The sequence below is a fragment of the Dermacentor albipictus genome, chromosome 6 (genome assembly GCF_038994185.2).
Source record: "Dermacentor albipictus isolate Rhodes 1998 colony chromosome 6, USDA_Dalb.pri_finalv2, whole genome shotgun sequence".
Taxonomy (NCBI): Eukaryota; Metazoa; Arthropoda; class Arachnida; order Ixodida; family Ixodidae; genus Dermacentor; species Dermacentor albipictus.
Window position 1 is genome coordinate 66,444,538 of NC_091826.1, and position 60,948 is coordinate 66,505,485.

At 46.4% G+C, this 60,948-nt stretch overlaps 1 protein-coding gene across 1 annotated transcript; it reads left to right on the forward strand.

The window, feature by feature from the left end:
* Positions 1-30,937: 30,937 nt before the first annotated feature.
* On the forward strand, positions 30,938-55,560 carry LOC135916962 (endothelin-converting enzyme 2-like). Its single transcript, XM_070540748.1, has 7 exons — positions 30,938-32,079; positions 36,431-36,741; positions 40,289-40,643; positions 44,197-44,358; positions 45,274-45,501; positions 47,651-48,001; positions 53,219-55,560. Exons 1-7 carry the CDS (start codon positions 31,174-31,176, stop codon positions 54,737-54,739), a joined length of 3,834 nt encoding a protein of 1,277 aa, XP_070396849.1. The 5' UTR covers positions 30,938-31,173; the 3' UTR covers positions 54,740-55,560.
* Positions 55,561-60,948: the final 5,388 nt, after the last annotated feature.

Sequence of the window (60,948 nt, forward strand, 5' to 3'; positions counted from 1 at the left end):
CGAGCTTACTCAAGATTATTCGTGATGTGCATGTTAAGAAAGTTTTTGGTTTACCCTTATTGCTACATTTGTGCTTTTAATGCACAACGCATCATAACTTGCGATTTATTGGCAGAAACTTCCTGAATATAAAACACACGGCTGTGAAACTCATTTTATATTAACTCTGGTAACTGCTCTTGATTTTCCGGAAATAATCCAATATTGTATTTGATTCGCAACTGCCATTATTCGATTTGTATTCGATTTGGACGGAAGAGTAACTATTAACATCCCCCTACTGCAGTTCGTAGGTTCAATCATCAAAGCTTTGAAGCCTTAGACAATAAACTGTTTTTATGACCATATATTTGCAGAACGAGGCTTCGCGCACTTGCCGAACTTTGAAAACACGTTGCGTCTCCAGGTTATATTTTTTGGCAAAGGCACCTTGGACATCACGCCTAGATATTAAGAGCAAGGAAAGGCATATCCGTAAGTTTTAAAGAACAATTTGAGACGACACCTTACACTCGGCGTGGGATGACTCTGAAGTGTGTGGTTGAAATGAAAGCAAAACGAAGAAAGAAATTAGCTATGTGCAATAAATTTTATAGCAAATGTGTGCCCCAACAGCTTTTCTTACCTTATAACGTCAGGTTCGTGCGGGACAATTCCGCCTGTTTTTGTGTGGAAGCAATGGCTCGGGCTCAATTGTGCCGCCTTTTCATACACTGTTAACACCTGCGCCGAAATGTGTTTCTGTGATAACCGAAGGGCGGGTAATATTGCATAGTGCGGCATTTAAGAGAGATAGTTATATTCGAGTGTTTCCTTAAAGGAAATGTTTTTTGCTTATAATAAAAAATGCCTTTGTTCTCTGATCAAAATTTAGCGTGAGTTCCAACAAATTAGAAACGCGAAGTTTGCAAATTCATATTCATCATCATCAGCCTGGTCACGCCCACTGCAGGGTAAAGGCCTCTCCCATATTTCTCCAACAACCCCGGTCATGTACTAATTGTGGCCATGCCGTCCCTGCAAACTTCTTAATCTCATCCGCCCACCTAACTTTCTGCCACCCCCTGCTGCGCTTCCCTTCCCTTGGAATCCAGTCCGTAACACTTAATGACCATCGGTTATCTTCCCTCCTCATTACATGTCCTGCCCATGCCCATTTCTTCTTCTTGATTTCAACTAAGATGTCATTACCTCGCGTTTGTTCCCTCACCCAATCTGCTCTTTTCTTATCCCTTAACGTTACACCTATCATTCTTCTTTCCATAGCTCGTTGCGTCGTCCTCAATTTGAGTAGAACCCTTTTCGTAAGCCTCCAGGTTTCTGTCCCGTAGGTGAGCACTGCTAGGACACAGCTATTATACACTTTTCTCTTGAGGGATAATGGCAACCTGCTGTTCATGATCTGACAATGCCTGCCAAACGCACCCCAGCCCATTCTTATTCTTCTGATTATTTCCGTCTCATGATCCGGATCCGCAGTCACTTCCTGCCCTAAGTAGATGCATTCCCTTACGATTTCCAGTGCCTCGCTGCCTATTGTAAATTGCTGTTCTCTTCCGAGACTGTTAAGCATTACTTTAGTTTTCTGCAGATAAATTTTTTAGACCCACTCTTCTGCTTTGCTTTTCCAGGTCAGTGAGCATGCATTGCAGTTGGTCCCCTGAGTTACTAAGCAAGGCATTATCATCAGCGAATCTCAAGTTACTAAGGTATTCTCCATTAACTTTTATCCCCAATTCTTCCCAATCCAGGTCTCTGAATACCTCCTGTAAACACGCTGTCAATGGCATTGGAGATATCGTATCTCCCTGCCCGACGCCTTTCTTTATTGGGATTTTGTTGTTTGCTTTATGGAGGACTACGGTGGCTGTGGATCCGCTATACATATCTTTCAGTATTTTTACATACGGCTCGTCTACACCCTGATTCCGCAATGCCTCCATGACTGCTGAGGTTTCGACAGAATCAAGCGCTTTCTCGTAATCAATGAAAGCTATATATAAGGGTTGGTTATATTCCGCACATTTCTCTATCACCTGATTGATAGTGTGAATATGGTCTATGGTTGAGTAGCCTTTACGGAATCCTGCCTGGTCCTTTGCTTGACAGAAGTCTAAGGTGTTCCTGATTCTATTTGCGATTACCTTAGTAAATAGTTTGTAGGCAACTGACAGTAAGCTGATCGGTCTATAATTTTTCAAGTCTTTGGCATCCCCTTTCTTGTGGATCAGGATTATGTTAGCGTTCTTCCAAGATTCCGATACGCTCGAGGTCATGAGGCATTGCGTATACAAGGTGGCCAGTTTCTCTAGAACAATCTGCCCACCATCCTTCAACAAATCTGCTGTTACCTGATCCTCCCCAGCTGCCTTCCCCCTTTGCATATCTCCCAAGGCTTTCTTACTTCTTCCGGCGTTACCTGCGGGATTTCGAATTCCTTTAGACCATTTACTCCTCCATTATCGTCGTGGGTGCCACTGGTACTGTATAAATCTCTATAGAACTCCTCAGCCACTTGAACTATTTCATCCATATTAGTAATGATATTGCCGGCTTTGTCTCTTAACGCATACATCTGATTCTTGCCGATTCCTAGTTTCTTCTTCACTGTTTTTAGGCTTCCTCCGTTCCTGAGGGCATGTTCAATTCTATCCATATTATACTTCCTTATGTCAGCTGTCTTACGCTTGTTGATTAACTTCGAAAGTTCTGCCAGTTCTATTCTAGCTGTAGCGTTAGAGGCTTTCATACTTGCCTACTTGCACACATAACCTGCCTTCCGGTGCAGCGGTGTCGTAGAGGTAGAACAACCGCCGCGCGTGCAAGAAATCCGTGGTTCGAATCCCGCTGCCGGCAATTTTCCACCGGATTAAGAAAACAAAAAAAAGATCCGCGTGTTGATAAAATTGCATAAAACAGGCCTGGAGTGTGGCCTGATCCCGGTGACCAGAACCGGTAACGCACTCCCTCACCAGAGCAATTTTGGCCACCCTGGTGCAGTACTTGGCCAAAACCTCCTCTATGAACAACACAATCGAAATTCATATTACTGCACCAATAAAGTCGCCAGGATTTGCCTAATTGCGTCCGGTAAAACATACAAGGCAGAGAAGCCTGGTACATTATTTAAATATTACGTGAATCTTTTACATGTTTACAAGGTTGTAGCGAAAATCGTGCTGACAAATTATTCTTGTGCTTAAAGACCATGTATATTATATCAATTTTATCGCTTTAGACGTACTATTGTATTGAATTTACAGAATTGTGTCTCCATTTTTCATTGAATACTTAAAGAGTAGCAAATCTAAAACCTTCATATTCTGAAAAGATGTGATTTTGAGTCATTTCTATGCAAACATCGGCATCATCATTCACAAATTGCCTTCAACATTCACGAAATCTTCATTGTTTTCATTCGTATACCAGAAACCCGACCAAAGTTGGTGCAATGGTCGCAGAGAAAATATGCGCCGACGATTACGATTGTGCGCAATGCGAAATGTGAGCACAGCTCTTTAGGCGTTTTCAATTGGCGAAAGATCGATGCAACAATTTCAGAGCTATGTACGCATGTACTATTGCAGGCCACACTTTATTTTATACACAGTTTTTCCTTAAACCACTCTCCCATTGCAGTCCTTTAAGGTCGTGATGGAACGCTTGCGTTCAGAAAAATGGACGAATGCAGGTTCGGCTTCGACGCTTAGCTTCTGCATCGACGTCGGTCACCTCTGAATTCTGGCATCGGAGGCCCTGTGGCTTTGGTCGGGCAGGCGGTTCAGCAGCAGCGGCAGAGAAAGCATTTCCAATGGTTGTGTCGCTCATTCTTCAAAAACAAAGCGTAAACATGGGAACGCGTGGCTCGCGCGGAGTGGATTCTCTAGCGACGGCCGCACAGTTGAAGTAGCGCATGCGCAGTGGGATCAAAGCCGGAACCAGGGCTTTGTTTCCATATATGTTGCACTTTTAGAAAAATTTGCACCCTTTGAAGCTTATTTTGTCCCACAACGATAATCGTCATCAGTCTTGCCCGCGTTTCCTTTCTTTAACGCTGCGAGCCCAGTACTTCCCAGTCACGAACGGCATGCGCGTTATCAGTGTGACGCAGTATTCTCGACAGGAAAGTAGCGAACGCCTAGTTTTCAAGAAAGGAAACGCAAGCAAGGCAGATGATGATTATTGTTGTGGGACAAATATACACCCAAAAGGGTGCAACCGTTTTAAGCGTCTATCGGTCGACGCGCTCGCCGCATGCCTTAGTAATGTCGTCATCGGCGACCGGATGATGGCGCACGGTAAAGTCGCGCCATCTCGTTGCGGGTCGCCTGAGTGGAGCAGGTCCTGCTAGGTCGATCCAGATAGGTCGCGAAGCTTCGGGCGAAAAGCGGTTCAGTACAGATTGTCACCGACATCAGCATGGGGGGTTATGGGAGCAGCGATTGAAGCGCGACTATGTTTGGAGGGAACAAACATTCGGAAAGAAAAACGCGTTTTTTTAATTCAAACGAGACACGGTTAGATTCATTCAACGAAAATCAAATTCCTAGTCAATTTTATATATTCGTGATGAGTTAAGAAAATACGTTTAATTTTATTATTAATAATAAATGCCTTTCTTTTCAGCGCCCATCGCTACAGGGGGCGTTGACGCCACTATCACTCGCAGTGCAATGCACGTCTTGGAATGGGCAGAGAGGCGCACTCGTATCACCTGTTGAAGTACGCCCCCTTCACAATTTGTGCTTTCTTGCTTGTCGAAGTTTGTCTGAATTTGGTGACGCGGGTAGCTTCAGTGCTTCTAAATCTGTTCAGTCAAAAGTAGTGAGTTACGACCGCCAGATAATTATGTAGTTGTTTTCGTGCGACTGCGCTGGCCGACGGGCTTGGCATCCGACAATAGGATCAGCACTCTACACCTAACGCTTTGGTTGGCCTCCAAAGAAAGTATGTTCTGTGCAGTGATGCGATTTCGACAACCATATGGCTGGCCTTTTCCTGCATCGCTTTCCACGCTGAAAGCTTGAAACGCCCATGAAGTCGAATGGTCGGGCATTTGAAATATAGCTCCAAAGGAAGAACAAATAAACAAATTTTGCGCCTTCGAAAACAAAATGACGTCACTTCCGCTTTTAGCGGACATGGCGTCACGTTATTTTTTCTTCCGCCGGAAGTGTTCCCACCACATACAGATGGCGCTAAGCCCCATGAACCGGCGATGGACCACCATGTTTTGAACGTATGGGCTCCTATGGAAGCTTCGCTACCAGGTATATTTACCTTAGGTCCTATGCGTCACTCCCCTCTTTTCCTCACCATTTTGCCATCCTTTGCTCCTCCACTTTACTCGTGCTTCCGCTGTACCCTCTTCCTACGTTTACTCCTCCCGCCCTCTTCGCTATCGCCGTAATTCTTACTCCGCTGCGATCGCAATCGTCGGTGAATTCTTTTGAAGAGTAGCTCTTACGCACACGTTCCTGCGGGGAGTGGCGGCATCGGTGTCGTCGTCGGCGTAACGGGAATGAAGAGCACAGAGAAAGATGAAAGCGAACTTGGAGCGGAAGATGACAGACGCGATCGGTGAACGGCGGAGACCAACTAGAGCAGTCCTTTCATTAATGTGCGCATGGGTAACAAGTGTCATGCGGACTTGCCCGACTGCTCGACGCGTAGTCGTATCTGGTCTCAGGCGAACCGTTCATTTCAAACTATCTTCTCCTAGCGTCACCTCTTGGTCATGCTTCTTTTGTTTGCTTGGCATGGTTTCGTTCGCGCTTGTTTCGATTCTGACTGTTTGCAAATGCGTGCACGACGCGGATTGTGTAGTACTCTTTAGAAGGCACGTGGCACCAGTGATTACACTGAAAGCATCGACGAGTCATGTTAAAAGCCGACGCGCTTGGCCGTCAGATCAGATTTCCGGCGGATGCAGACTTTGCTATAAGTCTGTATCAAGTTGTTTGCCTCAAGATATCGTGAAATCAAAACACGTAAAAGGCTGTGCTCGAATTTCGCATTAGGGTGTGTCGTAATCGTCGGCGAATAATTATTAACCGCACACGGCCATTGTCGCAGGTACCGCGCATGCGACAGCCATGTGGTGGTGCCGCCAGGAGCACGGCCAAACGCGTCCTTCGCTGTGATTGGCTGCGTGGGGTCGTTCGTTCTGCCTTATTTTTTAATCCGCGATTGTTCACTTACGCCGCTGCCAAGGTCGACGCTCAACGCAGGAACGGGCGCGTGAAGAGAGGCCCTCTAAACCAAGTTCTAATTTACAATATATTTACATAGGGTCTCCCGATACAAAGCTTTCTCAAATCTACGCACGTTTTCAACGTGAGGACTCTGGGCTTCTTCCTAATGCTCTCAGGACTGTGCTAATTGCGCTGAACCCTCCACGCAAAAGCATTAAAGACGTTGCTTCGCGTGCCATCGTAGTTCCGCGAAACTTTCAAGCGAGGATGTTCTGTTAATAGCGCTAACTACGCCAAGTCTCTGTAGTACTATTCGGATGCATAAAAAGGAAGATGGATGTAGAAACATTTAATAGGAGGGGGGGGGGGAGGTGAGGTGAGAAAAAGGACGCGTCAGCAGTGGCGAGAACGTTGTAAATGGAGTGAAGTGAATTGAGAAAATTGGAAGCACAAACACAATTATCGCTGATGCTCGAGACAGGCCTTTAAACTTCTATTCTAAGGACGAGATCAGCATCACACACAGTCTCGTCTGAAGTTACGTTCATTTATTCGATCGGTGGTGTACAGTATGGACAACATAATTCTACCTGTACACAGACCTACGGAAGGAAAAAGGCGATTTCAATGACATCTCGTATGATCACAACCACAGATAGGCACGCATTATGTAGAGTCGTAGAAGCTTGAGCAAATTCCCTGGAACTTCGCGCGGGAGCACAGGCACTGCCAATGGAGCCATTTTACGTTGGAGCTGGTAACACGCAATCTCGAAAAGCCTCCGTGCGTGCTCTGGGTAAGCTAAATTTGTCGCCGGCATATCTAATTAGCATTTTTGGTAACCGTTAAATTGAAATGGGAAATTTTTATAATAATTAGCGTTCTTTACATCCTTTAACGGAAGCTCGCAAGATAAGGTGAAACAAATTCTAGCCTAAAACATCAAAACGGTGAATAATAAACAGAAAGGCTTCCGCTTGCGCTAGTTGGTGTTTGCTTGACGACATATTTCAATGGCGAGGCCTAATTAGAAAGGCGGCACACACACACACACGTCACAGGCGCCATCGATGACCTATAACGATAAATAACGATGAATATTCACTTTAAGGGCGATGAGGCTTGCAGTAATGTTGCAACCCAACGTATTGCCACTACCTGAACACCATACCCGCCAAGCCACCGCTGTAAGTGAATTGCGTGTGCAGTGTCGGATAATGGTAAATCCTATGATATAGTGCTGCACGTGCAAATCTACGTCGAACAGACGACAAAGGAAGAATAATATTATGTTTATTGGAAGAAATGATCGCAGTTCTATTCAAATTAGAATAGATAAATAGGACTGAGTTATCTTGGACAAGTTCTAAAGCCGGTATCAGGTTATGTTGGCCAGGATCCCATGCTGAAGTAGCCTATTCTAATTTAGGGCGTATTAGAGTTTTATCGAGTAGGTGCTTTAGGTGGGAAGGTGAGCCGGTGAAGTTACGGCGCTAGGAGCCTAACATACGGTTAGCGTTGTCAATAACGTATTCGGTGTGAATTGACCATGACAGGTTTGTATATGGACACATAAGTACTTGTAAGAGTTAACTGTTTTTAAAGAAACGCTGTATAAGTGTTAAGTGGCATGTTGGCGAAAAACAAGATACACATGTTGTACTTTACACTTGTTAATATTTAGTTCTATTAACCATGACTTACACCAGTTAGATATTGCGTCAAAGCCGATTTGCAACCTGTTAACGTCGGTTTTATTGGTTATTTGGCGAAAAATTACACAGTCATCATTAAAGAAGTGTATGTTGGAAGACAGTGTAGCAGGAAAATCATTAAGATAGGTGAGGGAAAGGAGATGGCCCAGGACTGAACCTTGGAGCACCGCAGAATGTACATCATTGAAAGAAGAATTAAAACCGTTAACAGTATCAAACTGAGTGCGGTTTGTTAGGAAGAGGTTAATCCACGTGAGAAAGTTAGGATGTAGATTCAGTTTACTGTCACGAACATTGTCAAACGATTTCGATAAATCTAGGAAAATATGGTTGGCGAAAGAAGAACGATCCAAAATTTGATGCAGCTCATGAATTAATGAAGCCAGTTTTGTTCACATTAGAAAGTTTTCTAAAGCCTGAGCTGTGGGGAAAAATTCATTATACTCGAGGTACTTACAAAGGTTAGAAGAAGTTAATGTTGAATTAGTTTGCAAGGCGCACTAGTCAATGAAATGGGTCGGAAATAATTTGCTGAATTTTGGTTGCCTGACTTATGTAGGGGAATCACCTTCCCGATTGTCTATTCTTTAGGCAGTGTGGATGTACTTAAGGATATACTTAAGCCTATCCTGTGTGGCCGCCACCACAAGCGCTACTGTTTCAAGTGTATAGAGGTCTTGGCACCCCGAATTTTCATTCTACCAGTAGTCACGTATATCCGAATCAATGGTTATTCTAGGCCACTTCTCGAAGGTATAGAGTAGGCTGTGTACTCCTTCAACCTTCAATGAAATGTCGCTAGGTGGTCGAAGGCTATCTTCTTTTTTCATGAGGTAGGCCTCAAATTCATCCTCAACTCGTAAGTTCCTACAGGGAGATTCTCCTGCCGCTATTAATAGTACTTCATCGCCTCCAACGATCCCCTGAGGCCGCTTCCATGTGGCCACCAGATGCTGTTTTGCTCGGCACATTTCCTCATTAGTCAACGTTACGTGGAAGCGAGGATCTAGATATATAGCTGCATACAAAAGGTGGCAGCCCAGCAACACTGCAGCTGCTTGCACCTTTCCGTGGCAATCGCCATGCTGCTTGCTATCGATGTGTCCATATTGAAAACCTTTGGGCGATATTTAGGCCAAGTGCCGTACAAGTTACATCGTTAATTGCTCCATGTGCAGCTCAACAGTTCCTTCCTCAGTGGAAGCCAGTGCAACATTCGCATTTTCGATGCCTTGCCAGTCTCCTTGTGCAAAAAAAAGCTCACCTTAATGGCGAAAAAAGTCGTCGCAGAATTCTCGGCGTTCCAGCAGCTGTTTAAGCATGGTGCTTCTCAACATCCGCCGTGTCGGACAATTGAAAATTCGTTTCTTCAATTTTAGCATTCCAAGGAGTGACATCACGGCTGGTGCCCGAATTATTGCACGATGATGCGTGCTTTGATAACAAGATCCTTCGCTGCTGAATGTTTCAGCGCATCGTGCATTGCAAGTTGCAGTGTTCGAGCGGCGCACTTTATTCCTTGAAGAAGTGAATCATCATCCGGAAACGTGAAGTCCACTTCCAACTCGTTTAGGAAAGGTCAATTGCCTAAATTATCATCTGATGTTTCGCACTATTTTTCCTCGGACTGTGGCATGTGTCGGATGTCTTCGTCTTCAGAAGCTGGCTCAACTAGGCGAGCAACCGCTCCAACCGTAGTCGCTACATTTTCCGCCATCGCACTGTAGACTTCGTCCAGAGCTGCTACGTATTCAGAGACCACACCAAGAATTTCACGCTTTCATATTTTCGCATTGTGCCGCTCAAGCTATTCTTTCATAGCCAGTGTCTGTAGGTAGATCCTGCCATATTCAATAAATTGTACATTGATGCCAAAGATTGCGCGATCGAACCGTGTAGTACTGTCCAATTGTAGCGAAGCAAAATGATTTTGATGTGATTGTGAAACCAGTTTCCTTGTTTTTTTTTTGTTCTTGAGCCACTCGAAATCGAACACTCTCGGCGCTCCCAGTCATCCTCTTCTGAAGTCTCTGCGTTATAGGGTCCATAATTTTTTGAAACCCGGCGTCATCAATCATGCGAAATGGTCGACCGTTCCAACAGACCAATTCGACGGAAGCATTCATCACGGCTTCTCGGGTAATGTTTACGCTCACACCCACGCTCAACTGCAATGCGTGCGGAAGATGTCTCTGCTTCATTTCCTTGCCCATCCGTAATCGTAGAACTTCCTTACGGACAGATTCTTTCGAGGATTTGTTACACGAAGGCTTCTCTAGGAGTAGTTCTCTTTGTATTCTGCGCTGTGATGCCGCTTTCTCGATATCAAACTGGAAATGCTTGTGGACTGGATGACGAATAAAGCGACCCACATTCGGAAACAGCAGCTCCGGCTGCACGCAAGAATAAAATACAGGAATAGTTATTCACTATAGGAGTACATTTGTGGAAACACTTGCGCTGATTCTGCGAAAAAATATTTTGCAGAGTGTAAAATAGGTGTGAGGCATGAGCAAAGGGTTCCAATTCTGGGGTCTCACGGGCATTGTTGAAACGATGTGTTCTGGCGGCCATTTCTTTGCTTCATCAAAACAAGGATATTCGAGCGGGTGCTTTCGTAACATCTGTAGCGTTATTACTTTTTTTTTGTCGTGATAGTTAAATTCTGGGCTGCAACAAGGACTGCCAGCTGACTGAAAAATTGTGAAATAGCGCAATAGTGTACCGTATAAACTCTAGTGTTAGCCACACATATTCATCAAATTTTCTTAGGTGCAGGTTATGCACTAATCAGGCCTAAAGCTACACAATAACCCACTGTAGTGCCACTGTGAAACCATATCAGACAATAAAAAAAGAATTCAGTGCCCTTTCGCTTTGTGAAGAAGGATGACCAGAGAAGCTGTGTAAGTGGGCACCTTAATGGCGAACTGCACGTCCACCGCAGGTCGGCCAGGCATTGCACTATCTTCGGTGTCGGCTCACGTATGGGGATTGCTTAAGGCCTGCTTCGCCTCCACCGTGGGTGGGTCGGTATTGCACTATTTTCGGGTCGGCCGACGTATGGCGATGACGATGATGAAAACTTTATTTCTCCCTCATTAAACGGAAGGGGGCAACGGAATAGAGGGTGGGGCGAGGAACTACTTGGAGTAGGCCTCCTCTATCCTCTCAGCCCACTCCATAATGGCCTCCTGAAGGTTGGGCCATGAGCTGCGCAAGGCAGCCTCCCACTGCACCTCACTAGATATTAATTGTTTGAGGAAAGGGGGCAGCGGCACCCCCACATGATGCAGCGGCACCCCCACAAGGGGGCAACCCCACATGATGTGGTTTAAGTCTGCTTTGGGAGAGACGCAGAATTTACAAGAGGGAGAAAGGAACATGGAGGGATGATTGCGGTGGTGGAGGTAAGGGGAGGGAAAGGTGTGAGTCCGCAGCTATTGCCACAGAACTTTACACCTGCACGGGGATTTGCCCATGAGTGGCGGAAAGGTTAAATGGTCTAATCGGTAGTGTGTGCAGATGTCGTAGTAGGTAACACACCAATCCCGCGCTGTAAACGGCGCCTCCTCCGTGGCGAGGTCCAACACGTGTGATGCATGAGCCCGGACTGTGAATACTCGGACACTGGCATGAGCCGCATCGTTTCCGGCAAGGCCCGCATGCGCGCGAGTCCCGATTAATGCCACAGTTTGATGGAAAGGATGGGCCAAGAGGAGGGAGAGGGTTGGTTTAGAGACCCTGCCCGCCTCCTAGTTATGTATGGCTGCTTTGGAGCCGCTAAAATAACTGATGAATTGGGGATTGTGAGGGCCAGGGCTATGGCTGCCTCCTCGGAGGAAGAGCCAAGAATGGAGGCAGCCGCAGCGACCTGGCCGTGAGAGATATTGACTGATATTGCATAATGATTTCTGTTCCCATATTCTGCGGCATCAACATGGAGCACGTCTTTTGAGGTGTATAATTGTTTTAGAGGGCCTTTGCTGGCTGCCACCTGCGCTGTCTGTGAGGCACAGGGTGCATATATTGGGGAAGTGGTGCGATGCAGAGGTTCTCGCGTATGTGATGTAGAAGGGTGTATTTATACTTGATGATGGGTTCTGGAGTGATAGAAACAGCTTGTAGAATGTGTCGACGTGTTGAGGTATTCGAAAGTCGGCTACATTTGGATGTGAAGTGGGCTTGTGTGAGTTTAGGGCAAGTCCTACATAAAGAAAGGAACAAAATCCCAATAAAGAAATGCGTCAGGCAGGAAGATACGATCCCTCCAATGCTATTCACAGCATGTTTACAGGAGTTATTCAGAGACCTGGATTTTGAAAAATTGGGGAGAAGAGTTAATGGAGAATACCTTGGTGATTTGCGATTCGCAGATGATACTGCCTTGCTTAGTAACTCAGCGGACCAACTGCAATGCAGGCTTACTGATCTGGAGAGGCAAAGCAGAAAGGTGGGTCTAAAGGTTAATCTTCTGAAAACTAAAGTAATGTATAAAAGTCTCGGAAGAGAGCAGCAGCTTACCATAGGTAGCAGGCACTGGAAGTTGTAAGGGAATACATCTACTTAGGACAGGGAGTGACCGCGAATCCAGATCATGAGACTGAAATAATCAGAAGAATAAGAATGGGCTGGGGTGCGTTTGGCAGGCATTCTCAGATCATGAACAGCAGGTTGCCGTTATCCCTCAAAAGAAAAGTGCATAACAGCTGTGTCTTACCAGTATTCACGTGCGGCGCAGAAAGCTGGAGGCTTACGAAAAGGGTTCTACTTAAATTGAGGAGAACGCAAGGAGCTATGGAACGAAGAATGATACTTGTAACGTTAAGGGATAAGAAAAGAGCAGAATGGATGAGGGAACAAACGCGAGTTAATGAAATCTTAGTGTAAATAAAAAAAAATGGGCATGGGCAGGACATGGAATGAGGAGGGAAGATAACCGTTGGTCATTAAGGGTTATGAACTGGATTCCTAGGGAAGGGGAGCGTAGCAGGGGACGGCAGAAAGTTAGGTGGCCAGATGAGATTAAGAAGTTCGCAGGGAAAACGTGGCCACGATTAGTACATGACCGAGGGAGTTGGAGAAGTATGGGAGAGGTCTTTGCTCTGCAGTGCACGTAACCAGGCTGATGATGACGATGATGGTAAAGATGATGATGATATTTCAATTTCATCGCTTTAGGTGTACTAATGCACTCAATTTACAAAATTGTGTCAACATTCTTCATTGCTCATTTAGAGAGTGGTAAACTTAAAAGTTTCATTTCCTGCAAAGATTTGATTTTGCGCATTTTCTATATAAATGTCTACGCGATAGTTCACAGATCGCCTTCAACATTCACGAGATTATAATTAATTTCTTTCGCGTACAAGAAACCTGACCAAAGTTGTTGCAGTGGTTGTGGAGAAAATATTCACCGATGATTACGATTCTCACCAATGCGAAATGTGAGCACAGCTCTTAAGGTGTTTTCAGTTGGCGAAAGATCGAGACAAAACTTTGAGTGGCATGTACGCATGTGGTATTACAGGCGACACTCCATTTTGCGCACATAGTTTTTCTTAAAAACGCACTCCCAAGGGCAGTCTTTCATGGTCGTGACGGTAGCCTTGTCTGTCGGAGAAATAGATGGATATATGTCCTGCCTCGAGGGTGCGAACCTCTGAATTCTGACGTCGGCAGCGCTGAACCTTTGGTCTCGCAGTTCGTCAAGCAGCAGCGGCAGTGAAAGCACTTCCAACGGTTGCTTCGCTCATTGATCAGAAAGAAAGCGTAAACACGGGAATGCGTGGCTCGCGCGGAGTGGATTCTCTAGCGACGGCGGCACTGACGAAGTAGCGCATGCGCATTCTTTTGGAGCACAGCTTTGTGCGCCTTGGTCCTGGCTAACTGGAAGAACGAGCACGGAGAAAGATGAAAGAGCGGACTCGGAGCGGAAGATGATAGAGGTGAGCCGTGAATGGCAGAGACAAATTAGAGCGGTCCTTTCACTAATGTGCGCGGGGTAACAAGTGTCATGCGGACCCGTCCGACGGCTCGATGCGTAGTCGCATCTGGCCTCAGGAGAACCGTTCGTTTCGAACTATCGTCTTCTGGAGTCAGCTCTCGCTTGTTTGGTTTGCTTGGCATGGTTTCCTTCGCGCTTTTTTCGATTATGATAGTATGCGATTGTGTCCGCGACGCGGATTTTGTAGTTGTCTTTGGAAGGCACGCGGCACCAGCGATGACACTGAAAACATTAACGAGTCACGTATAAACGCCGATGCCCTTGACCGTCAGATAAAATTTTGGGTGATTGCAGGCATTGCTATATGCCCGCAACAAATTGTTTTCCTGAAGATATCGCGAAATAAAAACACGTAAATAGCTGCGCTCAAATTTCGCGCTAGGGAGTAGCGTAATCGTCGGCACATTATTCGTAACCGCACACGGCCAGCGCCGCAGGTACCGCGAATGCACGCACGCGAGAGCCATCTGGTGGTGCCGCTAGGAACACGGCCAAACACATCCTTCGCTGCGAATGGCTGCGTGGGCTCGTTCGTTCTGCCATCTTTTATAGTCCGCGATTGTTCAGTTACGACGCTGCCGAGGCCGACGCTCAACGAAGGAATGAGCGCCAAAGAGCCATCCCTCTCCATGCGCTCTAAGACAAGTTCTACTTTACAATATATCTAGATAAGATCTCCCGATATAAAGCTTTCTGAAGTCCACGCACTTTTCCAGCGTGAGCACTGAGTTTCGTCATAACGATCTCAGCACTGTCCTAATTGCGCATGAACCATCGCGCCAGAGCATTAAAGATGCTGCTTGGCGTGCCATCGTACTTCCGCGCCACATTCAAGAGAGGATGTTCTCGATTAAAATTTTTGAATCGACAAAATAGTGCTGACTATACGTCAAGTCTCTCTGGTACTGTTCGGATGTGTATGGCGTGTGTATCTATTTTTTTGTTTTATTTTTTTTTTGTATCCCGTAAAGTCATGATGCACTTACAAACCTTTAATTGGATGAGAGAAAGCACGCAACATCGGTGACAAGACCGTTGTAAATGTAGTGAAATGAGAAAATTGGAAGCCAGACAGAATTATCGGTCGTGCTCGAGAGAGGCCGCTAACCGCCTATTGTAAAAACGGGATCGCACAACCCACAGTGGCTGAGGCGACATTCATTTAATGGATTAGTGGAGTACGGTATGGGCAATATAAATTTACTCATACATAGAGGTTTAGTTGGAATAACGTGATTTCAATGATATCTCGAAATATTAGAACCATAGATTACCACGTATAACTTGGTCTCGTAACCTTGAGTCAGTCAAAGTGCACATCCACGGTACGAAATGTCATTGGAGCAGTTTCGGCAATGGAGCTACTAACACACACAATATCTAAGAGCCTCCGTGCATGCTCTGAATAAGGTAAATTTGTCGTATGCACATGTAATTAGCACTTGGTTTAACCACAATATTGAAATGAAAGATTTAAGAATAATAACACTTACTTCACGTCCTTTATCATAATGTCGCAAAAAAAATGTGAAACAAATTGTAGCTGAAACCATCCCACAGTGAATAATAAGCAGATTGACTTGTGGTTGGTCAAGGTGTTTGCTGAAGGGCATATTTCAGCGGGCAGGCGCAATTCCAAAGGCGATACACAGAAACACGTCACAGGCGCCATCGACGAAATATAACGATAAAAAACGATGAATATTCACTTTAAGGTGATGAGCCTTGCAGTAATGTAGCAGCAACCCAACGTATTGCCACTATCTCAGCACCATACCCTCTACGCTACCACTGCAAGTGAATGCAGATTGTGGCTACCATCGTGCTCTCGAACAGCAGGAAAAGAAGGCCATTGCTCTAGTATAAGTTTTGCCGTTCTGGTTTCGTTTTTCTATTCTTCGTCGGAGCCTGAACTACTCCGGATGATTATAGGCTGCCATGATCAAACGTAGACAGGAAGGAATATAGAGCAGATAGAGAATACATTCTTATAGGTGAACCTCTATATGTAAATATATGACCGATAAAAAACTTGGATTACAACTCTTCGACTCTCCAAATGACAGCTATAGTCAAGACTACCAAACCCTGCTGATCGTCTTTAATTATTGTTTTAGAGCTAAATAATGAATATAATTTAGAATAATATACGCCCAATAGCCAAAGAAGAAAGAGCTGAATCGCTCTTTGTTCGCTCTACAGACACAATTGCCAAGATGAACAATATCCATGGGGAAGGGCCTTCACCAGATTATAAAAATATCGGTAAACAAAACTATCTTCTCTTTTTCTACAACCACGCTTCCCTTTTTGATTCTCTCGTCCCGGCATCGGTGAGTAACCCTAGGCCCAGACAATATACTACTAGGCCAGTCTGAACTTCGGCCGCGTCCCTTGTGGGCTCCAATGGGCTCCAATGATGACGTTCCGTCTGCGGAATCAGAACTCGGTTTTTCCGAGACCGCGTTCTCCGAATATGTTCCTTGCATCCGTCCCAAGCCTACAGGGCGCGCAGCCTTCACCGGACTCAACGCCGGCTTTCCTCGCAGAAAAAAAATTCAAATGTTTCCTGGTCGGACGCGACGGGGAGTAAACCCTACTTCGTATACATAGCACACGAGGCCAGGGTGTCGAACCGTAAATTTTTTCGTGTTGGTTCGGGTTTGGTTCCAGTTCACATTTCCGTTCCGGTTCTAATCGGCTGGAGCCATTTCAAACCGATTCAAACGGGTTCAAACGTGTTGGAGAACAAAGAAAACGGGAGTGCCTTTTTTGTTTTATTTTACATTTAGTTTAGTTTTATTTTTCGTTTCTCTGTCACATCCGTATAAAATCAAATTCATTATGTCAGCTCATTTTTGTAAATGTCATGACTTGGAGAACTGAACTGTCCAATCCACTGCAAAATGTTTTCTATGGAAGGCCAACGGTTACTACATTAAATGAAGAACCGAAATAAAATGTTCGCAGACACACTTAAGCCTGCTTACTTCTGTGAATATGAAATCAATACTCCTTGTGGCGAACAGTTTATTTTTATTGGTTTAGATTTGTTCATTATTATAATTTGATGTAATTTTATTCTTCGCTCATAAACCCGCCGTTTCATACGCCGAACTTATTTTCTTGAGGAGAACAACCACAATGGCTCTACGTAGCTGTTGCCTGTACCGCCTTGTGCTCCACTCACCTCGACTACCACTGACGGGCCCCCAAATCATGCATCCTCGCCGCAAGCTTCTTGCACGCAATCATGTATCCTCCAGGCCGGTTGTCGTCACTTGAAAACGTTCCGGCTTTTTTGTGCGGAACTGAATATTCTGATTGGTCTTGACAGATAGTGCCACAAGATTTGCAAATACCAAGGACGCCAAAAATATACAGGTTGGTCCATCCCACTAAGCTATTTATTTATTTATTTATTTATTTATTTAGGATACCCTCCAGGCCAGAGGCGTTATCTAGGGAATGGTACAGAAGGAGATGTGGCACATATAAAGTAAACAAGCCGCACAGAATAATGCGAATAAAACACAATGCTAGAATACAAGATGTTTTTTTTTCTATACAGTGTTAGCCACTGTGTCCCAAAACGAAGCTCCTGGTTATGCAATATTAGCTAAATTGTCAAGAAAAAGGTTGTTATCAGTAGTATTTACGATATGAGCGCGGGAAGGTGGTTCTAATTTATACACGTGCGAGGGAAAAAGGACTGGGGAAAATGCTTCGTCTGGCATAGATAGTGACAGTGATCAACACGCTGTGATACATAATTGGGTCGTGTAAAGAATTGCGTATGCATTATCGGATGATGAGAAATCCTATGATAAACTGTGCGACGTGCATATCTACGTTGAACAAACAAAGCAAGATTGATATGTTTTTGTAGGAAATGGTCCCAGTTCTATTACAAATGGAAAAGATAAGTCGGACTGAGTTGTAAAGCCGTTTTCAGGTTATCTTGGCCAGGATCCCATACAGAAATAGCGTATTCTAACTTAGGGCGTATTCGAGCTTTATAGAGTAGGTGTTTTAGGTCGGAAGGTGAGCTGGCCGCCAGTCCACAGCTGGCCGCCAATTGACTCTATATACCGCGAAACCAAAACACGTATATGGCTGCGCTCAAATTTCGCATTATGGAGTGTGGCAATCGTCGGCGAATGTTCTGTTACTACACACGGCCAGCGCCGCAGGTACAACGGATGCGCGCACGCGAGAGCCAATTGGTGGTGTCGCTAGTAACCCAGTGTAAAGCGTGCTTCGCTGTGATTGGCTGCGAGAGCTCGTTTGTTCTCCCGTGGTTTATACTCCGCGTTCGTTAGCGTACGCCGACGCTCAAGAAATGCACGGACGCCAAAGAACTGCGCTTAGTAAAAAATTATTCTGTCCAATATATTTAGATAGGATTTCCCGAGATAAATCTCTCTCACGTCTACGCACCCTTTCAACGCGATGACTCTGGGCTTTGTCGTAATGCTCTCAGGGCTGTGCTAACTGAGCGAAAACCCTCGCGCAAAACCACTAAAAACGGCGCCTTATGTGGCGTCGTACTTTTTCGCCACATTGAAGATGTTCTTGGTGTCCTCGATGAAACATTTGTACTTGACAAAGTAGCGCCCACTATATACGCCAAGTTTCTGTAGTGCTGTTCGGATGATTCATGTACAAACCAATAATAGAGTGAAAGGAAGGAAGCATCAGGGGCGAGAACGCTGTAAATGAAGTCACGACGAGCTTGCACAACACATAGTGTCGTCTGAAGTTACATTCATTTAATGCTTTAGTGGTGTCCAGCATGGTTAACATAAGGTTACTTACACCGAGACTCTATGTATCTCGAAAGCGCACAGACCTTTAGTTGGAATTACGCAATTTCAGCGACATCTCTAATTATCATAAACATAGATTGCCACGCATACCATAGACTCGTAGAACTTAGCACAATCGTCGCGACTATAGGGTTTGCACTGCCAATGGAACCACTTCTACGTTGGAGCTGCTAACAGACGGAATCTCGAAAAGCCCCCGCGCTTGCTCTGGCTAAGCTGCTATTGTCCTTTGCATAGCTAAATATCATTTGGGGTAACCCTATCGTTGAACTAGAATATCTTGAAATAATAAACATTTTTCACGTGCTTTAATGTAGCGTCGCAAAGTATTGCGACACAAATTCTAGCCGACATCTCACTGTGAATAATAACGAACAGCACTTGTGGTTAGGCTAGTTGGTGTTTGCCTAATGACATATTTCAGCGCGGAGGGACAATTACAAAAAAACGAGGTAGACACTCGAAGCGAGCGCCATAGGTGAAATATAGCGATGAATATATTCACTTTAGGGGATCAGCATTAATGTAGCAACTCAACGTACTGCCGCTACTTGAACACCATACCCTCTAAGCCAACATTGTGGGTGAACGCAGGCTATTGCCACCATCAAGCTCTCCAAGGGGAGGAAAGAAAGGTGATAGCTCTATAATGGTTATTGTGGTGCTGGTTTCGTCGTTACATTCTTCGTCGGAGCCTGAAGTACTACGGATGATGATAGGCAGCCACGACGAAATGTAGACAGGGAACGATATAGACATGATGGAGAAGACATGCTTACAAGCAAACGTAAAATGCCCGACCCCAGATATGCTTGCGCACGCGCGCAAGCTCGCGTCTGCGTTCCCACGCACGCTCAATCACTGCGGCATGGCTCGTATGCGTCGAAACGCGGCTTCATCTCAACAGCTCCTCTCTGGTATCGCGCTCTACGGCAGCCACGCCTAGGCGCGTCCGGTTACGCAGCTGTGGCGCGGTACATTCATCTCTCAGTTAAGTAGATTTACATCATGCAAGAAAGTGCCTAATCTTTCCTTTATGTGAGGATATGAAAGCTGCAAAATTTAACGATGACGATACCGGAGCATTTTGAACGACTGTCAATAACAAAGTACGAAGTGGCGTTTTACAAAGAATCGATGAGCGAGCCGAGTGAGCACGCACTGTCGCGCTAATCGCGTGTCTTTGTGGATGCAGACCCTCATCCCTCGAGACGAGCGGAAGACGCAAGGCGCGTAGACGCGAGCTTGCGCGCGTCCGCGTGCGTACAAATCGTCTTGGCTTTGCATGTGAATACATGTCAGATAGCTAAAGTGAATTAGAGCTCTTCGACCCTCCTAATTACTGTTAGAGCCCAGACTACTATAAAGAGCCTTGCTGATCGATCTGCGATTCGGTATACAGCCTGGAATCATTTTAACGTACATTGCACGAAGCCTAACCAAGATATGTGCACACCAGATTTTTGGCCGAGACTGGTAACTATCATCGGGTTATTTTATTATACGTCCAACAGCCAACGAAAAAAGAGTGGTAGGCAATTGGCCCTTTCCACAGACAGAATTGGCGACGAGGGTTGAAATCTGGGTAGGCCACAATCCAGGGTATGGGCCTCCTCTTAAAAATAAAGATTTTGGAAAACAGAACCATCTTTTTTTTTCCACAACCAAGCTTGCCTGTTTGATCTTCACGTCGCGTCATCGGTGAGAAGCGCTGTGCTCACACAATATACTGCTCGGCCATTCCGTACTTCATTGACGTCTCTTGTCAGCAAAGTGTTTGGGACAGGGCGCCGCTACACCGCCTCCATCAGTCTCACTGGAGGTGTGGTTGCGGGTACAAATGATGACTGTCGTTGAGCGGAATCCGAGCCTGATGTTACCAAGACCGCGTTCCACAAATCTGTTCTTCAAATCCGTAACGCGCCTCCGATTCGCGCACTTGTCCCAGGACACAATGGGAGCCTTCCGAGCACCCAACAACAAAAAGAAAACCCAAATGCTCGCTGCCAGGACGCGTAGCGGAGTGGACACATGCTCCGTACACATAATACTTGAACCACTCGCGACGCCATGAGAGTACATAAAGCAGAAAATCGGCCTTAAATAAATTTTCCAATCCATGAGAAGAAATGCATAGTCTTGTTTTTATCTGTTGTGGGCTCCCCAACTACAGCCAGCCAAGCTATGAAAAAAATGAAGAGAATGAAGGGTAGGTATTATGAGCGGCAGTATTGTGGGTAACTTTCGCCTTATAGTAATAAGAAAACCATGAAAGTTAGAGGGAAAGCTAGGAAAAGCGGGAACTTAACCAGATGAGCCTTTACGTTTGAGTGCTCTGTTTCGGAACTCGCACCATGCCTGTTCTGCACTGAAAGAGCGGTCGACTGTTAAATGATACATAGTAACACAGTAAAAAGAGGAAAAGACAAAAAAAGGGGAGGGTAAGAAAAAAACATCGAGAAAAGAAGAAACTGCTTTTGATTTCAGGGGTTGACTTTGACCGGTGGGTTGCAAAAACGCGTAGCAATTATTGCGCCGTTTTGCGTTGGACTCGCAACTGCCATCGGTGGTATAAAATTCTTTCTTATGACATGGGCAAGCCTTCGGGACTAGTTGAGCACGATGGAAAATGTGGGTCTCTGCACATGATACTTGTTTCATTGGCGAGTACAACACTACGTATGGACTGCAATGAGCTAACCACTCCATTCTGATGAGAACAATTTACGTGTTTCGTCAGTGGTGCAAGGGTGCTTCGCCAGAGCTGTCACCAAGATCGGGTGGTAGAAACCTAGTGCCTAAAATATAGCATAAATTTTCAGCATTACCAAGCATCGTCTGCAGCTCGCCGACATTGCAGTGCCTCAGTGCATGCTCAATAGTATCAATGTATTTCTCTCTCATGTGGAGCCCATCCCGATCGAGTCTGTGTCTGGAAGACGGTACAGCTGGACTACGCATTTTGCACTTATCGTACTTGAGATTTACAGCGTTCTCTCAGAATCACTTCAGGATTTTTTTTTATTCTTTCGCCGCAGTCGCTCATTCTTTCAGAAAAGACCGCATCATCCAGGTAGGCTATGGGATCTCGGAAGAACTTCCAGCACACGATTCATTGTTCTTTTTAAAATGGTTGCATTTCTGTTTATTTTCAAACTCGAAATCAGTTGTCAGTCAGGACAACGTGTCATTGACTAGGTGCCGGCAACTCTGTACAAGCCATTAACGCTGCTCTCGCCTAATTGCGAATTCAGCGCCGGCTGTCTCACGCTCTGCGGTGAAGTGGTAGCCGGGAACTATGCCATGCATTCCACAGGGGTCTAATTCATAAACACATGTTTTCCTTAAAACAATATCTAAAATTAGAAAATGACAGAAACCGAACGCCAGTAAGCGGCTCTACGTATTGTTCTTTGTGTCATATTTACACGAATGATATTTCAGTGCGAAAATTCTCGAAAAATGTCAACCAAAGCCCAAATTTGGATGTGTTTCTCTTCTTAACGCGGAAAATCATTACAGTGTATTGGAGCCTAAATGAGTATGGTTGAATTTACAGCTCTGTGAGAATCGAGCACAGCAAGGGATTAGACCTTCTGGAGCTGCCATGCAAAGCTGCCGTCCTTCGAACATAATTGGATCGCCGTGTATAAAAGCGTCCTCCGAAGCCTACAGCTTCAAGCTCCTCATGAAGAAAAATTTGGGGGACGCTTAAGCTTCGCCTTTAGTAGTGGAACGCGATACCGCTCAAAGATGCCTGACTCTTTCTCACGCTTCCCGAAAACTGCAGCATCGTAACCCTGATGTTTACCGGGATACGCTAGTTGCGAACGCTATGAACGCAGGCGAGCTATCTCGTAGAAACGCGCCCTTTTGCGTGGTCCCGTACCGGAGGTAGTGCACAGCCGCGCCAGAAATACGTCCTTTTGAGGTTTCAGTTGTTTCGCACTTTAACTATTTTAATCTGAGAAGACTTACCTAAAAGGCATGCGTTGTCGGTGTTTTGATGATGATGATGATGTGTGGTTTTTTGTGGCGCAAGGGCCAGGTTTGGCCAAAGAGCGCCATGACAAATGGTAGTGTTAACGAGGTGTTATGGAAGATGTGACTTGGCTGTAAAGTGGCCTAAAAAATAGTCGCTGTAAAGTGCGTAAAATCTATGTGCTATAAAATTATGCCGATGATTAATGACGAAGACTGTGAAGATTAAAATCCATCGTAAAAGAATGGTGCATTGCTTAAAATATGCGAGACGTTAAATTGCTTACAGCACTATAGCCTCGCCAGAGCCCTTGAACCACAAGGGCCTAGAGGCATGTGCTTATTCAAAATAATTATCGCAGCGACATCCTCAGAAGAGAGGAAGCGCTACGAACGTGTGGGGCTAATAACATGCAACACAACATCTTTCAAAAAACCTAAGACGGCGTTGGTGTTAAAGAGTGGTTCTGGACCAAGTAACATAACAGGATGAAGGGGGATGTGGTGCCTGTATGCTAAGAGAAAATGTTTTTTTCTTTCGGGTTCGGCTTCCCGACGCTCCAGTAGAACGTGGAGGACGGTCAGCCTTTCCCCGCATCTACCACAGGTTGGAGGCTCGTGTCCTGTGAGTAAAAAGTTATGTGTGCCAAAAGTGTGTCCTATTCTTAGAAGGCAGAATAGGACATCTGTCCGGCGGGATTTTGTTACAGGAGGCCAGAAACCTAATTGTGGCTTTATTACATGCAGTTTATTATTTATTTCTTCGTCCCACATGCGTTGCCAGTGGTTTCGTAGTTTCCTTCTTAAAAAAGGCTTCAGGTCTGTGACAGGGACCGAAGCAGTAGAGTTAACTGCATGCAATGAGATTGATGTGGCCATCTGGTCGGCTAGAACGTTTCCCTCGATGCCCCTATGTCCAGGCACCCAGCATATGATCACATGTTGGTTAGATATATATGATTTGCACAGTGCGGAGTAAAGTTCAGTAACTACTGGATTTTTATGATTACAGAAAGACATCAAGGCCTTCACAACACTGAGGGAGTCCGTATATATCACTGATTTCGGGAGTTGTGATTTGTTTATATGCTTTACGGCCGACAGCAGGGCGTAGGCCTCAGCCGTAAAGATACTAGTTTCCGGGTGCAGTACGTCGGATTCTGAGAAGGATGGACCGACGGCTGCATACGACACCCCGTCGTGTGACTTTGATGCGTCTGTGTAGAACTCCGTGCAGGAGTATTTGTGCTGGAGTTCCCGGAAATGCATCTTGATTTCAATCTCTGGAGCATGCTTTGTGACTTCCACGAAAGATATATCGCATTGTATGAGCTGCCACTCCCAAGGAGGTAGCAGCTTGGCTGGATGCATTAGGCGAAGCTCGAGGAGTGGAATGTGCATTTCTTCACTAAGCTCCCTCACACGCAGCGAGAAAGGCTGTCTTACGGAGGGACGATTGCGAAAGAGTGTAGCATATGTCATGTCATGAATGGTATTAAAACAGGGATGTTGAGGATTTGAGTGGACTTTCAGAAAATATGTATGGCTGATGTATGTTCTCTGGATATGAAGAGACCACTCATTCGATTCCGCATATAAACTTTGTATGGGACTCGTTCTGAATGCGCCAGTGGCCAGACGGATTCCTAGATGGTGGACCGGATCTAGCATCTTTAGCGCGCTCGGGGCTGCAGAATGATAGATCACGGCACCATAGTTTAGTCGTGATTGAATGAGGCTCTTATAGATATTCATTAAACACTTTCTGTCACTACCCCATGTAGTCTGGGATAGAAGTTTGATTATGTTCATTGTTTTCAGACATTTTTCTTTAAGATATTTAATGTGGGGGACGAAAGTGAGTCTGTAGTCAAGTATAACACCTAGGAATTTGTGCTCTTTGCTGATAGGTATTCGTTCTCCACACAGTTCTAAGGAAGGATCCGGAACCAGGCCTCTCTTTCTTGTAAAAAGAACGCAAGAGCTTTTGTTAGGATTGATCTTAAATCCATTCTTGTGTGCCCACACTGAGACTTTATTCAGGCCATGCTGTACCTGTCTCTCGCAGACTGCGAGGTTACAAGATTTGAAAGCTATTTGAATGTCGTCCACGTAGACAGAGTAAAAGATGGCGGGTGGTAAGGATGCACGAAGCGTGTTCATCTTTACGACAAAGAGCATGCAGCTGAGTACGCCACCCTGGGGTATCCCAGTTTCCTGTATAAATGTACGCGACAGTGCAGGACCTATTTTCACTCGAAATGTACGGTTCTCTAGGTAGCTCCCTATAGTATTTAGCATATTCCCACGGATACCTAGCGCGGAAAGATCGCGCAGGATTCCGTACCGCCAGGCTGTGTCGTACGCTTTTTCCATATCCAGAAATACAGATAAGAAAGATTGGTTGTGCACGAAGGCATCGCGAATGCTCGCTTCGATCCGCACAAGATGGTCGATTGTAGATCGCCCTTCACGAAAACCACATTGAAATGGGTCAAGCATTTTACTGGACTCGAGGAGATGCACGAGACGGCGATTGATCATTTTTTCAAATACCTTACAAAGGCAACTTGTCAGGGCTATCGGGCGGTAACTTGCCACTGAGGAAGGATCTTTGCCTTGTTTCAAAACCGGGATCACAATGGCTTCTTTCCATGCAGTCGGGAAGTATCCCGCAGCCCAAATCGTGTTGAAAATTGTGACTAGTGTAACTTGGGTGTCTTTATGTAAGTTTTTGATCATTTCGTACATGATTCTGTCAGATCCCGGGGCAGAGCTCTTGCATGCGCTCAAGGCAGCTCTCAACTCGGCAATGCTAAAAGGACAATTGTATGGTTCATTCTGTTGGCATTTTCTCATGAGTGGCTTACATTCTTCTATTTGTTTATATTTCAGAAAGGATTGCGAGTAATGCTTGGCACTTGACACGCTCTCAAAGTGCTCCCCAAGTGAGTCCGCCTGATCTTGTAGGGTATCGCCTTCTGTGTTTACCAAAGGTAGTGCATGTGCTTGTCGCCCTCTTATCCTATTGACCCTGTTCCAGGCTTTCGCCTCATCTCTGAACGAGTTAATACTTGATAGAAACTTCTGCCAACTTTCTCGTCTGGCCTGTCGGCGGGTTCGCCTGCCCTCGGATTTAACTTTTTTAAAGTTGACTAGATTTTCTGCAGTGGGAGATGCGCGTAGCAACCCCCACGCCCTGTTCTGTTTTTTACGAGCGATCCTACAATCGTCGTTCCACCATGGGACACGCCGTTTGCAGGCCAAGCCTTTTACTTCTGATATGCATTTATATGCGACATCTATTATGAATGCTGTAAAAAACTCGACTGCAGCGTCAATTCCTAACGAAGACAGGTCAGCCCATGAGATACTAGTTAGAGATCGAAATTTCTCCCAATCAGCTGTCTCAATCTTCCACCTAGGAGCGTATGGTGGATATTCGTTTTCTTTATATGATCTTAGCAGTATAGGGAAGTGGTCGCTACCGTAAGGGTTGTCGGTAACTTCCCATTCAAGTTCAGGCAGTAGAGACGGGGAGACTATACTAAGATCTATTGACGAAAAGGATCGGTTTGCAAGAGAGTAATATGTGGCCTCTTTCTTATTGAGAAGGCACGCTCCAGAAGTGAAAAGGAACTGTTCAACAAGGCGACCTCGCGCATCTATACGAGAGTCGCCCCACAGGGAGCTGTGCGCATTGAAATCGCCAAGAACAGCATAAGGTTCTGGCAATTGATCGATCAAGGAGTGAAATTCATGTTTGTTCAGTTGGTAATGCGGGGGTATGTAAAGGGAGCAAATGGTGATGAGTTTGTTTAGTAGGACAACTCGAACTGCCACTGCTTCAAGGGGCGTTTGTAGCTTTAAAGGCTTACACGCAATGCTCTTATGGATAACAATGGCGACACCGCCCGATGATGCGACAGCATCATCGCGATCTTTGCGATAAGTTATGTACTGTCGGAGAAAGTTTGTATGTTTGGATTTTAGGTGTGTTTCCTGTAGACACAGCACTTTTGGATTGTAATTGTGGATGAGTTCCTGCACATCATCAAGGTTTCTAAGAAGACCTCTGACGTTCCATTGTATTATCTTTGTATCCATATTTGGAGTAAATAGGTGCTGTGTGTACGGAAACAAAACTATTATTTGCAGAGATTTCAGAGATTAGATTACAGAGCTCTTTCGAGGCCCTGTAATCGGGGTTTTGCCCTTTCTGGAGCGTTCGAGTGAACCTCGCCGCTCCTTAGGCGCTTGGCGCCCCTGGAGGATAGGTGTAGTGTCCATTGCCTCTTGTGAGGCGCCGGACACCTGCTCTTGCGAGCGAGAAGTTACCAGGGAAGGGCCCGCCTTGGAGGGCAAGACCCCTGCGCCCGCCAGCCCGCAGGTCGATGGGGTTCCCTGGGGGATTTGGCTGCGCCGGCCATTGCCAGCACTGGAAGGGACCTGGGAGGTTGAGGCAGCCTCAGCTGCGCCCACCTTCGGGGTCGATGGCCCCTTTTCCTCGGTTGGCGGAGCAGCGCTAGCTGCAACCACCATGGGGGCAGATGGCGTAACTGCCGACTCACTGCGTGTGGGTCGGACAGTCGCCGGAGGCCGTTGTGACGCTGCCCCCTGACGCGCCACATCGGCAAAGGTTTTCTTGGGCAGGTATGATACCCGCCTCCGTGCCTCTCTGAAAGTTATGTTTTCCTTGACCTTGATTGTAACGATTTCCTTTTCTTTTTTCCAGGAAGGGCACGACCGCGAGTACGCGGCGTGCTCACCATCACAATTAACACAATGCGGAGTGTTCTGGCACGTTTCAGAGGAATGTTCTTTGTCACTGCACTTGGCACAAGTCAGCCGGCCTCGACAGTTCTGTGAACTGTGGCCGAAACGTTGGCACTTAAAACATCTGAGAGGATTGGGAACGTATGGCCGAACACGAAGTTTGATATAACCAGCCTCGATGGACTCGGGAAGGACACTTGAGCCGAAAGTGAGTATCAGGTGCTTCGTCTTGATCTCTTTTCCATCTCGCCTCATCTTAATTCGTTTGACATTTACAACATTCTGGTCACTGAAGCCCTCCAAGAGTTCAGCCTCAGTGAGCTCCATCAGGTCATCATCAGAGACAACACCACGGGTGGTGTTCATCGTGCGGTGCGGGGTTATAATTATTTGGGTTTCCCCAAATGACACTAATGTTGACAATTTTTCATATTGTTTTTGATCGCGGAGCTCCAAGAGGAGATCACCGCTTGCCATCCTCGACGCCTTATATCCAGGACCAAAGGCTTCAGTCAATGACTTAGAAACAAGGAAGGGTGAGATAGTTCTTACTGGTTTATCTGGTTTTGCGGAATGGATAACATGGAAACGGGGGAACGATTCTTTTTGGCGGCCAAAAAATTGAAAGACTTCATCGGTGCGCCCTCTTTTCTGAGGGCGATCAAGTAGTGGAGGGAAGGAAGTAGCCATGTGTGGACGTGTAGTTTTCGGCAGCAACGCCAGCCACCCACCATGGAGTCCAACAAGGGGACGCTGCAGGGTCTGAAAAACAGGGCCTGCTAACGCCAGCTGTACGTTGCCGCTATAACCCAATATGATATAACCAAGGTTGGCTACTCACACAAGGTTAACCCTTGCTGCCAGGAAGGTCGGAAGTAATAAAGAAATGAGAAGGAGACAGGAAAGGTGGAAAGTAAGGAAAAGACGAAGGTTGTAGGGAGAGAGAGACAGGAAAAGGCAACTACCGATTTCCCCCGGGTGGGTCAGTCCGGGGGTGCCGTCTATGTGAAGCAGAGGCCAAAGGGGTGTGTTGCCTCCGCCGGGGGGCCTTAAAGGTCCAAACACCCAGCCTCAGCTCAACCCCCAGGATCCCCTTTTCCCCAGACACGGCTAAGCCGCGCACGGCTACACGCGGGAGGGTCCAACCCTCGTGTGCTCGGGTCCGTGGTGTCGCAACACACCAAACGCCTGCTCACGCAGACGCCCCTGCGGGGTTGTCGGTGTTTTGTTTCATGACATTTGTTTGTGTACTGTCATTCTGAAAATTCCGAGGAACAACTTTGTAGAGAATGTAAGACAAAGTACGAGTACTATAGTGATAGGCTTTAGCGTCCTACAGACGATACAAGGAAACTTTGGCTCACGGGACGCCAATGAGGGCGCTGCCGGTGCTGCTGGACGCCGGACGCCGACACGGGATTCTCTCCGACACAGTGCCCTTAATGCTATCGCAATAAAACAAAAGCACATCACCTGCTGCGCACAAACATTACAGACTATTGCGTAATGTTATTACCGAAAAAGAGCAGGTGTGAATCGGCGTGTACTGCAAATAAAAAGAAGGCAAGAACGATTGCGAGTATGTAAATAAGGAAGAGGTAGGGTGAAGAGAAGAAGAGAAGAAGGTGCAATGCGCGTAGTTCACGCATTTATTATGTGTCATTTCTCGTATGTGGCAGCTATGCTAAATTGGAATAGGGGGGAGAAAAATAAATTGGATGCATTAATCAGAAAAGCCATCAAGGCTGCGCTTGCTCTGCCTATGACTACGTCAAACGATATGTTGTTACGACTGGGTTTGCATAATACTTTAGATTAAATTGCTGAGGCTCAACGTTCCGCACAGAGGGAGCGGTTGCTAGGTACACCACCGGGTAGGTATATACTAGAGTCAATTGAAGAATCGGTGGCTGTGTCGCACGATAGGGCGGCCCTACACGAGTTGAACGTGAACCTTAGGGCAAATATCATGGTTCGTCCATTTCCGCGGAATGTGCACCCCGTGCACAATGTAGGGAGGCGGGTCGCGAGAGCTAGGGCTTTGTTACGAGAGGCAAAGGATCAGGAGGAGGAGTCTGCGTTTGTTGACGCCGCATGGATTAATGGTAAAAATGCTTATTCGGTGGTGGTAGTAGATGGCAAAGGGAGCGTTAGAAATGCTGCTTCCATTTATACCAAAGATCCGGGGGTTGCTGAACAGGTGGCTATTGCTCTAGCACTAATTGATTCTAGAAGAGTTTTGGTGTTTAGCGACTCGCGATCTGCGATTACAGCCTTCTCGAGAGGACTTGTTGCGGAACCGGCTAACAGACTGCTGCAGGGTAGGGATATCACTTCGCATACCGTTACTTGGTTCCCGGCGCACATGGGGACAGTGGAGGGAGCCCCGCGTAACCTCAACGAGGTGGCGCACAGGGAGGCACGAGGATTAGTGTGCCGTGTACTCCCTGAAGGGGCTGGATCTCCCGCTCCTGAGTACAGGGACCAACTGTTAACCTACAACGAAATCACCAAGCACTATTACTTAGGGCGCAGGGCATTCCCGTTGCCACATCCTAAATTAAATAGGCCGCAGGCGGTTACATTAAGGCTACTGCAGACACGGACGTACCCTAACCCTGTCATCATGAATAAAATTAATCCGGACTGCGGGGTTTCAGTCTATTGTAGTAAGCGTGGGGGTTTGCTCGATTTACAACACATGCTGTGGCGCTGCTTGGCGTTGGCCGGTGATGGTTCTCGAAGTGAACAGTGGTGGCAGCGAATGCTGCACAGTGAAGTGCTGGCGGACCAGCTCAGGGCTGTCCAGAGGGCCCGTGTGATAGCAGAGGGGCTCGGCCTCTCTGTACCGACGTGGGAGTGGCCCGCATCAGTCCCAGACTGATCCCTCAGGACCTAAATAAAGTTCTTCATACCATACCATAGGGTGGAGATTTAACATAAAGTAAAAATGTTATCAAGAGGCATTGAATATTCACCTGATTGCCATTGCGCACGCAGTGTTTGACAATTTGTTTTACCGGCTTTATGCTATGATTATTGCTTCGATCCCGCCGAATGCCGTTAGCAGTTACAGTTATTTGGGAGCTTGAGTCTAGCATGAAAGACCTCATGAAAATGGTCCAAATTTTCATACAGCAGACAGATAGCAGCAGTGTCCAAGAAGAAAGAAAATGCCGGTTTGCTTTTTATTCCTGTTTGCGGAACCTTTGGAAAAACTAAACAGATTGAGTGTAACTAGGGCATAAAAATATAAAGACTCATTCCTATTATTATTGAAGGAATTAATGGTATATATTTGTAATTACCTATGAAGCATAATTGCGCAGTGTTGTGCAGAATTGTTCATCGTACAACAAGAAAATTCCGGCGTATCGCCGAAACTCGCGCGCACCGTCGCCACGTGCACGCATGAAGAAGAAAACGGCAGCACGGTCGCACGTATCATTCCATGATTCGTATCCAATTTCCGCTTCAATAATAACGCCTTTAAGTTTCGACCCAAGAGGATACTCAAGAAAGTAGCAGAGACGGGGCCTCAGCAAGCTCATCTTCAAGACGGCACTTTCCTGTGCGTAAGAAATCACCGGTGAGCCCAGTATAGGCAGATAGATAGCGAGAGAGACATCTGCAACATAAAATAGACTATAGTTACGACTGCGTTCGCAAGGATGGCGTCAAGTAAAGACTCGGTTACGGTTAAGAATACAGACAAGGCCGTTCCCTCTTCCACCGAAGCGTTTCCCACGACGTTGCCCTCAGCCCGGCCTGGCTCGTCCGCTCAAGACTTCTCGGAAGATGGCCACCATCTACAACACCAGGACGGCATGTCTAGACCACAAGGTTTGCGCGAAACACAAGGGCCTGGGCCGTCGGAGGCACCACACGAAACGGTGTTCATGAGACCTGTCCAGCCCGTCGATACCAGAGGCAACTTTGGCTCTCCAGCGTCAGTGGCAGAAGGACAGCCCTCGGCGCAGCCAACGAATCTCAAACATGGAAGCTCCACTCAGCAACTCGATGCTGACGGGGCTACCGTCGGAACCACTTGTGCGAACGACTCGGTAATCGCGGATCAAAGGTCCACCCAAGGGTTAGATATCACCTCAGCCGACAAGTACCAACGCGGCTCGACCGAAGCGGAGGGCCCCTCACACGTAGCAAGTGCATCACTCTATGGAACGGCAGCATCCGCGCAGTTGCCTACAGTAGGGATATCGCGTCAGACTTCGGGCACGCGATCGCCCGCGATGAGTATCGAAGGTCATCATGCTTCGGGCAGGGTCACGAAGACGTCGAACAGGAGAAAACCGCATGGCGCTATATCCCCGCTCAGCACCTTGCCAACACACGCATCGACGTCTACTGCATCGAGGTCCCTTGCATCGAAGTCCCTTGCATCGAGTCCCCCCGCATCGAGGTCGCCTGCATCGAGGTCCCCTGCATCGAGGTCCCCTGCATCGACGTCCCCTGCATCGACGTCCCCTGCATCGACGTCTCCTGCATCGAGGTCCCCTGCTCCGAGGTTGCCTACATCGACATCTCCTGCATTGAAGTTCCCTCCTTCGGCTTCACCGGTCAGTATGATCATTTGCTCTCCGAAAACGGGGAGACGACCGTCAAGTACACCCCTGCTCTGGAAGCCCAGTATATGAGCGTAGTAACGTCTTGTGCTGCTTCTACACCTTGTACATACCGTTCTGGTCTAAGCTTGCTGGATGCCTTAAAAATTAGTACGTAGTAGTAGCAACAATACCACGTTGCATTCTTTGTAATCATTACTTGTGAAGCTTGTGGTCTACTCTTGAAACCAAGACTGACGTATTTTAGGAGACAAATAGCTTCAAGGAATACGACCCGCAATGTCACGATATCCGCAGTAAGCTTGTTTTTATCACCGATTTCCTGTTTGAAATACGAGAGAAACGTTGTTGTAGTGCCCCTTTTCTCGCATAATTTGCCCGCCGACGCGCTTGCCTTCTTTCCAAAGCATCCTCTTCAGAAACCTCTTCATGTTGCAGACGCAATTCTCTGGTTCCTTGCGTTTCCCGCGCGTTCGTTCACGCGGAAGCTCCCCCCTCTGTTCTCACTGCACATCGATAAGCCCCCCCCCCCCCCACACACACACACAAAATAAAAAAAAATCAGTTACCCTGAAAGGCGAAGCACCAATTGTGGCAGCAAATTAGTAAATAGCTGTACTAACTAAGGATAGTAGTTTTATCGGCCGTATGAAGTTGTAAGCATGCGCTTAATAATTAACAATGGTATAACGAGTAAGCGCGCCTGAACGAGGACGTAGAATAGCATCCCCTGCAGAAACACGCCCACTGATGATTCAGCGCACTGTCCTACCTTCCCTTGATAGCGCGGCAGCATCCTACGCAATTGGTCGCGCGACATTGCAGGTAGCTTTTCTACTCCCACTGTAATACCGAATCCGCGCCGTGCTGAAAAAAAGTTAGTCTCATGAAAAGAAATATGAAGGACTTATTTATTCTAGAAGAATTGATCTCGACCAGACGTACAGATTGTGTGCGGTATTCGTTTATATAAGAACGTGATCACCGGTTCAAAGGGTATTGCCAGGACGTATTACGCTGAAGTATAAGACTGCTCTTTCACCATTCCTGGAGGAGCACGGAACGTGCGCCTCGACAAACATGAGGCCATTGGTGGGAACCGAGTCCACATCCTCCTCGCATTAGGGCGTTCCGTAAAGCGGACATGTGTAATAATAGTCTGTACACTAAACTCGTACATATATTGTTCGGGAGATGTTCCAGTAGTGATTCATAGTGCCATGTCTCACTTGCGGTATTTCTCATGTGTCAGTCTCCTCTAGTGCAACTGCGGCTGTAAACGCACCAGGCGTCTCTACGCGCTTGCTTGTCCCCCAGAAAGGGTGTTCCAAAAGCCGTTTGTCAAACGGCTTTTGGAACACCCTTTCTTGAACACCTTTTCACCCTTTCTTGAACACCCGTTCTTGGAACACCTGCTTGAACACCACGTTCGTGGTGTTCAAGCGTTGGAGGCCAGATACGTGCGAAAAGGTGCTTGGAATAGGGTGAAAAAGTTTCGTTTTAAAATCAGTTTGAGCTGTGTTTGTCAATGACCCTTTTACAAAACCAAGAAATGCCCCTCTCACCCCGAGAGAAGGAAAAGAAGAGATAGATAAAGCAAGATGGATGGCGGCGCCTCTTTGAAGTTCCAGAAACAGCGTGCCGCCACGTCACGTATTCTGACGGTGTGAGCTCGGGCATAATTTTTTGCCTTCTTTATTTCTAAAGATGGCTTCACTTGATATTGCAACACAGCCGAATACTGAACTTTGACTAAGCTACCATGGGCCAAAGACGAGAAACTATATTATTTATGACGTCGCACTAACGTACCAAGTTGGAGTTGCGGCTCGACATAGAGAAAAATCTAAATTTGACCTTTATTTTCCCTCGTTATAATGAACTTATTACACAAAATTGAACATGAACGGTTTAAACAGTAATTTTTCAGTGTAAACTGTTTGAGTGTTTCTCTTTACCTAAAAAGCATCGTTTTTAGAAACTGTGAGGCTAGTCTATGGATCAGTGCCACGCCGGTCTTCCTCGCGATATGATGTCACAACGTCATAGTAATCAGGAGCTACACATAAGAAAACTAGCGAGAACGTATGAACTGGACTCGTGACCCGTTACTCTGAAGCATTGACTTGGTTGCGCACCCACATGAGTTTTCTTGCTACCGAGGATTTAGTCGGCCGAACAGGCAAGACGCTCTCAATCAATGCGCTAGCAGCCCATGAAAAAAGCAAAGGCTAGACTGGATGTTCGAGCCGTGGGGTGCCCTCCTCGGTGAGCCGATGTGCAAGCGCCGGCACTTCGTTTATATCGTCTCTGTACAAGACGCATCACATTATATAGGCTGGGGAAGCGCCGACGATCACACTGGACCGCAAAGTTTAGCAACGGCTGAATTTCGGAACAGTGAACTCGTCGTAGCGCTAAAAGGCACTTGGACAGAAGAACGACGGAGGCACACACAGCGCATCGTGTGTGTGTGTGTGCGTGAGTTTGCGTGCGTGCATGCGTGTGTGTGTGCGTGTTTGTGTGTGCGTGCGTACGTGTGTGCGTACGTGTGTGTGTGTGTGTGTGTGTGTGTGTGTGTGTGCGTGCGTGCGTGCGTGCGTGCGTGCGTGTGTGTGTTTCTTGTACTCCTGCCGCTGCGATTTTAACGCTGCAACTGGTTCACTGTCGCGCATTACCCGAAAAGCCCACATTGCTGCTCTATTTCCGAACAGTTTGGAACTGGTCAATGAAGTCCAAGAATAATCTGATGTTGCGCATAAAGCACAGGCGATACATTCGAACACCAGGCTGCTTTTCAAAGCTTCTCAGATGTTCAGCTTGTTCTCAAGCAACGTGGTTCGTAAACTTCTCCGGTGCAGCAGACAGCCAATGTTTTCGCAGCTTTCTGCTGACCGTGTCGGAATGCACGTCAACACTCGCGATTGAAGGCGTTACTGCTAAATTTTTAGAGACAAAAAGCTTCCGTGAAGATGGAGCGTCTCTGCTACTGAAATAGCACACTTTCTTTCCTCGGTACCGTGCATCCCTCGAGCCTTCTTGACCACTCTGCTGTTACACTCGTACATGGGCTTCGTCACGTATACGTGTTCGCGCATTCTGGCACGGTCGATTTGAATTCAGGTGGAGGCACTCCGCTTATCTTTATTAAATAAAGCCGTCTGTACACTGTATAGGTATGTTCCAAACAAATTTGATGGTGTTCCTTGTTTCAAGCAGCCAGATGTCAGCATCGCCTCATCGCTGAAGCATTGTCTTGTATATTTTAGTATGCAGGATTCAAGACTTGTAAGCATTTTCTTCAATTTATTTGTTTGCCCTGAATGTAGCGTAATCATTTCATCTGATCAAACATCCATTCCGTGTCTATTGTGGAAGCACGTGGAAAGCAGACAAAAAACTGCTGTAGGAATCTTGCTGCATCAATTACATTGTAATACATCTTGATCAGGCAGCAGAAAATAATTTCGCTAGATTTCTTACTTTTGCTGCACGCGAAAAAAAGATAGTTTGGGAATGAGAGTATTCCAACGCAGTGGTTTCATGTTAATGTGTTCATGAGTGCACGTTTGAGTAGAAAGCGTTTCAAACCGTTCTAAAGCACTGCTGAGTAATGGATTCTACAACGGTTTTCTTGTGGCGGCGCGGTCAGTAGAGAATGTCGCCTAATGACCTGCAACGCTGCCTTCGTCGGTGCCTCTTAGAGGTTGTGTGAAAAGGCCGTTGGAACATGCAGGTGGACATCGCCGTCGCTGGAGTCGTGACGGTGCAGGAACATGCGTTTTAGGTGTGTAGAAGAGGGTTTAGTAGAACAAATTAACAATACAGCGACATCACTTGAAGAGCCTCCGGTATATACATACGGCGAAGAAATTGAACCGGATAATTGTGACAGGGAGTATGCAAAGTCTTGTGTAGTCAGAAAACCAGACCCGCTACGAAATCTGAAGGATATGAGTAAGAAAATCCAGCGAAACACGCAACATACAAAAAGGTGGAAGATGATGGGATGATGCTGCAGGTGACCAGCCTCACGCCGTCGCCTTCTACATTTTTGTACGTTGTGTGCTTCGTTTAATACGTTGTGTATGGTTGGATTTTCACCTGCACTTATGTACGAACTGGCGCAGCGTTCGTCCTTGTTATCCCTCATACAGATTCGCTGTTGTCGACGCGTGAGTAGCTAGCATATTCTTACATCTCCGAAGGTTCCTTTTTTTTCCCCGAACAACTTTTTCTGCACACAGAGGTTTGCGAATGCTTTTTGTTCTCGACACGCTTGCGACAGATTCAATCAGAACTAGAGCTTCGCCGTAAAGCGCCCCTCTCTTCTTCCGTACTCCAGGACACTATTGATTCGTGGAAGTTTTGCGACAGTCCGACCTACGCGGACCTCATTTCGGGGCACTCAGCGAAAGCCGATGGTCGCTTGGTCTCCGAAGGGAGCGGGATTCGCCACCGTGATCATCCTCCGAGCAAAGCCGAACACAGTTCCGGCCGACCTCCGCACGAGCAGGGTCTCAAATCCAGGAAGCTGAGCCTCGTCCATGATACACCGAGCGGGTCTGTTGGCCGCGTTAAACCGCGGCTGATCAAGGCCACCGGGAGAACTGTAGACGCCCACAACAAAGAAAGGAAGGAGGATGTCGCAACGCCGTCAGTAACATTCGAACTGCTCGTACCTATATTAACCGTGTTTCAAACGATGCTATACCTGGTGGAGTTCGGTTAATATTTGGCCATCGTAAGGACGCAAGGAGAGGGACTCGCAACTTCCTTTAGTCACTCGTTTATTGTTGCTTCTCCGCGTTTGTCTGCCTGCTCTTGCGTGCGTGTGTAAGTCCAATAATCTTCGCTTTCCTGACTAGGGCCCCTGTATAGTGAACTATGTTCGGACTTACCGAAACTTCCCCCTCCTCAAGCCCATAAATTTCGATAATGGACCATGACATTCTGACGTTAACGCGATAATAACGAGAGGCCACTGGCATGTGAAGTCAACCCTCAGTTTAAAAAAAGCCCGTTCTTTCGAAATTTACAGCCTAATGAAGTACGCCTGATTTCTATACACACATTCATAAAGCGTATATGTGTCGAAAACCTCGCAGCAAGGAAGTGAACGTAACGTCTGACACGCTTTAACGCAGCTTTTGGGGAAAATATACTTAAAGAAACAAGTCACAGTTAACGTGTTGCGTTTAGATGGCTTGGTATTTTTTAACGCATTGCTCTATGTTATTTATTTGTGTATAGTATATCCTATATTGCTTATTGCTATATGTAATTACTGTATTCTAACGCCTCAAACCAGCACTGCGATGCCGGTTTGAGGCGGGCTAGGTTTTTTACTTAGGATGTACCTTTGCCGGTGCCTCAGAATTCCGTTCTCATCGTCATCTCTACGAGACGGCAACAGTTGTTCTGCCGTTCCAAGTGCAATAGTGTGTTGTCATCTCGAGACAGTTTTTGTCCCTTATGCCGCAATGGCTTAGTGCGACGAAGCTTACGCAGGCAGAAAAAAAGTGTATATTTTCAGCTCTTCAACAAATATTTGCAGCGTTTGGTAACTCTTATCGATCAACGTAACTTCCTGCTCGGCGAAAAATTCCTCGCGTCTCATTGTCTTGTGAAAATATGGTTTGCCTGCACGTCTTTCTAGCGACTGTTTCATAAGCAGCCCTAGTTCGTGCTGTGTAATCACCATAAAGAGCCGGGGTGGCACTGTGACGTTGCGGCGCATGCAACTGAAACCAAAACTAGTTCGTATACACAAGTATGACGGTGAATAATTTAGAGTGCCCTCACTTTTGCCAGAGTTTTTTATGGCATATGGAGGGTGTGTACCTACACTTAGCGTAAGATATATGACACGTGAAACTATGCCTAAAGCAGGGTAACTAAGCGTATGGTACCGTCTACGCTCCAAAATTCAGATAGAGACCTTCATCCTTCTTCAGTACGATATGTTAGTGATGGTGCATCAAAACACAACAGCTTTATGTACGTGCATCCTTTTGCCGTCGTTGCTCTTGAAATTTGGTAAAACATCGCGGCTGTGCCTGTTTTCCTTTACTTTAGCCTAGGGTGCATTTGTCGACAAATAGTGCACAAAATGTTTAGCCCGACAAAGACGCACTCAAGCCCTCCAGTACAAATATTTCACCGACAGCAAATGGGCTGTCGTCCCGACGAATGGGCTGAGCGGCACTGCTCCTAAGTCAATCCACTCAGGCTTGTACATAACTGGTTTACTCATGTAAAATGAGTATCTGCTCAGAAAATAAAGTGAAATACTTGATCTTACCTGCTGTCATTAAGAAATCTGAAAGCATAGCAGAACTGGAATTCCCGGTGTTAGAAAACCACAGAGCCGCGCAAAACATGGGATGCCCCGATTTTGCTATCTTCATCTAATGCTTGGTTGACTCGGTTTCTTTCGTCCTCACGTTCATTCCACGTCTGATCAAGGTTCTCTGTCTAATATTTGCCGTCTTTATACTTGGGACGACTACCGAAGCAGATGACCAAGCGAGATCCGACTTGTTATATCGCTGAGTGACTGGCGACGGTGAGTGGAGGTAAGCTCGAAAGACGCGCGAACTCGACCACTTCCCGTGCTTCGCCCCATTTATAATTCAAAAAAAGACAGAGCGTAAACTTTAATTTCAAATCAGCAAGATTTGAGTCCGGCGTCTTTTAGTGGGTCTGGGCACCCGCCGCGGACGCGGTTCCGAGACCTTGTCTCGAAGCGGCTTCCTCGGCTCGCTGGACGGCCCAGAGTTGTGTTGCCAGGTCAGAGCTGAGCAGTGCGGTCATCCAGCGTGACTGGAGGCTGGCGGAGGAAGAGACGGAGGGGTCGGCACTGCCCGACTTGTTTGTTAGGTCCCGACACTCCCATAGCATGTGATTTAGTGTGGCAACCTCGCCACACGATGTGCATCTGTTTGTAGTGTACATGTCTGGATACATGGCGTGCATGAGTCTGGGGTTTCTGTAAGAGTCTGTTTGTAATTGTCTGAAGTGTACTGTTTGCGTCCTGTCTAACATAGCGTGAGGGAATGGGTATATGCGTCTTTGTAATTGGTAGTGTGCCGTGATGTCGTGAAAAGTGGTCATACGATCCTCCCATGCCCAGACGTTTGCAGTACCCCGCGGGGGCTCTTCCTCCGATGCTGCTCGGTGAGTCAGGCCTCGAGCAACGCCGTGAGCCGCTTCGTTGGGGGTGCTCATTCCAGTGTGTGCCGGGATCCACAGCAAATGCCTTCGGTTATCAATGTCGGCCTCTCCCTGGTGTATGGGATGTCGCTGGAGCATCTGATAAGCCTCTTGCGAGATGCGCCCATTTGCAAAATTGCGAATTGCCGTTTGCGAGTCACAGATCACGTATGTAGCTTTGGTTTGTGTGAGGGCCAGTGCTATGGCCGCTTCCTCTGCCACTTCGGCATGTGCCGTGTTCACGGTGACGCTCGTGAGGTGGTTGCCTCGGTGGCTAGTAACTGCTGCCACGAAACTCTTCCTGTCTCGATAGCGGGCTGCGTCGGTGAAGACCGCATCCTTGTCGTTAGAGTAACTTTTGTTCATTTGTTGTGCCCTGGCTTTACGCCTCCCCGTGTGGTGTTGGGGGTGCATGTTGCGAGGCAATGGGGGTACGTATAGTTGCTCGCGTATGGGTCTTGGAATGTCTACTTTGACGCCGTGTTGCGAGTGGTATGTGATGCCGAGATTTCACAAAAAAGAGAAATAAAAAATAACTGAGGATGTTCGGCGACCGCTTGGAGCGCGCATGTTCCTTGAAACCGACACTAGCACTCGCGTTCCGGGGGTTGTTGAAAGCCCACGCAGAGCCCCCGACACCGATCTAACTTTCCCGCTAACTCCATAAGGTTCGTTATTCAGTCGCAGTGACCCTTGAACTGCGGTACATATTTTCTTACTAATTCACATGCCACCAGTCTTGCGTATCAGGAGAGGTGAGATGAAACCACCTATGACGCCATCAAACTATAGGTGGCTGGAAGATACCGCGTGCCTACCGGCCAGTCATCTGGAAGAGAGGCTACATTTCCTTGGCATCTTTATTTTTTCTGTGTATGGGCTTTAAGGTTGTCACGTGACGCTCCCTCCAACGCTTTCTTTTTTTTCTCCATGATCACGAATAGCGCCCAGGTAAACCTACTTTGCTCCCCCTCTGCTGTCCATACAGGACCGGATCGCCGAAGGGTTCTTCCTCTTCGCCTTTTCCCGCTCACGACAGTGGAGCCAAACAGCTGCTCGAGCACGGAACCGCGGCTGCTGCTTCCAGCCGGTCCGTAGCAACGCTAGTGCCTACTTCGCCGGAAGGGCCCCGTGATCCGCCGGCACTGCTACTTGGAGAGAAGGGCCGACTTGACAAGAAAGGGCAGCCGCAAATGCTTGTGAATTTAGGAGAGCCTCCGAAGGAAATAGAGAGCCCTGGATCCGAAACTGTAAGCGAGATTCACCCTTCGCCGGGCGTAGGAGGCGTTCAGAGTGTCAACAGTCCCACAAGTGGCTATGACTCCCCAGCGTCAGCAGACAAGGTACACGACGCTTGCCATCCTGTCGATTTGAGCCCGTTGGGGTGCCGTGGTAAAATTTCTGGATGGCACAAGAACGTGAGGAGAATGCGGCTAATGCCGACCTCTCTGTCTTTCTCGTGTTCTTCTCACGCTGTCGCAATATTCAGAACCTTTACGGTGGCATTTGCCCGTGGGAACTTGTGTTCTATTGTTACATAACTGAAAAGTTTTAATGGCCGAAAAAAAGCAGTGTATTGGCACCGTTATTTGTAAATTTGCATACTGCCTCGGAACTGCTTTTGTTGGCCTACTTGGTGCTTGCTAGAAGACATATTAAGCTTCCATTACCTCACGTGCTGTTTGCTTTCTGCTTTTACCAAGAATCTTAATCTCGTCAAAACGTGGTTTGCACATGCAGACCTTGCAGTGCGCTGGCAAATGTTCCACGCCATCTTTCATTAGATTTAGTTTGTTTTCCCTGGTTCGTTCATTTATGCTTTGTGCTTTATGTCCCACGTATGACTTGCCGCAATCAAGGGAAATTTCGTACACCAGACCCGCGGCGCATTTCCCGTAAGACGTGCCATGTTCTTTACCAGAGCCTCGCCAACTAGTCTCCTCGCGAATGGTTCTCCGGCTGAGTTGAACTGATTTGATGGGGTCAGAAATGGCAATGCGTACGCAATACCGACCTTCCACCCTCTTGAGGTTGTGGGACACCTTATGAACATAAGGAATCACTGCAGGTCTTACGGTTCTGGTACCTTTTACCTTCCGTAAAAGAGTTTCAGTGATTGATGCAACCAAGGAATCAGGGAACCATGCTGGTTTATGTCTCTTGATTTGATTATCTAACGAGCCCTGCATCGTGAGTGTACACGATTTCCTGAGTGCGGACTCCAAGCAGATGCATAGAAATTCCTCGCTTGACACTTCTGGAATAACAAGAATTACACGGCAGCAATCCTTTCTTGGCATGTGGGAAATACTGCCAACAAGCTTGCCCTTCATGAAAGGTTAATCTAAAATTTAAAAACTTCCGTGTGTTACACTGTGGCACTTCATGCGTAAACGAAAGCCCTTTGCCATGGTTCTTAAATATGTTGAAAATATCACCGCAGCGTTTCAGTGAACCTTGCCTGTTACAAAGAATTAAACAATCGTCCATATATCTAAAAACCTTTAAAATATATCAAGTGCTGTCCCGTGTAAAAGCCTCATCGAGCAGGCGATCAACAGTAAATAGGAATATGCTGCACAGCAGCGGTGCAATATATCAACCAATGCAAATGCCGTGTTTTTGCAAGAAAAGCTGTTTGTCGAAACGAATAAAGGTACAATTAAAATAGGCTTCTAATAGTGTCAAAGAGGACTCAAGCGTAACAGCGGCTGCATTTAAAAAAGTTAAGATGCCGCTTTTTTTCGATGGACATATTTAATCCAGCAAGAGGTACATCCTGTGGAATTAATTAAAATATATACTCATAATCTACAGAAAATGCATTGCGTAGGGATTTATTGTTTCGTAGAAATTGCACTATGTCTTGTGAATTGCCTGCCGAAAAAGGGTCACTTACATTAACAGATTTTTAGCAGCTTTAAAATGTGCCTACTAAGTAACAACTGCCACGTGTCTCTTTCGCTCACGATGCTCCTAAACGGCACGTTCGACTTGTGAACGTTTGCGCTAAAATATATTTTTAGCGCTGTGGCTCTACCATTGTTAATATCTTTGACCAACCTGGCCAACTTGTTTGGAAGCAGGCAAAGAGGGATCTTTTGTGGTACTTCCTAGAGAAATGTACGATGAGAAGGCCACAGAGGCTGCAAACAACAACTTTGTAGAGATTTGGAAATCGGAATTAGAGGTCAAGAGTAAAGTTGCCAGGCTATGTAAGGAGCTCAACTTGGATAACTCTGAAACCACGCTTTACGGATCGAGTACTTGTTGATTTTAGAAAAGTTGATTTGGAGCATGTTGATCATCTTTTCTCAGAGTTTGCAGAGATTAGTCAGTGGCTGTCGATTAGTAGCTACTGGGCACACAAGGTGTTTTCCCTTCTTAAGGATAGGAATTATAATACCTTCCCTCCACGAAGACGAAACGTACCATCTCGCCCATATTGCGTAAAACAACGAAAACATCGCCATTATAGTTTGATAATTTCTTATATTATGCGGTCGGGCCCTGAAGCTGACATAATACAATAGTGAAGTGCTGGCCGCAGTTCAGCTATATTAGGAGGGCCGTTGTATTCCTGAGTTGAGCTGCATTAGCACTCGAGCGACTTTCTATCTATTCTCTCTTTCTCTCTATTTCTCTCTTTTTATCTCTATTAGCTCGAAGGTTTTGGGATCGTTTCCCACCTGCGGCAGGTTGTTTTCTCATCCACTTTCATTTACATTATTTTTATCGTTTCTTTATTTCATTTATTAAGCACAAGTAATTTCCCCGGTGTTGTCCTCGGCGTCAGTGTTTATTGGCTTCTTATCATATTTCTCTGTGTTGTCCGTTTGTGGCTTAAGAAAGCTTCTACGAGAGGCCAAGGCCAAAAAAGCGTGTTGCTTCTGCCCGGGAGGCCTTAAATATCCTACAGGACTCCGGGCGAGGTCAACCACCCGGGCCACATTTTATTCGCACATGGCAAAGCCACGCATGAATAAGTGCGGAATGGTCCAAACCCCACGTGGTTGAGTGCGTGGCGTTCGCAACACACCCACCCTCACTGTACTTACCTTAAAAGCAAGAAAAGCTTTACCAGAGCAGGCATCATGGTTTTGGCTTAATGAGCCGCAAGATTTCGGCATGCAACGCTTTAGCAATCATCTCTCAGTTGCGGCAATAAACAGCAACATTTTTTGCGGAGTGAAACACTGCATGACCCTCGGCGTAACGCTAATGACTTATGCATGATATCGTACGTCTTCCACTCATTGGGGTGAATTACCTGTACGCTCTCACGCGCAGGCCTAACAGGTTTAGTTGTGGTGCCGCGTCCGTACTAGGGGTATCCTAGGATACGTGTCCATCAGTTCCGTATGCTTCGATTTCTATCCGCCCACACCACATAAATCCTGGAAAAAAAATTAGTGAGACACACAAAACTAATTTATTGAAAATATTCTCTTCAGGGCGTACAGTGTTCTCCCCTGCTAAAGGAAACAATCTGGTGTGTGACTCTTACTTTGCACGCACTCTTGTTGCGAAGTAATGCCGATTGAATCTATCTAAAAGCACAACGCATGGCTATAGAAGTGCGCCAGCGTCACCAACGACGACTCATCTGCCGCAAACCTGGCCAATACTACACCTGCCAGAGGTTAAAAGAAAAAGAGATCAGTTTCCTTAGAGGTACGCATTCCATTTAAGTGTACAAGGCACTGTACTTCTTTATGGCCCGACATTTCCTCTATTCACTCGGCACACCACTGGTACGCCACAGTGCAGTGTCGATCTGCACGCTTGGCAAGCCATCAATCACATTAGATAATATCGTCGAAAGCTGTGTCGTGCGCTATCTTTGAAAATACCAAATTGACTGATGGGAGCCCCTCCGCTGTTTTCCTCTCTCAGTTGCTTTTCGACCCGCACCAGTCTCAGCTGGTGCTGAACGTGAAAGCCCTGAGCCCGACGCCTGGGAGCTCGCCCAGGAAGGCCAAGGCTGGGCAGCGGTTTCCGCACATCAAGAACATGTCCTGGCCTATGGCGGATCTGAGGAAGTTCAGATTGAGCAGGGTGAGTGCTACGTTCCAACATCGTCCCTAACAGATGCCTTGATTAGAGATTACTGCTATGTGGGATAGTTATGGTAGCTGGCTGGCAGGTGGGCAGGCAACTGACGGATATCGACAAAGGAAACCATTTACTGGCGGAGGTTGGGTGTACAAAAAAAAACCACACCACAGTAGTAGTAGTGACGATAGTCGGTGACTGCATAGTCGGTGGTCCTCAGATCCAGTGATCCTGCACGAGTTTCGTTCGCTATTATTACATGTGTCATAGCAAGTTGAAGCGTCCTGAGCAATGGCGGAGTTTGTGTACAGTTTCATTGGACCGTTACCTTTTAAACAGAGCGATAGTGACGTAACGCAGTGTATGCAACCAGATAGAGTGAGCTCGAGCCGCACAAAAATGAAAAGGTGATATGTTTTCGGAGATGTATGTATGTATGTATGTATGTATGTATGTATGTATGTATGTATGTATGTATGTATGTATGTATGTATGTATGTATGTATGTATGTATGTATGTATGTATGTATGTATGTATGTATGTATGTATGTATGTATGTATGTATGTATGTATGTATGTATGTATGTATGTATGTATGTATGTATGTATGTATGTATTTACGAGTGCATGCGCGCGTTTGTGTGTGTGTGGGCGTTGCATGTGCGTGTGTTTGTGCGTGTGTGGTTTCTCACGTGCGCCTTCTCTAATACCGCAGTGTCTTTTTTCTGGTCGGAGAATATTCTTGGTAAATGTAAATTTCCAAGACAGTTAATGCGCCTGTGGTCTCGCCTGTGTTTCTTTTTCTTATCCATTTAGTTATGAATGCCTTTTTTGATGCTGTAATAAATCACTCAACGAACAAAGCAATCAACCACTCAAGCCACACTTCTCGCCATGCCCTTTGTCAATGGCTGCAGGGCACGCTTCCTTCTATGTCGTTGGTGCACCACTCGACTAAGCGAGCGAGGGTGCAAGAAACGCTCGGACTCCGGGGACAGTGGGTCGTGGCTTCCGTACTCGCGCTCGCGATCATCGTCGTGGTGTTGGTCATCGTGTCGAGATGGACCGTGGTCACGGAGAACCGAGGAATTCAGCTCTGCAACTCTGCCGCTTGCCACAAATACGCTGGGCATATCTTACTGCAGGTGAAAGTGAATCAAGTCCGGGTATCTTGAAGTACCAGAAGAAGTTAGCATGACTATAGCATCAATCAATTCGCCTTAACTTCACTATAGTTCCGCAGTGTCGTAGGCTACATTCCTGGCCGCGCGGCTGCATTTCGATAGGTCTGAAATGGGAATACGAGCGTCTGCTAAAGTCAGGGTGCACTTTCAAGAGTTCTAGCTGCATAAAAATTATCTAGGGGCCTTGATTATGCGGCGTCTGCCACTGCCTCGTATTACCGCGACAGCGTTAAGGGCCCCGTGTCACAGAAAATCCGGCGTCAGCATCCAGCGTCCCGCATCCGCTGCGAAAAGAATTTCGAATAAAATTTGGAGCCACACATACCCAACCACTCTTCTACTGCGAGAGTTTCTAATACATTGTACAGTAAAAGCTCGTTAATTCGAACCGCAAGGGAAAGCCGCTTCAGTTCGAATTAACGAAAGTTCGAACTAACGAAAGTGAAGGAGAGCAACAGTACACTGCGATTTGGAAGCAGTAGGGCATGTCAGAAATTTGGCGTGTGAGAAAGTGATCAAGTTGAAGCTCTGGGTCCGACTGTGCCACGCGACCGATGTCGACCGAAACGAACGTTAGCCGAGGCTTAACACCATCACAATGAATCGCGACGGCCGATACCTCCTAAGCTGAAAACAGAGGTGCACAACTGATGAAGACTGCCGAGACAAAGATGCTGAACACGTGAAGGTGGCGAAGGCCCTGATCCGTTGGTTCTTGATTGCAAGCGCAGCTGCGACGTACTTGATTCGCTGTGTTTTGGCGCTTGCCGTGCCATCTCCGCGCAACATTAGCAGCTGTACAAAATTTGCAAAGCCTCCGAGATTCGCAATGGGCAAGAAGTCTCGGAGGTTGCATAGAACGGAGAGGCGGCAGCCACCGCTGCCTTCTGGCTGACGCCGCGTCGGTTAGATTTTTTTTCGATTTTGCCTTCTCTCGCAGTTCTCTCCGTTTCATAGTCAATACAGCCTAGTGCGTAAGTAGTAGGCGCGTTTCTCTGGCCGTGCGCCAGGCGAGCGTAGTTCGAATCATCCGTGAGGGAACCTTCTCGCGTTCGAGTTAACGAACTTTTTTATACATAGACATCTGTGGAGCTTGGCCAGACCAAATTGTACAGTTCGAATTATCCATAAGTTCGAATTATTGAAGTTCGAATTAATGAGCTTTTACTGTATACCAATCTTTACAAAGTTATTTCTCCGAGTTTTGAGAACAGCAGCCCAAAAACAAATGTATTACCTCATATCAGACTGAAATAATAAAAATGCGAAACAATAACGGGGGGGGGGGTATTCTCTAAGTTTTCACCTAGTAGACTGTTCAGTTCGGACGCTGATGATTAAATGCAGCTGTACGAGAGAGGAGGAGACGAGCGGCCGCTGCCAATCAGCAGCGGCCAAAATGGGCAGTCCACTAGGTGGACTCATGCAAGAGACCACCCACGCAAGAGACCGCCTTTCTACCAGAAAGCTTGCCTTCTTGCATAGCGTTCGCCGCCAGCGTTTCCAGTTAAGCGTTATGGTTAAGAAAAACCTGACGTTGCCGGAAAGCACGAAAAGCAATCAGGGGTCATTGAATGCTATCGCGTTCCACTCATAACGGCGAAGCTTAATCGTCCTCCAATTTTTGTGTGCATTAGACAGACAGACAGGACAAAGAAAGCAAGAAAGAATGGCAATAGATAGATAGATAGATAGATAGATAGATAGATAGATAGATAGATAGATAGATAGATAGATAGATAGATAGATAGATAGATAGATAGATAGATAGATAGATAGATAGATAGATAGATAGATAGATAGATAGATAGATAGATAGATAGATAGATAGATAGATAGATAGATAGATAGATAGATAGATAGATAGATAGATAGATAGATAGATAGATAGATAGATAGATAGATAGATAGATAGATAGATAGATAGATAGATAGATAGATAGATAGATAGATAGATAGATAGATACTGGTTCATTGTAGTAGGCAGGAAATTGTCGAAAACTGTTGCAGCAACACTTCTCTACGAAAGCAGCCAGTTGTACAGGTTTCTAAAGGAACGAACTCCTGCATCGTAGACGCGTTCTTGAATGATACTTCACCCCATCGCCAGGTGAACCGATCTCTGGATCCCTGCGAAGACTTCAGCAAATACGCCTGCTCGGCGTGGTCTCCTCCGGGGACAAGGGCACACTACGCCACGTCAAGCTTCACGCAGCTCATCCGTGCATGGTTCGAGGGCTTCAGCGGCCTCCTACTGGGCGCCTCAAAGCGCGGATTCACGGTCGCTGACGGGCCAGCAGCCATGCTACGGGCTTGCGTAAACCCCAACACCAAGGCGGGCGTGCCAGGCATACAAGAGCTACGGGACCTAATGGCCTCCGTCCACCTCAATTGGCCCGACCCGCCTGATGACGAGGGCAGCCCGCTGGGAGTCTTGCTGCGACTAGCCTATAATTTCGGAGTGCGTACCGAAACCTACCATGTCATCACGGGGACAGGGGCCTTATACGTACACAACGCTTACAATCGGGCCCAACTGCACAATCTAGTGAAACCATTTACATCGAGATTGTTATGACATATCTACGGATTTTGCGAAGAATAAACACAATACTTCAAAACACCAACTAGAAAATTTCAGTATTCTTGGGGCAAGGCAATTGTACAGGAAGATACCATGTAAAGAGATTTAGCAATCATTGTGATAATTTCAAAATTGAAATCCCATTGGTGCTTGAAAGTTGTACATTATAAAGATGTAGGTATTTTAGGAGGGCGTTAGTGTGACAGCCAGTAATTCGCTAGTGCGTTCCATGCCTACTTCGATGTGCGTTTCTTTCGTCAAATGCTGCTCTGCTTTAGAGTTGCCTGGAATCTTGACGCAGTTTTCTGCACCAACTAAACTTGAATGAGCCTGTCAATGTTACGCATGATCGGCACCGTATGTGGAATGAAGGCTAGCCGCTGTTTTCTGTCGTTTCTGCCATGGCTCCCTATGTACTAACAGATTTGATCCAGCTATAAAAAAATAAGGTAGCTGTAGGGTGTGTTCCTGTGACAGCTATAGAGTACAGTTATTCCATTTTGACTTTATTGGATTCTCATGACCTCAAACTTACATAACCGACAAAGAGTAGCTGCCGGTGACGCGGGTGGTTGCTACACCACAATTAAACGCTCTCCTCGTTTACAGGGGGTGGCTATCGTTTGATTTCAGAGCGAATAGCATTGCTTACCGCAACGAGTTTTCCTCCTCTAGTTGGCTGACAAGAGGCCAGCAGCAGGCTGAAGAGGAAGAAAGTTTCGGTGAGGTCGAGCTAGGGCAGTCCAAGGAAATAACAGGATCAGGAGAGCGGTACCGGCGCCTCCGATTGGTCCGCTTCCCCTTACTCAGCCTGATGTAGTCATCATTGCACACCGACAACGATTGCGACGGTGTGCAACGGAGCATTAAAAATGTCACCAACATGGATTCTCATCATCATCATCGTCAGGCTAGTTACGCCCACTGCAGGGCAAAGGCCTCTCCCATATTTCTCCAACTACCCCGGTCATGTACTAATTGTGGCCATGTTGTCCCTGCAAACGTCTTAATGTCATCCGCCCACCTAACTTTCTGCCACCCCCTGCTACGCTTCCCTTCTCTTGGAATCCAGTCCGTAACCCTTAATGACCATCGGCTATCTTCCCTCCTCATTACATATCCGGCCCATGCCCAATTCTTTTTCTTGATTTCAACTAAGATGTCATTTACCCGCGTTTGTTGCCTCACCCAATCTGTTCTTTTCTTATCCCTTAACGTTACACCCATCAATTTTCTTTCCATAGCTCGTTGCATCGTCCTCAATTTCAGCAGAACCCTTTTCGTAAGCCTCCAGGTTTCTGCCCCATATGTGAGTACTGGTAACACACAGCTGTTATACACTTTCCTTTTGAGGGATAGTGGCAACCTGCTGCTCATGATTTGAGAATGCCTGCCAAAGGCACCCAGCCCATTCTTATTCTGGTTATTTCAGTCTCATGATCCGGATCCGTGGTAACTACCTGCCCTAAGTAGATGTATTCCCTTACCACTTCCAGTGCCTTGCTACCTATCGTAAACTGCTGTTCTCTTCCAAGACTGTTAAACATTACTTTATTTTTCTGCAGAATAATTTTCAGACCCACCCTTCTGCTTTGCCTATCCAGGTCAGTGAGCATGCATTGCAATTGGTCTCCTGAGTTACTAAGCAAGGCAATATCATCCGCGAATCGCAAGTTGCTAAGGTATTCTCCATCAACTTTTATCCCCAATTCTTCCCACTCCAGGTCTCTGAATGCCTCCTGTAAGCATGCTGTGAATAGCATTGGAGAGATCGTATCTCCCTGTCTGACGCCTTTCTTTATTGGGATTTTGTTGCTTTCTTTGTGGATGACTACGGTGGCTGTGGAGCCGCTATAGATATCCTCTAGTATTTTTACGTATGCCTCATCTACACCCTGATTCCGTAATGCCTCCATGACTGCTGAGGTTTCGACTGAATCAAACGCTTTCTCATAATCAATGAACGCTATATATAAGGGTTGGTTACATTCTGCACATTTCTCTATCACTTGATTGATAGTGTGAATATGGTCAATTGTTGAGTAGCCTTTACGGAATCCTGCCTGGTCCTTTGGTTGACAGAAGTCTAAGGTGTTCCTGATTCTATATGCGATTACCTTAGTAAATGCTTTATAGGCAACGGACAGTAAGCTGATCGGTCTATAATTTTTCAAGTCTTTGGCGTCCCCTTTCTTTTGGATTAGATTTATGTTAGCTTTCTTCCAAGATTCCGGTACGCTCGAGGTTATAAGGCATTGCGTATACAGGGTCGCCAGTTTCTCTAGAACAATCTGACCACCATCCTTCAACAAATCTGCTGTTGCCTGATCCTCCCCAGCTGCCTTCCCCCTTTGCATAGCTCCTAAGGCTTTCTTTACTTCTTCTGGCGTTACCTGTGGGATTTGGAATTCCTCTAGGCTTTTCTCTCTTCCACTATCGTCGTGGGTGCCACTGGTACTGTATAACTCTCTATAGAACTCCTCAGCCACTTGAACAATCTCATCCATATTAGTAACGATATTACCGGCTTTGTCTCTTAACGCACACATCTGATTCTTGCCTGTTCCTAGTTTCTTCTTCACTCTTTTTGGCTTCCTCCTTTGAGGGCCTGTTCAATTCTATCCATATTATAGTTCCTGATGTCCGCTGTTTTACGCTTGTTGATTAACTTAGAAAGTTCTGCCAGTTCTATTCTAGCTGTAGGGTTAGAGGCTTTCATACATTGGCGTTTCTAGATCAGATCATTCTTCTCCTGCGATAGCTTAGTGGTTTCCTTTCTAACAGCGTTACCACCGACTTCTATTGCGCACTCCTTAATGATGCCCATGAGATTGTCGTTCATTGCTTCAACACTAAGGTCCTCTTCCTGAGTTACAGCCGCATACCTGTTCTTTAGCTTGATCCGGAATTCCTCTAGTTTCCCTCTTACCGCTAACTCATTGACTGGCTTCTTGTGTACCAGTTCCTTCCGTTCCGTCCTCAAGTCTAGGTTAATTGATGTTCTTACCATCCTATGGTCACTGCAGCGTACCTTGCCGAGCACGTCAACATCTTGTATGATGCCAGGGTTCGCGCAGAGTATGAAGTCGATTTCATTTCTAGTCTCACCATTCGGGCTCCTCCACGTCCACTTTCGGCTAACCCGCTTGCGGAAAAAGGTATTCATTATCCGCATATTATTCTGTTCTGCAAACTCTACTAATAACTCTGTGCTATTCCTAGAGCCTATGCCATATTCCCCCACTGACTTGTCTCCAGCCGGCTTCTTGCCTACCCTGGCATTGAATTCGCCCATCAGTATAGTGTAATTCGTTTCGACTTTACCATCGCCGATTCCACGTCTTCATAGAAGCTTTCGACTTTCTGGTCACCATGACTGCATGTAGGGGCATAGACTTGTACCATCTTCAATTTGTACCTCTTATTAAGTTTCACAACAAGACCTGCCACCCTCTCGGTAATGCTATAGAATTCTTGTATGTTACCAGCTTTTTCCTTATTAATCAGGAATCCGACTCCTAGTTCTCGTCTCTCCGCTAAGCCCCGGTAGCACAGTACGTGCCCGCTTTTTAGCACTGTATATGCTTCGTTTGTCCTCCTAACCTCACTGAGCCCTATTATATCCCATTTACTACCCTCTAATTCCTCCAATAACACCGCTAGACTCGCCTCACTAGATAACGTTCGAACTTTAAACGTTGCCAGGTTCAGATTCCAATGGAGGCCTGTCCCTTAACGTTACACATACCATTCCCCTTTCCATAGCTCGCTGCGTCGTTCTCAATTTCAGTAGAACCCTTTTCGTAAGCCTCCACGTTTCTGCCCCATACGTGAGTACTGGTAAGACACAGCTGGTGTAAATCTTTCTCTTGAGGGATAATGGCAACCTGCTGTTCATGATCTTAGAATGCCTGACAGATGTCGAATGAGAGCGATGTTGTATACGTGCCTGAAATGGCTCGGGTACATACACTGCCCCGCAATATATTTATTACACGCGAAAAATCAATTCTCGGCCGAAGTTCAAGCTACACAGTCCCGGATCCATCACTGCAAACCCATTTCCATATCCCTTCGGAACACATCTCCTAGTCTCCAGCTATTCCAAGAATGTGTTGTTCGGCATATTAATGCTTCTTTAGTGCGTACTCGCCCCATTCTTGTGGTGACATTCCGCAGTTTTGTGAAGCCGCGGTGAGAGAGACGTGCCACCTTGGCGTCACCTGGAAACATTTTCACCAATCGCGGAAGGCTAATGTTGACAAACTACATAATTGGAAAGAATCAGTTTTATTTAGTTTGGCCTAATCATGCAAAATGAGCCTGTACAAGTCGTCTTATCATGGAGAGTTCTCACAGATTTTGAGGCGTCTCCTGACCGACAGGCAAACTGGATATGGTTCCATAAATGTTTGGCTAATCACGATAATAAAAGCAATAGAAAACAAACACATTGCAATAACTTTGCACTATAGGTCCCCTGCTTACAGCATGCTATGATCACGGTAGCAAATAAACCTTTTTGGAAGACTGTGAACATCAGATTTGTCGGTTGTCGTTGGTCTTTATCAGCCAGTAGGAACGCGTTTTGGAAGCGCTGGAGTGGATAACGAGATTTAACTTCCTTTCACTACATAAACCTATTCGCCCTTGAGAAGCGGTTCTGTAAAGCACAAATTTAGAAGCAGCCTATGTGATAAGCTATTAATAGACGGCTCAAGAGGCCACTGAAGCACCCAAGAGTTTAGCGGTAATTTCTCTGATCGGAAAGCACGAAATGACGCTTATGCTTGGTTGGACTTTAGACGATGGCCTATGAATGAGAACGACACCATTCACAAATTAGTTCTATTTATTTCAGTAATCAATCTCGAATTTTTTTCATCTGACCGATGATTTTGAGTACTGGTGTTATACGAAGTGTATTTATCTTTTTTTTTAGAGCTAGAGCACTAAGGTTTCAGTGAAGTTCGTCGCGCATCGTAGCCTGTTTATACGCGTATAACCGCTTACAAAAAGGGCACCGAAACCCTCTTGCGCAGTGCACGTCAATAGAAATCTATGGCCTGCATTCATAAAAATCCTGCATTGCAGGTACGAACCTGGTTTACCATTCGCGTGTACCGGCGTAACACCAGCCACACCAGCACTGTCCACCTCAGCCCGGCCGACGCCATCAGCTTCGCCGTAAAACACCACAGGCGTGTGACGGCTTCAAAAGCTAACGAGCTTTTATGGCGAGTTTTCTACTTCCGCTTCCAGGAGTTCGGAAACGGAAGCACTGCGCCGAACGATGCTGCCATAGAGAGGTCCGCGGCGATGCAGACCTTCGTCCTTGAGCACATCTTCGAAGCCAAGACAAACCCGACAGGTCGTCCCGCATGTTTTGTTATGTCCGCCCTGGATGGGTACACAGCCAACATTTCATCCGAGGAGTGGATCGCAGAGATAAACGAGGTGATCCCCAGCGCCCATGTGTCTCCTTCGGACAACATCAGTGTGAGTGATCTTGCGGTTCTCGAAGCGATCGACGCTATCTTCAAGTCCTTCACTCGCCGGGACATTATGGATTACTTGGGCTGGCAGCTGGCACAGTTGTACGGTCCGTTGGTTGATCCGATGCTGTCCAAGGAGTACTTCGGAGACGCGGAGCGCACTGCGATCTACCTGCCTCAGGTGTGCTCCCGTGTGGTTGAGGCATCATATCCGGGTTTGGCGGCAGCACTGCACTACCTCACGCGCCTCGACCAGTCGGCACGGAATGCCGTCAGGATGACGCTGGAGAGTGTCCTCAACACCCTGGCCACCCTAGTAGAAGGCGTCTCCTGGCTGGACGAGGCCACGAAGGCTGCGGCTGCAGCTCAGCTTCGAAGTGTGAAAATCCGCATGTGGCCTCCTCCGTGGATCCTGGAAAAAGAAGCCCTAACGCGCATCTACTCTCACTTCCCGGTCAACGCCACTTCGCTCATGGAATTCCTGAAGCTGTCCCGAAAAGCGATAAGGAAGCTCACCGAGTCGGAGCCGGAGTTCGAAGAGCTGCTTTCGAGTCCGCTGAGTGGCTCACTGCCTTACTTCAGCTACGACCAAGCCCTCAGCGAGGTGTCGATATCAGCAGGCGCTGTCCAGTTCCCGCTGTTTGTCCCCGGTGGCACTGCAGTGATGAACTACGCTGGACTTGGCTTTTCGTTTGCGCTGCAGTTGGTGAGGTTTCTCGAAAGCTTTACCCGCACGATGATGGCCGAGCGACGATGCACAAACATAAGCAACGGCAACTTTACATCGTACACAGCTGCGCTTCGCAAGAGGTCTTCGTGTCTTGCGCCGGCTTACAAAGGCAGCTTCTTCCCAGAGGTGGTAGCCTTGGAGGCCACTCACGCCGCATTCCTCAACAATGTCGGCGGAGCTCTTGACGGCGAGGGTCTCATTACAGAGTTCTCCAATGAGCAGATCTTCTACATCGCACTCTGCTACTTCCAATGCGGCCGTCATCGTGGCTTACGTGGTTTCTTCAACCAATGCAACAAGGCGGTTATGTACTTCTCGGATTTCGCGGGTGCCTTTAAGTGTCCCGTCGGGTCTCGCATGTACCCTAGCGGCAACTGTCGCTTCTTCTGATTCTCACGCTATAACCTTGGGCAGACTGTCAATAACCCGCAACATTTGTCAGTGGGCTTTCATTGAGACAATGCTGTTTTTTTCTATTTTGTTTTTCATTTGATTCGTTTAGGACAACGTTCGTTGAGGATATTGTTTGTGGTTTCTACACATGGGAGCTGCCAAAGAAAATGTCTTAAACCTTCCACTAACAATTCGCTATGGGGCTATAGGTTATTGTCGCATAAAAGCAGCCCCCCCCCCCCTCCCCGCAACTAACAGCAGTCTAATTATTGGAGGAGAGCGTACGATATTGTACGCATGGTTTAGCCTGAACACGCAATTTTCGTGCTATAAGGGTTCAAAGGGATGACGTAGCGCGTCTTCTGCTGCTGTCACATTTTCGTGTGAACCTAGCATTTATTGCTCTGTGACTGTCTGGTTGGCGGCTGAGTCACAGCGCCTATGCAGTGTGCTTGGTGAAATGTTTGTGTCTTCCATATATGTAGAATTCTGCGCATTTTGGGACTAAAAGGCCTACAGTATAGTGGCCATGACGAAAACTTGAGTTACCTAAGTTACCCAATGTTTTTATTTATTTCAAGTATTAAACGGCGGATTTCATTTAGGTTTTGCATTACTCTATCTGCTACAAAAGAACGAACCACTTGGAATCTTTGCTGACAATACAGTCACATCATGCACAGCATTCGCACTGCAATCAGCAACATCGCGATATTTACATTTGACGCCGTTTTGTTGCAACGGAAAAATAGACGTGAAAATGCCTCTTCGCAATCTGTGCTCTCCGTGAACATTTCCCATTTCAGACAGAAGACATTGTCCACACGAGTTCCGCCTTGATTGACAACGCTTGTTTTCTTAGACTGTTTTCTCAGTCTTTTGCTAATTAGTAAACAAAACTTTCGAATAAATTTTTTACTTTTCTTGCAACATCAAAATTGATACTTTTTAGTTTTTCGTTGCCTATTTAGATGCATTCTACTATCTGCGCAACTTTACCGCTTTAAAGCAAGATTCCGAGAGTAAAGATGCTAGATCTTAGCAAAAACGTTGGCTTTCAGATGTCTGGATTTCTTAGTCTTTCCTAGACCAGTTAGCTCATGGGTATTGGGCTTAACTCATAAGGTCTACAGCAACGGCCCATTCCTTTCTATTGTACCGCTGAAGGATAAGACTGCTCCTTTTTGTGTTCCTGCAAGGCTAAGTATAAATTTCAAGATTTCTACATTCCTTTTCTTCCCTTGTGATCTTCTTCATTCACATACGTAGTCCAATTTCTATTCCTAAGAATAGCATTAACGTTTTGCTGCCATAAAAGTTGACGCGTTTTAGTATGATACATCATCATGATTAAAATAGCGCATGCTAAATCACCATAAAGTTGTGAAAATTACTTTTAAGGTTGTAAAATTTAAATACATGAAACAATGAATTAGATGTTTTGAATGTTTGTAGAAAAACAGTTTCCTGAAACGTGCACGAAATTTGTCACTATAGGCTGATAACAAAAACGAAAAAGATCCGTGGACATTTAAGCACTTTTATGGTGGTGTAAGTAGGAAAGCATCGCTGTCGAAACTAAACGCCGCTGAACGGTCTTTCGAGTTTTGCGCTGCGAGTAATGTGCCATAGCGAAACGTACTGCACGAGCCAGCAAGCAACAGTAGTCTCCAGTGTCAACGCCACATGCCACCGACGTCCTGCGCGACGAGAAACCGAAGAAGAAGCAGTGGCCAGCAAGACAGGCAGGCGCTCGCCGCAGCTAAGACCAGTGTAGATGAGTGAGAGGGGTACAACGCGTACGCTGACCTAACAAGAGCGAGAACGAGGGTGGCCTGGCGTCTTGGCGACGCTCTTTCCCCTGACGTAACACCTGGCACGCCATCGCTTGGTGTTCCCTTTTGCGCACTTTGATCCGTCGGGGAACGCCAGCTGGAACGAGTCGCTATTCGTGCATTCAGCCGAAGAACTGGCGGCGTTTGATGATCACCGCCATGAACTCGCTCGAGAAAGAACTCGTCGTCAACGTACCGGCCTTGCCATGAGGTAGCGCGAAGCCGAGGCGTTACAACGAAGAGCCGCGCAAGCCGAAGTTCGCTTGCACCTCTCTTCACAGTAGTGGAAGAGCGGCAATTTTTGTTTTCGTTGTGCAATTCATTTTCTTTGGCCAATTAGAAGGTGATGTGTTGTCGAGTGGACAGCAAGTATAGGCACTCCAAATGCGCCACTGGGTGAGTACCCTAATAGTCCACTTTCTACTGACTGCTGTCTTGTCAAGCCGAGAAGTGGGACCTCTGGGTCCGAATTGACAACTCGAGCTCTAAATACCTGCAACTGGGCATGTGCCACTGAGCGTGCGCCCATTCTTTACCTATAGCTCAGAATGGCTACGTGTCAGCGTAACACAAGGGGCTTTCAGGCCACCGCTGTGACCTTCTCTTATGGATGACCCGCACGTCCCGAAAAAGGAAGGCTGGGGCTTGCAGGAGCTCCGGCGCGTGTTCGGTAGTCGTCAAGGGACATGAATAATTTGGTGACACCCCGAGCGATGCCGGAAAACGACGAATATGTGGCGTACACCGGGAACCCTCCTCGCGAAAGTTTTCATTTCAGAACCATCGTTCAGTTGGTTAAACAATCAGTCCATTTCGATCATACAGTGAAGCAAAGTTTGTCTAGTCGGCGGGGGAGCCTACTTGGTGACGCATTTCCAACGAGTGTTCGGTGCTTGCAGACATGGACTCTCCGGACCCTTCCAAGTACGTGATCCATCCGTTGGACATGCACCCATACTCGGCCTTCTACGAGTTCCTCACTATCTCGGTGGAGGGTCCGGTACCGTTCGTGCTGCTGCTGGGCCTCGAGTTATGGCTGCGCAGGCTGGACAAGTCTTTCAGTTCGCTGGACCCTTCCGTGTTGCCCCAGCGCCCCACGGGTGCCATCGCGCAGTGCATGGCGTTGGAGAAAAAAGCGATTTCGTTTTTGGAATTTCCAGATAAGGGTCGTCTTTGGTGACTCCCCATGGGCTTCCCGTATCTGCAATCCGGGTATCGTGTAACCACTTCTAGAAATAAAAACGGCCCTTTCACACCTCCAGGGCTTCGGAGCGAATCGCAAAAGATATAAAATGTACGTCTCAACAGCCCCAGAAGCTAGAAGTATTGAAAAAGTAGGTAAATTTGATGGTACGGGTGTAATTAGCGCCAATATTATTGCAAAACGCAGCACCCAGTGCCCAGTGCAATGCCGGATTATGCACCCAGTGTGGCGCTAGATGCTGGAGCGCTCGAATGGAATACTGGTACAAAAATCAGCACTGGAGCGTGAGAAACGCGGCCCCTGCCTACTGTATATATGTTTAAAATAAACAAAGCGACGAAGCACGTCTTGGTGCAATAAAAAAGAAAAAAAGAGCACAAATGACTACTAGAGTTTGATGCTCAGGCCCACAGGTCACAAGCCCTGTATTTACCACTACGCCCTGCCGGAAAGTGCAGAGGTGTGAATAACCTAACAAGTCAACACCCAAACGCTGTTTTAATTTCTGCTTAGATATCGCGGATAGACATAGCAGATGAGCTTTCTCCCCGCAACTAAACACCTCTATACTGAAATAAATGTCCGTATCGAATAGTATATAATCAAGTGTAACACTAATTTTCTTTTACGATTGGTGCTTTGACTTGGAAAAGAAAAAAAAAATGTTGTGAGCCGTCAACCCGGCAAGCTGTATGGCCCATTATCGCCGATTTTGATAGCCGTTTTTTGCTCTTCGTGCCAGAGAAATTCAATGTCATCTTAGTTCAACAATACATTTAAATCTGCACGCCTGCGTTGTCGTATCTCAGTCAGAGACGCGTTGGTGACTGCAGCTGGCAGCCTTCGGCCGTAGCACTTTTTTTTCCATTTCATTGAAAGGCGCTCTGAAAATCTATTTAAGTGAAAACTCATCTGACATTGTTTGATGGCTCTTTGCTTTCGGTATTTCTTTATGTAGTATTGGACCCCAATTTACTGCCTTCTTTTCTCTCAGTTTTTTTTGTACTTTTTTCCTCTTCTTTCTTTCCTCACTCCTGTAGTTTATTGCGTCTCTGAAACTGACTGCCGGGTACAGCCCGACAAGCTTCATTGGCTTGGGCTGACCCGTTTTGTATCTGGTGCTCCCACGACAAATAAAGCATTGATCATTATTATTATTATTATTATTATTATTATTATTATTAGTAGTAGTAGTAGTAGTAGTAGTAGTAGTAGTAGTAGTAGTAGTAGTAGTAGTAGTAGTAGTAGTAGTAGTAGTAGTAGTAGTAGTGGTAGTGGTAGTAGTAGTAATAGTAGTAGTAGTATTACATATACAACATAACACAAGCAAGCGCACACGCACATACACCATCGTGTATTTAAGCACAGCGACGCCAAAGCCCAACTGCCGGGCGGTTTTTTTGTGCCTTACAGTTTATTCGCGAGCCCAGACGGGCCGATTACGTGTAGACGGACTCAGCTGGCGGTAAGCTAGGCCTAACCTTCGGTGGAAGGGAAGGATCCCTGCGAGAGCACCTGGCGAAGGCTGTACAGCGCGCGCATTTGCAGGTTTCCTGGGCTCCATTTGAGCGCGCTCGAATGTCGGCTCGGTTCGCAATTTTTGTATCGGCTGCATAATTTTGCGACAACGTGCAGTTAACGGCCGCGTCATCGCGGTCAAACACTAAGATAAAACCGTTACAGCAACACGACGCGGTTGTGAGACTGACATATTACGGGTGGTGAACGGGAACGATGTGCGAACATGCACTACTGCTGAACAACAAGAACTCGTGGGCGCCGCAGGAATAATAATAATAATAAATCTACTAAATAGCGCGACGGTATTCGCGTTTGAGTATTTTCGTTGACGAACATAGCTGTCCGCACAGTGAAAGGGAAAACGCGGGATGCGAAAGTTGTCTTTCAGTGTCACATATGCATGTCCTTCATGTGTCACATATGTATGCAAAAACGGAGCAGCTCAAGCAACCTTATTGCAAGCTGCGATACGAAACAAACATTGGTGACCACATAATATAGCGCTATTTGGGATAGGAGACTAGCATTTCCTAATAAAATTGATCAAACATATCGTATTCAGCCGCGACTGCTGCTTACGTACTGAAAACGTTGCTGCAAAGACGCAACCAGCGCTGTTTTCAGCTCCAGCGAGAGCCAGCGCGTTTACAGCGCATAACGGTGCGCCCCAGCGTCACAGCAGTGAAACTATGGTTCTGCAGAACCGCGAGAAATATATATATATATATATATATATATATATATATATATATATATATATATATATATATATATATATATTCCTTCGCACTTTGAATACTTCAGTTTGAGAAGATTTCACATAATAGGCATGGCCTGTCGGTGTTTGGTTTCGTGCGATTTCTTTGTAGGCTGTCATTCTCGAAATTCCGAGGAATACTTTTGTTGAGAATGAAAGACAAGGTATGGCCAACTTTAGTGTTTGAATGGTGTCGCAATATCACCTGCATAGGCCGCATGCCATAGAGCACTGTATGGGAGTGAGATATATGAATATATATATATATATATATATATATATATATATATATATATATATATATATATATATTGCCGCCAGCATTGTGAGAACACAAGACGACCGCCACACCGCATGCGTCAAGAAAAGCACCGCAAGGGAACGCTGGGCCGGTGCTGACAGACCGGCGGCTCGTGCGCGGGAATCGGAGCTCAAGGGACGTTTTTGTTGACGGGCACAGGTTCGCCCAGAATAAAGTAGTTTTAATAGAAACGGCCGTCGTAACTATTGGTTACAATATATATAAATATATATATATATATATATATATATATATATATATATATATATATATACAGTGAAGTAGACGCGCGTATGCAGCGGTTTATTGACGTTTCGGCCGGGGTCCGGCCTTCATCAGCCATATATATATATATATATATATATGTGTGTATGTGTGTGTGTGTGTGTGTGTGCTCATAGGGACACCTGCGCGAGACCCCTACGCCGGATCTTTGGCGAAACGGGGCGCTTAACGCTTTCGCGTTAAAAACGCGCTGGTTTCAAACTGGAAGGCGCTGCTTCTTGCAGTAGGGAATGTAGTGAAAAATTTACCACTTTGCACTATACTCCTGTAAAGGGTGCACCGCCGTAGCTTTATGCATCATAA

Excerpts from the sequence above, each read along its gene's own strand:
- LOC135916962 (XM_070540748.1), top strand. The coding sequence starts at position 31,174 with ATGGCGTCAAGTAAAGACTCGGTTACGGTTAAGAATACAGACAAGGCC. Across the intron at positions 32,080-36,430 it reads TCCCTCCTTCGGCTTCACCG|GACACTATTGATTCGTGGAA; the intron begins GTCAGTATGATC and ends TCCGTACTCCAG. Across the intron at positions 40,644-44,196 it reads CCCCAGCGTCAGCAGACAAG|TTGCTTTTCGACCCGCACCA; the intron begins GTACACGACGCT and ends TTCCTCTCTCAG.